Genomic DNA, 63,218 nt, shown 5'->3' with positions numbered 1-63,218 from the left:
GTTAGCAGAGATATCACAGCTGGGGCCGCGGGCTGCTTCATGTTGGGTAGTAGCCTTGACCTCTTTTGTATGTACATAGCCCTTGGTGTCTCATTTTATATAGTTTTATATTATGCAGTAAATAATAACAAAGTGGGTCGCGACCCACGCAATACAGACATCCATGGGCTTATTTCAAAATGCAATACACTAACTGCTATTAACCAATCAGATCTCGCCTTTTATCAACTGCAGTTAGGACAATGAACCACGGTTTGCGAGCCATGGTTTTTTTCAGAACGCTCGCTAATTTAAAGTAATTGTGAACCCTAAGGCTGATGTCAGACGGGCTACTCTGCCGCAAGTAATTTGTCGAAACCGCCAGCAGCAGGATCATGAAGAGGCTGCCTGTTTTGTCCTTATGGAATCGCTCTCTTTGTAGCTGAGGCAGTGAGATGTCACTCCCATCACTAGCAATAGAGATTCAGCAACAACAGAACGACATCTTGCTGCGTCCGGCTACAGAGGGAGAAGCCAAAACCTGGCCAGTACACCAAAAAAAAAAAAATCTCACATTTTTACTGAGGTCTCAATTGTAGAACATGCAGTAAAAAACACTGGTGTCCTGGAAATGCGCAGGTCCCCTTTCTCAAGGTGACAAATGGCGAAAGAGGGTGCGATTCTAAGGGGACGCGCAGACTTTTGCGATCCTGTCTCTGGCGATTTGTCACTAGCGTCCTGCCTGACATTAGCCTAACTAAATGAAATGCACTGTGTATCATAAACAAATGGCATAACAAAAAAAATCTTTTGTTTGTATCTCATGCAATCACTTTCTGGCTACATGCACGCCATTTTAATGAGACATGGTGACAACGCAGAAGCAAAATTAGGATGATAGAGACAAAGCGTCATTTTATAACAGGAATTGCCTGAACAAAGACTTTAATGGCAAGATCATCGGTTATTATTTTAAAAAATATAACAAAATTCTACTAGAAATATTAATATGAGCTTTTAGTGATTAGGTTGGCATGTGATGTAAACAAGTGACAAGCCAGAGTTGTCACCCTGATTGTGCTCCTTAAAGCATAATGTGATCTCCCTTGCTCCTGATCATTGCACTACATTAGGACTGAGAGTTTCTGCCTTGAGCTGCACAGCTAAAGTCGAGCTGTGGAAGCTTTGAAGAAGTTTGAAAAATCCCAGCAATCCCGCCACGGTGTGTCAGGGGATAAGAACTGCGAGCGATAAGCTCTTTTCTTGCAAAGATTTGGAAATATTGGTATCATCACACCTTCCCAACAAGCTCAGGGTGCAATTCCTACAGAGCGCCACTAGGAGGAGCTCTGGCAACTGCTTACGAAGCACAGCAATGGGAGTAGATCGCTTGGACTGGGGCTTGCTTTGCTATAAACATTCAGCCTCTTATTTTCTCGCACAAAAATAAAGCTAAACGTTTGCAGAAAGAGCCGCTTCAATAGGCAACATTAGTTTAGGTTAAAATGCAGTCTGCAGTTTTTTTTTTTCTTCTCCCCCCTTCTAGTTTTAATTGCTTCTACAAAAGCAAAGCCACTGCTTGAATTTTTCTTTTCTCCCTTTATGGTAGGCTGTACACATAAATATAGAATAGGGTTGCGATAGTCTGCAGAGCACAAGATCGATTCAATCGACTGAGCTGCTCCTGCAAAACACAACTGCCTGTTTTATGCTTCTGCTGAACTTTACTGCTTGATGAGGGACTCAGGCTGCCTCTTGGATTCCAATAATTCAACATTTCAAGATTGATGGGGGGCTCCTCTATGAAAATCTGTTCTAGAATTATTATTTGACCTGGCTAGGAGAGAAAGCAGATCTGATATGATTTCATTCGATTTTCTAATGGACTTCTTCAGTGAATGGTAGAGGTTGTCACAGGTTTTAATTACCATCCCTCATTTGACTCCAACAGGGAAACAAAACACCACCAAGTGGCACAGGGAAGGGACAACAAAAACAAATAGGAAAGTTTTCTTTGATGGAATCAATGACTTGTGCTTCCTTCTGTCTAGTGCACAGTATTTTTGGAGCATTTTACCATCTGGGTCAGTGTTTATACCTTACTTGAGGGTAGAAAATCCCTTTAAAGCCAATATACTAGCACTGTGAACAATAGATCACACCATAAAATTCCAGAAATCAGGGCTAGACAAATCTCAGGAGCCAGTGTTCCTAAAAAAAATACAACTGGTGCCTATCTTTTGAGGTTCTCTAGATGGAGAACCTCAAATGGAGATGGCTCCTGGATTGACCAGACTGGTTCCTGAATGTATTTAAATTTGTTCACCAATGCCTTAAGACAGTCATCAAAATAAGCTTTTTCTCAGTGACAAGATAAAATAACATTTTGGTGTACTGGTGATATGGCTCAACATTTACTGTCCATCTCTGCAATAAACCAAAACACAAGTCAGCAGGAGAAGACTTCTCCTGGTGACTTGACAATAGAGTTCATTTTAGAGAACATTTTGGTGTATTGATGAAATGGCTCAGTTTATTATCCAGCCTTGCCTTAAACCAACTGCAAGTCACCAGTAGAAGCCTTCTCTTGGTGACTTGACAATAGAGTTCAGGTTGAGGAACATTTTGGTGTATGAGTGAAATGTCTCAGTTTATTATGCACCCTTGCCTGAAACCAACTGCAAGTCACCAGTAGAAGCCTTCTCTTGGTGACTTGACAATAGAGTTCAGGTTGAGGAACATTTTGGTGTATGAGTGAAATTGCAGTTTTATTATCCACCCTTGCCTGAAACCAACTTCAAGTCACCAGTAGAAACCTTCTCTTGGTGACTTGACAATAGAGTTCAGGTTGAGGAACATTTTGGTGTATGAGTGAAATTGCCCAGTTTTATTATCCACCCTTGCCTGAAACCAACTTCAAGTCACCAGTAGAAGCCTTCTCTTGGTGACTTGACAATAGAGTTCAGGTTGAAGAATATTTTTGCGTATCAATGAAATGGCTCAGTTTATTGTCCACCCTTGCCTTAAGCCAACTTCAAGTCACCAGAAGAAACTTTCTCCTGGTGACTTGACAATAGAGTTTAGATCAGGGGTAGGTAACCTTAACCCTCCGGGTGTGGTGAAACTACAAGTCCCATGAGACATTGCAAGACCCTGACATACACAGGCATGACTCCTAGAGGCAGAGGCATGATGGGATTTGTAGTTTCACCACAGCTGGAGTGCCAAGGTTGCCTACCCCTGGTTTAGGTTAAAGAACAATTTGAGCATGGATGTATAGTTCAATGATTATGGGCCACCCTTATACCACATTCAAGTCACCAGCAGAAACATTCTCCTGGTGACTTGACAATAGAGTTCAGGTTAAAGAACTATTTTGGTGTATGCATGATGTAGCTCAAAGTTTATAGTCCACCCTTACACCACCTTCAAGTCACCAGCAGAAACCTATTGACTTGACAAGAGTTTAGGTTAAAGAACTATTTTGGTGTATGCATTATGTAGCTAAAGTTTTTAGCACCCTTATACCACCTTCGAGTCACCAATAGAAACCACCTCCTGGTGACTCGACAATTGGAGTTAAGGTAGAACATTTGGGTGTTGGGTGATATTGTTCAAAGTCCATCAGACCACTACAGCACCCTTATTAATGAACCTAGGTAACTAAATGTGCAGTTGATTACTGAATTTGATCACCCTTGAAAATTACAACTGTTTGACACCCAACAGATCATTTAATAAGAAAAATGTACAAATTGTAGTACCCATGGTGGTCAATCTTTCATTGATTCAGGGTGTCTTCATAATGGCTGAAGGCTTATGGGTTGCCATGGCATACCACAATTTTTTCATCATTGTGTGAACTGTTAAGGCGCAGACCATATTTCTGCTCAGAACTTTCAGAAAGTTTAATCATCAAAAGTTTTTCATTTTTGTAGACCCTTGGCTTTAGAACCTCAGTATTCAATTCATTTCTTGGTTCAGACATGATCTGAAGGAGAGAGACAGTGACAACTCCAGCTGAATTGCATAAAGTTTTTGTTTTTATTTAAGATTATAAATTTAAACAAATAAATCTGAACAGTTTACCCGGTGATAATACAGTTCAATATACACAAAATACAGGAGTCGTTGGCACAAAAATAAAAACGTTTGGCAACGTATTTTAATACACATAGTGCTTGTAAGTGTGAATGTTGGCATGGTAGGCTTTATCCTAAACCACCTTTTTACAACAAAAGGATTAAATGCCACGAAAATATATAAAAATATATATATAAAACAAAAAACTAAAACTTAAAAAAAAAAAAAAAAAACATGGACAGATCACAAGACCATACAATGCTGGTTTCATGAAAGTTAAATGAAGGCTGAAAGTAGAACAAGTGAACTCTAGAATAAAATATAAAAGGGGGGGGGGGGGTTATTACACATGGTCCAAACGAATAGTGTTTAAAATTCAGAAAGATTAAAAATAATGGGGGAAAAAAAAAAAAGTAGCAGGCTATAGAAGTAGGGGTTTGGGTTGAGGTGCCAGGGTTACTGTTGATATTAATCACACTGACAGCCCCCCCCAAACCAACCCTCCCACCATAGCAAAAACTGCATTGTACACTACTGAAGTCCCAACACAGTGGGAAAATAAAAAAAAGGGGGGGGGGGTAAAGTTAAAATGTTACTATTTCTGCCTTCATAAGTCAAGGACAAAAGGCTGCAGACAAGAGAAGGAAAGAGATCACCAGGAATATGAACAACACTTTAGCTATTTCCCCAGAAAATCTTGTGAGTGGTTTCAGGATGTGCCTAAAAAAAAAAAAAAAAAAAAAAGAGCCAATCACAGAAGAAAAAAAAAAGCCCAGCAAGGATGGGGTTAAGTTAACCCCAGCGCACACCAGGCAGACTCCCCCTTTAAGCGCACGTATAACTCTCTATGGAGTTGTGGGGGTCTGAAGTTCCCATTATAGCCCACCCTGCGAGCTTCAAGGAGAACCCCCCCCCAAGAAAAATAATGTGACTCTTTGCAAGCCCCCCATCTGCAGCCTCTGCCTTGGGTGACACCAATAACAGACCACTTTTAAAAAGAAAATAATAAAATAGAAAACAGAAAAGAAAATTATTAAATAGGTGCTCTTCTTTCTTTGCAAAAATAAAGTCCAAGATATTTTACTGTACAGTCTCTATAAAACATTTTCTATGTACAAGTCCTGAATTCAGTGCCCTTCAAAAAATAAAAGGAGAAGACCCCCCTTTTAATTAAACACCCCCCCAACCATCCATGCCAAAGAGGGGGTCCCTCTGCTAGAAAGCCACGATGGCTCGAGTCCAGGCGCCCAGGCTGGCCAGTGCCTGCTTGCCACACAAGTGCCCGTTGAGGCTCTGCTCAGAGTCCGCCTGCCTGCCCATGAGTCCGGTGAAGCCCGAGCCGAAGATAGAGATGAGGTTGGAGATGTTGGACGTGTCGGGGTGCTGCTGTGGCAGCGGTGGGTGCTGAGAGTGTTCTGGGGGAGCCAGCTGTGGGCAATAGTCCTCATATCTGCCCCTCTTACAGGGCACAAAGTGGGGCTCCAGCTCGTCTTCCTCCTCCTCCACCACCTGGCAGCTGTAGCTGTACCCGGACGGGGGGTACCTGCGCTTGGCCGGCAGCGGTGAAGGCGCGGTGGTGGCTGCGGAGGGGAGCGCGGGGGACGGTGCGCCTTGGCACGGGCACTGGGAAGCGCAGCAGTCCTGGTGGAGGAATCCGTTCTCCACGGTGGTGACAACGTGAGTGTCTAAGTCCAGCACGGTGGTCTGGCTGCAGTGTGCAGCCTCGATTTCCTCCTGCTGACAGCAGCCTCCCCGGGGGTAGAAGGTGGCGGCCGGGTGGAGAAGCTCCTTGGCTGGGTGCGGAGTGTGAGCGCACGGTGGCAGCTCCAGTGGCTCTTCCAGGAGCTCGGTGCCAGTCTGGATCCGGGGCAGCTGGTGGTGCATCTCGTCCTCTCCTTCCTCGGGGATCTGTAGAGGACTGAGCTCCGGGATTTCCTCCAGCTCCAGCCCGCACTCCATAGGTTGCTGCTGCCGGTAGAGCTCGGCGTAGCGCTCGCTCAGGTAGAGCTGCCGGGCGTTGCGGAGCACGTAGGAGACCAGCAGGTTCTTGTGCAGCTTGATGCCGCCCCGCTGGGTGCGGGAAGTGTGGATCTTCCGCAGCGATAGGCTGATAAGGCTCTGCGCGTCCATGGCGCTCTCCATCCTGCCGGGGACTCCGGGGGAGGAGAGCTGGATGTCTCCGATCATATATACACAGAGAGAGCGAGAGAGTGGAGCTCTTCCCCCCCGATCACTTCTCATATAACTCCGCACTGCTCTACAGCTTGTGCTGCTCTTCCTCGCCTCCCTGACTTTTATATACGGGCAGCCTGCTCCCGCCCCATCCGCGCTCCGCCAATCACACACGCCGCTTAGCCTTGATGGACACACAGCGCCCGCCCAGCTAAGGCTCGCTCGGCCAATAGAACAGCGGCGGTTCCTTTGTGCTATTCAAATAGCGAAGTGAGCTGCGCTGCCGGGAATTAGAGACACTTCGGAGACGAGAGAAGAGGGGGCCCCACATCTGCATGGAATGGGGTGACTATACTCAAAGCCTGACAGCTCTGGGACCCCCCCAGACTCCTCGTTCACACCTTCACCCCACATTCTCACTGATGGGGCTCATTAAGACACGAGCGCTCATCAATGCGTTAACAGCGCAATAAAGCGGAATGATACTCACCTCAGCGCGCGTTGCAAACGTGTAAAAATGCATCTCAACGCATTCGGTGCGCTAACGAGCGTTCACATTTCTTTGCACGTCTAAGGCTGCATTCACACCTAGGCGTTTTTACGCCCGACGCTATTGCAGCCTGAAATACGCTGGAGGGGTGATTTAACATTGTAGGCTATGTAGATGGTTCACATCTCCACGCCGAACGCCGTACGCCCGAAGCTCAAAACAAGTCCCGGACCCTTTTTTTCAGGCGGCATTTGGCGTTCGGCATAGCCGACAATGCTAAGGCTGCATTCACACCTAGGCGTATATACGCCTGAAGCGCGACGCCGCAGCCGCCCCTAATACGCTGGAGGGGTGATTTTACATGGTCGGCTATGGAGATGGTTCACATCTCCACGCCAAGACGCCTGAAGCTCAAAAGAAGTCCCGGACCCTTTTTTTCGGGCGGCTTCGGCGTTCGGGCATAGCCGACCATGTAAAAAATCACCCCTCCAGCAAAAAAAAAATGTTTAAAACGTTGCGTTTTGTCGCCGCAAATCGCGGGACAAAACGCCTATTTGATGTCGCCGCAATACGCGGCAGATCACCTACGCTGAGGTGTGAATGGAGTCTTAATCACCCCTCCGGCGTATTGTTGGCTAAAAAACGACGCGTTTTGTCTCTGCAAATCGCGGGACAAAACGCCTATTTGATGTCGCCGCAATACGCGGCAGATCACCTACGCTGAGGTGTGAATGGAGTCTTAATCACCCCTCCAGGGTATTGTAGGCTAAAAAATGACGCGTTTTGTCTCTGCAAATCGCGGGACAAAACGCCGCAATTTGTCGCGGCAAATCGCGATACAATACGCCGCGTTCAGGTGTGAATGCAGCCTAAATGAGCCCCTATCATAAGCGTGCGCAGGGGGCGTGCCCGGGCACACGCCGATCACCCCGCGCAGAGCTGATATTTCACAAAGCCCCCCAACAGGACTCCCAAAAAAACTGGTAAGGAACAATAAAAAATGTTTTTTTATAAAAAAAACTACTGATACCGTCCACTGCCCTAATGACACCAACCTCTGCCCACTAACACGTCCATATTTTAATCCGTTTGGGTAATGCGATAGGCTGCGCACGCCTATGGCCCCTATTGTATGGATCTCTCTATTATTATCTCAGCTAGTAATTCTCTCTAAACGCATCTCAAACACACCGTAAATGTCATAGGGGCATTTGTGATGCGTATGCAATGCGTGTTTTTTTTGGGGGGGCAGAAAACAATCCACCTGCCCCCCCCCCTCTAAAAAAAAACTCCAGCCGCTGTTCTGTCGAGAAGTGCCTCCACCGAATAGTGCCCACGCATGCGCAGGATGGAGCCGCACTCCAGCTGAGATGCCGATCAGCTGGAGCGACGTAACCATAGCGCATGCGCACATCGTAAGAGGTATCACTCGATGGGAGATACCATTTCAAAGGCACAGTTGAAACCTATACAAACAGCGGGGGGAGACTGTAGTTCTCACATTGTGCCTTGCTGTTAGCCGCCCTCCAGCAGCGATGCACAATCTGAGAACTACGGTCTCCCCCCGCTGTTTGTATAGGTTTCAACTGTGCCTTTGAAATGGTATCTCCCATCGAGTGATACCTCTTACGATGTGCATGCGCCATGGTTACGTCCCTCCAGCTGATCGGCAAATCAGCAGTTGTGCTATGACGTACGGTGCATGCACCGTTCGTCCCAGGCACTATTCGATGGGGGGGGCACATCTTGACATGCGCCGTTCGTCCCAGGCACTATTCGATGGGGGGGCATGTCTTGACAGAACACCGCCACTGCCTCAAACACCTCCATTGATGTCAATGTAAATGCCCCTATGACGTTTGAGATGCTTTTAGAAAGAATCACTAGCTGAGATGGGAATAGAAAAATCCATACAATAGGGGCTCATTTCGATGTGCAAAGAAATTTGAACGCTCATTAGCATACCAAATGCTTTAAGATGCATTTTTACATGTTTGCAATGCTCGCTGAGATGGAAGCCCCCCAACACACCCCCCCTCCCACAGTCAGTCGGCTGGCCGCCCCCTGGTCGGTGAGTCAATTGGGGACGCGCACTTACCCCATCTTGGCGGTGGTGGCTTGTTTGCTGCTTAGTTCCCCTGCGTACATCTTCTCCCTCCTCTCCTCCGTGCGCCTTGTGTCTCCTGCCGGCCAAAAGCTTCAGTGTGCAGCTCCCCCCTCAGCCCCCCCTAATACTTACCTAAGCCTGATCTCGATCCAGCGTTGTGCACGAGACCCAAGGCTGTGTCTTGTGTCTTACAGAGAGCCGACTCGGGAGCGAGCACGCACGAGTGCACCCACAGCAAGCAGTTTGCTATTGGGGCACTCAGCAAGGGGGAGGAAAAAGAGGACCGGGGCTGCTCTGGTCAAAAACACTACACAACGTAGGTACTTAAAGGGGTTGTAAAGGTAAAAAAAAATCCCCTAAATGGCTTCCTTTACCTTAGTGCAGTCCTCCTTCATGGAGATTTTTAAGTACCGAAGTTTGGCGTACCTCTCTCTCCTTTTACAATATTTTCCAGAGCTTGCTTCTGCTTCAGGGTTGCTGCCGCTAGTGCTTGTATATATATATATTCTGGACTATTAATTGGACTTTTATTGGACTATTGATCAAACCTTCAGTATGTTTTCTATGGACCATATGTTATTATACCACTGACCATCATTATATGCTCTGATAATCGTGCGCCATCTACCACAATTTTTTTACATGACTGTGCGCAGTTTTAAAGCGCGACATATTAGGTATCTATTTACTCGGTGTAACATCATCTTTCACATTATACAAAAAAATTGGGCTAACTGTTTTGTTATTTTTTAATTCATGAAACCATTTTTTCTTTTTTTTTTAAAAGGCATTTGAAAAATGATTGCGCAAATACTGTGCAAGATAAAAAGTTGCCACTTTATTCCCTAGGGTGTCTGCTAAAAAATATATTTAGGAGTAGATTTACAAAGGAGATACGACGTCGTATCTCTGAGTCTGGCCGGTCGTATCTATGCGCCTGATTCCTAGAATCAGTTACGCATAGATTTCTATTAGATCCGACCGTCTCTTACGCCGTCGGATCTTAACTGCATATTTACGCTGGCCACTAGGGGCGTGTACGCTGATTTATGCCTAAAAATATGTAAATCAGCTAGATACGCGAATTCACGAACGTACGCCCGGCCGACGCAGTACAGTTACGCCGTTTACTTTAGGCTTTTCCCGGCGTAAAGTTACCCCTGCTATATGGTGGCGTACATGCGGCGTATCCTATGTTAAAGGGGTGTTCCAGCCTTTTTTTTTAAGTTTATTAAAAGTCAGCAGCTACAAAAAGTGTAGTTGCTGGCTTTTAATAAACAGACACTTACCTGCTCCAGGGCTCCAGCGCCGCGCCGTCCGGGGCTCCGCTTCTCGCCCCCCCCTCGCCGGCCGGCGTCTTCATTCCTAGTGTGGGCACCCGGCAGTGACAGCTTTCGGCTTCACGGCCGGGCACCCACTGCGCATGCGATAGCGGCACTGCGCGAGCGGTGCGGCGCCGTCCGATTGGACAGGCGCTCGCCTACAGGGAGGGGCTGCAATAAGGCGATTAAGCTAATCGCCTTACCAGCCCCTCGGCGGAAGGAGGAAGTGGGACAGGAAGTCCCCTTCTCCTGAAGCCCCCACTCCCCCCCCCAAAAAAATTACATGCCAAATGTGGCATGTAAGGGGGCGAGGAGTGGGTTAAGCGGAAGTTCCATTTTTAGGTGGAACTCCGCTTTAAGTATGGACGTCGTTTCCGCGTCGAATTTTGAAAAATTTACGTCGTTTGCGTAAGTCGTCCGTGAATGGGGCTGGACGTCATTTACGTTCACGTTGAAACCAATACGTCCTTGCGGCGTAATTTGGAGCAATGCACACTGGGAAATTCCACGGACGGCGCAACGTCAATCACGTCGGGTCATGGTTAATTTACATAACACATGCCCACCTCTTCACAATTTGAATTAGGCGGGCTTACGCCGGCCTATTTACGCTACGCCGCCGCAACTTTCTTTTGAGAATATGGCACTTGCCTGTAAAAGTTGCGGAGGCGTAACGTAAATACGATACGTTACGCCCGCACAAAGATACGCCATTCTACGTGAATCTGTTTGGGGGTTCTAAGTAATTTTCTACAAAAAAAATGATGATTTTTACATGAAGGAGAGAAGTGCCAGAATAGGCGCGGTATGGAAGTGGTTAATCAATACAATTTTGTGACGCTGGGTAGTGTCGGCATTGCCACCAACGCCTCGAATTTGGTCTGATTTGCAGGAATTGGACACCATTTCAGCAATGTATAGGCAGCTCTAGGAGCCTCTGGTGTCCATGCAGATCAGACATCGGAAATGTTTCCTTGTGATTGGCAGGAGCAGATTGGAGAAAATAAATGACAAGTTAAAAGAAAAAAGATACAATTGCATTTTGGAATATGACATGATCACCAGAACCCATCTGCCAAGAGATACTATCCATTCACAGATCTTTCTCCCACGATGGGATCTTGGAGCTGGTGGTGAGTTTATATAAGGTGAGATATGGAAGAATCAGAGAGCAGGAAAGGAGGGAGGGAGAGGAATTCACAAATGCTGCTGCTGCTGATCATCTGAGTGTAAACACAAGCACGTGTCACCCTGTCACTCCCACTGATAACATTGTACATTCCATACTCCGCATCCAACTCACAGCCTCATCTACTACTCCTGGCTGCTGGATCACAGCAACTGTCACATCGGGGATTGCTGGATGAGGAATGCATACTCCCAATGGCTGAGCATACATGTGAATATTCCTACAAATAATCTCAAACTGCAAGATCTGCCATGACATGCTGGGACTTGTAGTTCCACAGAGAGCAGTCCCTGGCACTGTACCTTTTTTTTTATATATATATTTTTTTTAGTGACTAGTGATCATGTCTAAAGCTCCATCGAGACCTACGCAGGTGCGACAGAGCGCGCACGTTTTTGTGCAATTCGACACGGTTTAGGGCAGCCTGTTCATGTCGCACGTAAAACACACCGTTCTACATTCACATGGGTGTAAAAATGTACTGACTTTGGGCCAGATTCACAAAGAATTGCGTTACGCTGCGGCGGCATAACGTATCCCATTTACGTTACACCGCCGCAAGTTTATAGCGTAAGTGCCTGATTCACAAAGCACTCACCTGTAAACTTGCGGCGGCGTAGCGTAAATCCGCTCGGTGCAAGCCCGCCTAATACAAATGGGGCGGGCACCATTTAAATTAGGCGCGTTCCCGCGCCGAACGTACTGCGCATGCTCCGTCCGTAAAATTACCCGACGTGCATTGTGCTAAATGACGTCGCAAGGACGTCATTGCTTTCGCCGTTAACGTTAATGGCGTCCAGCGCCATTCACGGACGACTTACGCAAACAACGTGAATTTAAAAATTTTGACGCGGGAACGACGGCCATACTTAACATTGGCTAGGCCACCTAGAGGGCAGCCTTAGTTTTACGTGGCGTATCTCGACGGAAACGATGTAAATTTAGAGCGACGGGTAAAGCGTACGTTCGTGAATCGCCGTAACTAGTCATTTGCATATTCTACGCCGACCGCAATGGAATCGCCACCTAGCGGCCGGCCTAGAATTGCAGCCTAAGATCCGACGGTGTAAGTCAATTACACCTGTCGGATCTTAGCGAGAACTATGCGTAACCTGATTCTATGAATCAGGCGCATAGTTACGACGGGCGGATCACAGAGATACGACGGCGTATCAGGAGATACGCCGTCGTATCTCTTTTGTGAATCTGGCCCATTATTATGTATTTTGTTTTTTTAGCACAAAATTTCCTGTGTAATAATCAGTGAATACTTTTGCAAAATTGTCCTTTTTATTTGGCGGGCGTGTATATGTATGTATGTCCTTACACGCAGATTTTTGGGATTTTGCGTTATGGATCAGAACGCAGTGCATATTTACATACCTGTGTGAATGTCTCCATCGAAAACACACAAACCTGCGTTCAGATTGGTATATAAAAAAAAATTTGTAAATGCGTTTTTTTATTTTTTATGGCCGTTTGAATGAAGCCCAAAAGCAGTGCATGGTTGGTTTTAAAAACATTACCATATGTTGGGGCGCACGCACACTAGAGAGGTGCATGGGGGTGCCATTAAAGTGATGCTAAAGTCTTACATTATGAGCTGCGGCATTTACATCTTGATGTGTTTAGTAGCGCAGTATAACCCATTTTTTCTCTATTGTATCCTTTTGACTTTTTATACTGCTGCTTCTGATACTAAAGCCTTGTTTTTTTTTCTTTAAAAATAATTATACTTACCTGCTCTGTGAAAAGGTTTTGCAAAAAGCATCCCATATCCTCCTCTTCTTCGGTGTTCTGGCCCCTCCCTCCCTCCTGCCGAGCGCCCACACAGCAAGCAGCTTGTTGTTAGAGCACCCGAACCGCAGCTCCAGTCGTGGAGACACAGCTCAGCCCTGCCCCCTCTCTTTCCTGATTGGCTAACTGACTTTGATTGACAGCAGCATGAGCCAATGCTGTGCCTCAGCCAATCAGGAGGGAGAGTCCCGGATGGCCGAGACACTCGTGCAACATTGCTGGATAGAGATGGGGCTCATGTAAGTATTAGGGGTGCTGCTGCACACAGAAGGATTTTTATCTTACTGCATAGAATGCATTAAAGGATCACTAAAGATATATATATTTTTTTAAATAACTTACCTCCGCTGTGCAGCTTGTTTTGCACAGAGTGGCCCCGAACCTGGTCTTCTGGGGTCCCTCGGCGGCTGTCTCAGCCCCCCCGCAAGGACTCAACACCTTCATGCAAACGTGCTCGCATGGATGTAAGTTCTTGCGGGCGCGCTCCTGTGATACAGCCGGCGGCCAAAGCCGCTCGCTGTATCACTCGGCCCCGCCCCTGGCACGTCATTGGATGTGATTGACAACAGCGCGAGCCAATGGCTGTGCTGCTTTCAATCCATCCACTGTAACCAATCAACGGCCAGGCTGAGCAGCGAAGAGGATGTCGGGGGCGAGCGCGGGACTTTCGAGGGGTCAGGTAAGTAAAACAGGGGGGCTGGGGGGGGGGGGGGGGCGGTATTGTTGGATGTTTTTTCTCCTTAATGCATATAATGCATTAAGGTGAAAAGAACTTTTACCCTTACAACCCCTTTAAGATAAAAAAAAACTTCTGCCTTTACAATCACTTTAAGAATTATGGAACCACGGTGGGGCAAAAGGGCTGCGCATTTTTGTGCATTTGAAAGACATTCGCAATTTTGCACATGTTCTTGCAATGAACAAATGTGAAGTTTGTAAACATTAGTAAGGCTACGTTTCCACTAGTGCGACTTGGGACTGCAAAGTCGCATGACAGGTCGTACCCCATGATTTCCAATGAGTACCATTCATATCTGTGTGACTTCAAGTCGCAGCGACTTCAGAGTAGTCCCTGCACTACTTTGGTCCCACTTTGATGTGACTTGAGGTCCAAAGACCTCCAGAATACACAGGCATTGCTTCAATTTGCATCAAAATCGCAGAAAAAATCGTGAGACTTTCAAGTCGCAATAGAGGAAACCTAGGCTAATTGTGGCCATACACACTTCATTGAGCCTAGGTTTCCACTATTGCGACCTGAAAGTCGCGCAATTTTACCATGATTTTGATACAACTTGACGCAATGTCTGTGTATTCTTCAGGTCTATGGACCGACCTCAATTCGAATCAAAATGGAAACGTAGCCTGAGCTCTGGTTCACATTGATGCGATATATCAAATCGCAGGCCAAATTGCTGGCAATGTCACCGTATCAATCAGTGCAACACTGCATTTGCCGCGCCGCAACGATTCCCAAAAGTCGTTTCTGTACTACTTTTGGCGATTTCCATTGACATCTGTGCAGAAACCCACACAGATGTCTCAGAAATCGCCCCCTAAAATCGGGACTGACATGCGGGAATAAAATCGTGCGAGTTCAGATGAACTCAGTGTGAACCTGGGCACAATGATCATTTTCTGATCAGTCTCTTCCCCTAGAGAATTATCAGTCTATAATCAACAACCCATTTGATTGATATGCCACACATGGGGAAGTGGATTTTGATTGGCAGGTAAGATACAAGCACAATTTACGATCTTAAGCTATCGATCGCGTCTACCTCCTTAAGTAATCTCATAATCTGGTTGGTCGTTTGGAAGAGGAATCGATAGTGACCATACATGCTTTGATTATGTTATCCTATTGATGTTCTATTCGATCAAAACAACTGAATCCACAAACAACCGAATAACCATAATTTCTCCTCTGATCGACTTCATTTTGATCACATTTAGCCATCGGCATGATTTGACATGCGATTTGACAGGTCAAATCGCATTCAAAATCAGAGTCTATTGCCAGCAATAGGATCGTCCCAATTGGTGCGAAGCCTAATTTTCAGCGCTGCACCGGTTTCCAAAAGTAGTTCCTGCACTACTTTTGGTGACTTCGGGGGTGATATCCATAGACGGCTGTACATAAACTGGCACAGAGGTCTTTCAATTCGCCCCTGAAGTCGGACTGAAATGCGACTTTGAAATTGTGCGCGTTCAGATGAACTCAAAGCCGTGTTCAGTGTGAACGAGGCTTAAACGGATTTGATCGGCCAGGGCAGAAGATGAATCAAATGTTTTGCATCAGTTGGCAGCACTGAGCTACTTTGTTTATGAAAACAATCATATTTCGATCAATTGATCAATTTTTTTTATAAGATTACTTGGAGAGACAGAGGGCCAGATCCACGTAGCTCGGCGTCATTTTATGGTAGTTACGATACGCCGCCGCTACTTTGAGAGGCAAGTGCTGTATTCACAAAGCACTTGCGCCTAAAGTTATGGCGGCGTAGCGTAAATGTGTCGGCGTAAGGGCGCGGAATTCAAATGACAAAGATGTGGGCGTGTTTTATGTTAATTCAACTTGACCCTACGTAAATGACGTTTTTTTTTAACGGCGCATGCGCCGTCCGTGGGGGTATCCCAGTGCGCATGCTCGAAATCACGTCGCAAATAGTCAATGCTTTCGACGTGAACGTAATTTACGCAAAGCCCTATTCGCGAACGTTTTACACAAACGACATACACAACGGAAAATTAGACGCTGGCCCGCCGTCCATACTTAACATTGCGTACGCCTCATAGAGCAGGGGTAACGTTCCGCCGAGAAAAGCCTTACCTAAACGACGTAAAAAAATGCGCCGGCCGGACGTACGTTCTGGGAATCGGCGTATCTAGCTAATTTGCATACTCTACGCAGAAATCAACGGAAGCGCCACCTAGCGGCCAGCTTAAATATGCACCTAAGATCCGACGGCGTACTAAGACGTACGTCAGTCGGATCTAGCCCCCATTCAGGCGTATCTTGTTTTGTGGATACAAAACAAAGATACGCCGGAGCAGCCTAGAAGTTACGCGGCGTATCAATAGATACGCCGCCGTAACTTCTTTGTGGACCTGGCCCAGAGATGAGATGGATAAATTAAGATCAAAAATTGCGTTTGTTTCAATCAAAATCCACTTCCCCATGTGTGGCTAATCAATCGAATGAGTTGTTGACTATAGACTATAGGAATATGATTGTATTTAGACCAATCAGATTATGAGATTACATGGTGGAAACAGAAAGGTGATCAATAATTTACGTTCATACGTTATGTATACGAACTCTGGATCAAAATCCACTTCCCCGTGTGAGGTATATTGATCGACTATGGATCGTTTAATCAATCGTTTAATCAATCGTTTATCGGAGCATGTATGGCCATCGTTATGGCTAGTTGGTTGTTTTGATCGGGGTAAATAAATCAAAGCACGTCTTGTTCCTCTGGATGAAGTGTAAGCTCTCCGTCCTGCTTTGCTCCCATACATCGGAGTAGTGGAAGTTGGGCTGACTACGCTACGTGAGCAGAGCTGTATTCACAATGGCCATTACGCAGTCATAGTGCAGGAAGAGCTTCTTGTAGGGTGAATCACTTTTGTCGGGTCTAGTGAGTCACTATTCTGTAATGTCATGAAATCTGAGCCTTGCTTTCTATCCCTCCCTCTACAGACAGGCTCCTTCTTCTATAGATAAGAAGTGAAGCATGGGGGGGGGGGAGTGAAGCATGGGGGGGGGGGGGGGCGGGGCAATGGGCTACAATGCTGGAAGCAATGCTTGCCATACATGTAGAGATTCCTTTTGTTCAGCCAGCAGGGAGAATATCCACAGAAGATTTCTACCTAGAAAATAATCAATGCTAGAGCCAGCAATTTAATCGCTGGAGTCCCTGGTGATTTGCTACAGTACTGGGTTGTCTGCTACAAATCGCACTCCTTTAGAGATCTGCCGCAACTTTTCATAGAAAAGCCTTACAAGCGATGGTCCATAGTCTTTTTTTTGCCAAAGCTGAATATTGACTGTTGAGTGACAAATCGATGTAAAATGTATTAACCACTTCAGCCCCGGACCATTTTGCTGGTCAATGACCGGGCCACTTTTTGCAATTCGGCACTGCGTTGCTTTAACTGACATTTGCGCGGTCGTGCGACGTGGCTCCCGAACAAAAATGGCTTCCTTTTCTTCCCCACAAATAGAGCTTTCTTTTGGTGGTATTTGATCACTTCTGCGGTTTTTATTTTTTGCACTATAAACAAAAATAGAGTGACAAATGTATATTTTTAACTTTTTGCTATAATAAATATCCCCCAAAAATATTTAGAAAAACAATTTTTTCCTCAGTTTAGGCCGATACGTGTTCTTCTACATATTTTTCGTAAAAAAAATCGCAATAAGCGTTTATTGATTGGTTTTGCGCAAAAGTTATAGCGTCTACAAAATAGGGGATAGTTTTATGGCATTTTTATTAATTTTTTTTTTTTACTAGTAATGGCGGCGATCAGCGATTTTTATCGGTACTGTGACCTTATGGCGGACACTTCGGACACTTTTGACACATTTTTGGGACCATTGGCATTTTTATAGTGATCAGTGCTATAAAAATGGACTGATTACTGTAAAAATTACACTGGCAGTAAAGGGGTTAACCACTAGGTGGCGCTAAAGGGGTTAAGTCAGTACTAGGAAGTGATTCTTACTGTTAGGGGGCGTGGCTACAAGGGACACGTCACTGATGACCGTTCCCGATCACGGGGGAACAGCGATTGCTGTTCCCCCGTGAAAAATCTTTTTCATAAAAATGCCATAAAACTATCCCCTTGTTTGTAGACACTATAACTTTTGCGCAAACCAATCAATAAACGCACAATTACAATTTTTTTTTTACCAAAAATAAGTATAAGAATACGTATCAGCCTAAACTGAGGAAAAAAAATGTTTTTTTTTTAATATATTTTTTGGGGATATTTATTAACCACTTCCATACCGGGCACTTACGCCCCTTCCTGCCCAAGCCAATTTTCAGCTTTCAGCACTGTCGCACTTTGAATGACAATTGCGCGGTCGTGCTACACTGTACCCAAACAATTTTTTTATCATTTTGTTCCCACAAATAGAGCTTTCTTTTGGTGGTATTTGATCACCTCTGCGGTTTTTATTTTTTGCGCTATAAACAAAAGAAGAGTGACAATTTAAAAAAAAAACACTATTTTTTACTTTTTTATTTAATAAATATCACAATTTTTTTAAAAAAAAACGTTTTTTTTCCTCAGTTTAGGCCGATATGTATTCTTCTACATATTTTTGGTAAAAAAAATCGCAATGATCATATATTGATTGGTTTGCGCAAAAGTTATAGCGTTTACAAAATAGCTGATAGATTTATGGCATTTTTATTTTATTAATTTTTTTACTAGTATTGGCGGCGATTTGCGATTTTTTTACTGTCACCGTGACATTGCGGCGAACACATCGGACACTTTTGACACGTTTTTGGCGCCATTCACATTTATACAGCGATTAATGCGATAAATATGCACTAATTACTGTATAAATGTGACTGGCATTCAAGGGGTTAACACTAGGGGGTGAGGGAGGGGTTAATATGTATACCTGAATTGTGTTCTAACTGTGGGGGGAGGGGGGTGACTGGGGGAGGTGACCGATCTATGTCCCTATGTACAAGGGACACAGATCGGTCTCCTCTCTCCCTTGACAGGACGTGGAGCTCTGTGTTTACACACAGAGCTCCACGTCTTGTCCCTGTAGCCGCCGATTCCGAGTGCCTGGCGGACATCGCGACCGCCAGGCACGCGCATCGGCATCTCGGGGACGCGTCGGGCGCGCTCGCGCGCCCCCCAGTGGCCGCAAGAATACAGGATGTCAAATGACGTCCTGTTGAATATTCAGAGTCACCGTGGAGCCGTCATTTGACGATGGCCCGGTACTCTAGTGGTTAAAGCAAAAAGTAAAAAATATTGAATTTTTTTTAAATTGTTGCTCTATTTTTGTTTATAGCGCAAAAAATAAAAACTGCAGAGGTGATCAAATACCACCAAAAGAAAGCTCTATTTGTGGGGAAAAAAAAACATCGATTTAATTTAAGTACATCATTGCACGACTGCGCAATTTTCAGTTAAAGCGACACAGTGCCGAATCGCAAAAAGTGGCCTGGTCGTCTTTGGCCAGCGAAATGGTCCGGGGCTAAAGCAGTTAAGCACACGATTAGAGCCAGAGGGTCGGGGTAACCCGACCTACCAACAGCGTGGGCGGGGTGACGCCGACCGACCGACCAAGGGGTTGGTTGCTTGCTGTCCCCCACCCAAAAAAAACACCAGCCGCCCACTGGTCTATTCTATGGAGAGGCGGATGTCAGCGGACACATGTCCACAGACACGCGGCGCCATCCGATACGATCCTGTCCACCAAAAACAGACGGATGGTGGACCTATTCCACATCTGCCTGGTGGATCGTATCGGATGGAAACAGATAGGCGCTCCATTTCCATCCAATTGCCACATAGAGGAGAGTAGGACTGTGTCCGTGTCTGCTCTGCATAGCGGAGTGGACACAGACCTATCACTCGCCTGCTCAGTGAGGATCAGCGAAAAGAACCCCGGCTGAGCAACCGGATTCGGCTGCAAGGAGGCGCCCGTGTGAAAGGGGCCTTACAGCATTTTGTAGCTGTGAAAAACATAACGATTTTCTATAGGATTGCTATAACAAATACTGCTCCAATTTCTGATCATACACATATAGATTCAGCCTGCAGGAATCAATGAATCCCTCACACTAAACAGTGTAGATGGAGGAATCTCTCCTGCCATCTATGGTATTCACAATAATACCAGCTCCTGCCTAAATACTCGAGCAATGACTGCATCTGAAAGGCTGCTAATTTCCCCCCGTATCAGTCAATTGTTAACATGACTTCTATTGAGCTCAGTGGTGCTGACAGCGCCACCCAGAGTTCAAAATGTGAGCCACGTATGGCCAATCAATGGCACATAAGGGCAATGGATTTTCCTGGGAGTCTGCTGTTGTTTCCATGAAAATACTCTATCCACCATTCACTCTACAGAATGATCGTGAGAGCAATTGGATCTTCTGGCCGCAATATTCTGTCTATGGCGTACCTGAAGTGTGCACACAAAGGATGATTATTGACCAAGTTCTTCTTCAGATATCTCCAGATAACTGGCTTCAGTATGAACGGTTGCCACCTTTCAGGACTTAAGTCCGCCTATACATGGATCGAAATTAGTTTGGTTCAGCAGGGACTGGCCACATTTCGATCCATGTATGTCCTGGCTGGTTGATCGGTAGGCTGTTGGATTTTCCTCGTTCAATCAGCACCGTCGGCTATAGCTGGCAGCACTAATCAGTGTGTTCTGACAGTAGAGAAGTCCCCCCCCGCTGAGCTATTGTATTCTGACTGCGGGAGGGACTTCCCCACCAGATCCAGTGTGTGAATAGGCAAATCACGTTATATATTGGGTCCTCTGTGCAATATAGGGCTCAGAAATACATGCACATATCTATTTAGTTGTTGGGTGGCTTGATGGTGGAACTATTCATACACAAAAGCGTCTGAATATTATTATTATAATATAATACAGGAGTATTATACTCCCATTAACAACCACCCCATAGCAGATTTACTGTTACAGGGTGGCCATTCTGTGGCAAATCACATCTATATCCCTGATTCTGCACTTCCGCCTAGGGGGCGGGTGTGCGGGCGCACCGCTGGCGCGCTGCTTCTGCTGTGATTAGTCACTTCAGATGCTAATCAGCGGGTGCCGGCCAATGAATGTCCGCTGGCACCCGCTGATTGACAAGGAGAGGCACAGTACGGAGCTCCACCCATGTTAACAAGACAGAGCTCTGTCCTGTTAGCAGGGATGTGATGGATTTTCTTTCCCTGCAAAGCAGAGAATACAATCCATCACATCCCTTAGGCCAGAATCACACTAGTGCGTTGCGTTTTGGAGCTCTGTTGTCTTTGCAAATTTCTCTATAAGGTGTTCTGCAGATCAACTGCATTTTAGTTGCAGATCAGGTGCGAATTTGGAGACCTGGGAGAGGGGAGGGGGAGGGGGGAAGTGTATTGAACTGAATGAGACAAATACTGAAGAGAAATGAACAGATCTGCGAATTCAGCTGCGTACCCATAGAAGATAATGGGACTGAATTCGCACCTGAACCGCACCGCAAGACATAAAAACCGCACGCGGTTTGGAGGCAATACGCAGTGCGGATGCATCGCACATATGTGAACCAGCCTCATTGAAAACAATGTATTTTGAAATGTCCTGCGAATTAGATGCGGTTTAAGCCGCACTCAATTCGCATAGGTGTGAACCTGGCCTTAGTATGAACACCACACATAGTACACATAAACACTGGTTAGACACACATTTAGGCTCACCCTAGATGTTTAACCCCTTCCCAGCCAGTGTCATTAGTACAGTGACAGTGCATATTTTTAGCACTGATCATTGTATTAGGCTCCATTCACACTAATGCTTTTTTTGATGCATTTTGCAGAAATGCAGGGATTTTTTTTAACATGGTTTCCTATGGAACATGTTCACATCAATGCTTTTTTGTGCCTCTGCGTTTTTGGAAAGGGTCAGGGACTTTTTTTCCTGCAAAAACTAGCGTTTTGCATGCAATAGAATTCAATCGACCTGCTTCAAAAACGCAAGTACCGCGATTTGTTAAAGGAAATGTAAAAAAAAAAAAAAATGACTGGCTAAAAAAAACCCGCAAATCGTGGTAAAATCGCCGTAAAAACGCACGTCAAAAAACGCAGCAAGCACCGCAAAAAGCATTGCAAAAACGCTCAAAAGCAACATGCATAGGTGTGAATCGAGCCCTATGCATGTTGCTTTTGAGCGTTTTTGCAATGCTTTTTGCGGTGCTTGCTGCGTTTTTTGACGTGCGTTTTTACCGCGATTTGCATTTTACGTTTTTTTTCTTCTTTAAGCCAGTCATTTTTATTTTTTTACATTTCCTTTCACAACCAGCTATGAACAGGTTGGAAAAAAACGCAAATCGCGGCAAAATCGTGGCAAAATGCGTTTTGGATGCAGGTCCATTGAATTCTATTGCATGCAAAACGCTGCTTTTTGCTGGGAAAAAAGTCCCTGACCCTTTCCAAAAACGCAGAGGCACAAAAAAGCATTGATGTAAACATGTTCCATAGGAAACCATGTTAAAAAATTTCCTTGCATAAATGCAAAATGCACCAAAAAAAGCATTAGTGTGAATGGAGCCATTAGTGTCACTGGTTTCTACAAAGTGTCAGTTAGTGTGCGATTGTCTGCCGCAATATCGCAGTCCCACTGTAAGCCGCTGATCACCGCCATTAGTAGCATAAATAAATAAATAAAGATTCCAGTATATAGACCCTATAACTTTTGTGCAAACCAATCACTATACGCGTATTGGGATTTTTTTTTTTACCAAAAATATGTATCAGAATAAATATTGGCTCAAATTTATGAAGAAATTTGAATTTATTTTACATTTTTTATTGGATAGGTTTTATAGCAGAAAGTACAAAATATTATTTTATTTTTTAAATTGTTGGTCTTTTTTTGTTTATTGCGCAAAAAAAAAAAAAAACACAGAGGTTATCAAATACCACCAAAAGAAAGCTCTATTTGTGGGGAAACAAATGGCACAAATTTAGTATGGGTTCAGTTTCGCATGACCGCGCAATTGTCGTATTGCAAAAAATTGCCTGATCATGAAGGGGGATAAATCTTCTGAATGGCAAGTGGATACAGAAGCTCAAACAGACAGCGTGGTTGTTTACAAAATAAAGGGTGACAGTAGATTTATGCCGCGTACACACGATCGGAAATTCCGACAGTAAAAGTCCGGTGTGAGCTTTTGGAAGAAAATTCCGACCGTGTGTATGCTCCATCTGACTTTTGCTGAATTTCCGCCAACAAAAGATTGAGAGCTGGTTCTCAAATTTTCAGACGGAAAAAATTCCTATCGGAAAATGGCAATTCCAACGCGCAAAATTCTGACGCATGCTTGGAAACAATTTGACGCATTATCGGAAGCATTGAACTTAATTTTCTCGGCTCGTCGTAGTGTTGTACATCACCGCGTTCTTTTTTTTTTGTACATCACCGCGTTCTTGACGGATGAAAGTTCAAAGAACTTTTGTGTGACTGTGTGTACGCAAGCCAAGCTTGAGCGGAATTCCGTAGGAAAAACCCTCCAAGTTTTTTCCGACGGAAAATCCGATCGTGTGTACGTGGCATTACAATAGGACTCATAACATGAAGCCTGGGGGGCCCTGCCTATGACAGTTTGCAATAGGCGATTTTTAGGCAAAAGTTAATTGCTAATGACAAGGATTAACAGCGATATGTGTCTCTGGAGAAGAGACGCTTGAGAGGGGATATAATTTCAATTTACAAATACCGTACTGGTGACCCCACAATAGGGATACAACTTTTTTGCAGATGGGGGTTTACCAAGACACGTATCCACTCATTAAAGCGGATGTGCTACGGGGAAAAAATATTAAAAGCCAGCAGCTACAAATACTGCAGCTGCTGACTTTTAATATTAGGACACTTACCTGTCCTGGAGTCCAGCGCTGATCGCAGCAGAGCACGAGCGATCGCTCGTCTCTCTGCTGCTCCCCCCTCCATCCACGCTCAGGGAACCAGGAAGTGAAGCGCTGCGGCTTCACTGCCCGGTTCCCTACGGCGCATGCGCGAGTCGCGCTGCACCCGCCGATTGGCTCACACGCTGTGTGCTGGGAGCCGAGTGTTCCCAGCACACAACGGGCGACAGACGGGATGTGACGGAATGCCCGTCTTTCGCCCGTAGCGTGTGGCCGGAAGTGGGTGCAAATACCTGTCTTTAGACAGGTGTCTGCACCCCCCTCCCCCTGAAAGGTGTCAAATGTGACACCGGAGGGGGGGAGGGTTCCGATCAGCGGGACTCCACTTTAGGGTGGAGAACCGCTTTAAAATTAGAAAAAAAGAGGTTTAAAGCGGTGGTTCACCCTTAGAGGGCACTTTTTCCCCTTAGGATTCCTGCTCGTTTTTACTAGGGGAATCGGCTATTTGTTTTAAAATATGTGCAGTACTTACCCGTTTACGAGATGCATCCTCTTCGTCGCTTCCGGGTATGGGCTGCGGGAATGGGCGTTCCTTCTTGATTGACAGTCTTCCGAGAGGCTTTTTTCGAAAGCAGCCGAACGTCGGTGCGCAGGCGCAGTATAGAGCCGCACCGACGTTCGGCTTCTTTCGGCTACGAGTGACGCGATGGATGCGACTGTCGGAAGCCTGTCAATCAAGAAGGAACGCCCGCTCCCGAAGACCCATACCCGGAAGCGACAGAAGAAGATGCAGCTCGAAAACGGGTAAGTACTGATCATATTTTAATACAAATAGCCGATTCCCCTAGACCGAACGAGCAGGAACCTTAGGGGAGAAAATTTTTTTTTTTAGAAATGGGTGAACTCCCGCTTTAAATTGAAGGTTTGTGTCTGTTCCATATACATCCTGTATTTGGCTCGTTCACTGTTTTTTTACTTCTTTCACTTTATTGCTTACTGTAGCTTTGGGTTCTTTTTACATATATGTGTGTTATATTTCACCACTGATGTGATCCAGCTTCCTAGGTGATTACCATTGATTGTTTTTCACAACCCCTTCTCATTAGCGATGGTTGGCCACAGGTGAAGGCGGATCACATGACTGGTTCAGGTTTGGTTTAGGTGTGTATATATTTGAGTTGTGTATCATTTTTGTTTTAGCTATGACTAAGCGCTGATACCCCAGTGCGAAACGCGTCAGCTATCCACCCCACTGTCTGCTGTGACTCGTAGTGCTGTTTAATTTTTTTACGATTAAAAGCAACTTTTTAAGAATTTCGTGGAAGTGCAGCTGTCCAGTCTTTTCTCCGGTCTTCGCTTTGTGCCTTGCCTGCACCCACGCTTCTGAGAGGACACTGATTGCTGAGTGCACTCACCTAGAGCGGCAGTTCCCCTTTCTCTACCTAACTCGGAATCTGCGCCGACCTAAGTTTAAGTGTATTCTCAAACTGAGATACACTTAAACCTAAGATACGACGGCTTGCGCCGTCCTATGTTAGGGTGCAATATTTAGGCTGGCCGCTAGGTGGCGCTCCCATTGCGTTTGGCGTAGAATATGTAAATCACTAGATACGCCTATTCACGAACGTACGTCCACCCGTCGCAGTAAAGGTACGCCGTTTCCGTAAGAGATAGGCCGCCTAAAGATAAACATGCCCCCTAGGTGGTGTAGCCAATGTTAAGTATGGCCGTCGTTCCCGCGTCAAAATTTGAAAATTGTACGTTGTTTGCGTAAGTCGTCCGTGAATAGGGCTGGACGTAATTTATGTCCATCTCAAAACCAATACGTCCTTGCGGCGTACTTTGCCGCAATGCACACGGGGATATGTACACGGACGGCGCATGCGCCGTTCGTAAAAAACGTCAATCACGTCGGGTCACAGTTAATCTACATAAAACACACCCCCCACATCCTCATTTGAATTTGGCGCGATTACGTCGGCCTATTCACGCTACGCCGCCGTAACTTAGCAGGCAAGTACTTTGTGAATACAGTACTTGCCTAGCTAACTTACCGCGGCATAGTGTAGATACGATACGCTAAGCCGCCGCAAAGTTGCGGCGGGCTACTTGAATCCAGCTATACGTTTTTTTCATCCCAATCATTAAAACGGCCTTGCCTACACACGATCGTGAAAAAAATGCTCTAGCAAAGCGCGGTGACGTACAACACGTACGACGGCACTATAAAGGGGAAGTTCCACCCTTTGGGCTGCTTTTGCTGATATCGTGTTAGTAAAAGACGATTCGCGCTTTTCAGTCTGTTACAGCGTGATGAATGTGCTTACTCCATTACGAATGCTAGTTTTACCAGAACGAGCGCTCCCGTCCCATAACTTGCTTCTGAGCATGAGCATTTTTTTCACGTCGTTAAAGCCCACACACAACCATTTTTTACGACGTTAAAAATGACAACGTTAAAAACTACGTGAAAAATTAGAGCATGTTCGAAATTTTTAATGCCCATTTTTTACACCGTGAAAAATGCTCTGGAGCCCACACACAATCATTAAAAAAAAACGTAATTTTTTACAACCCGGAAAACGGTCGTGTGTACGCAGCATTAATGTGGCCAAGATGTGGTCTCGGCGGGGAGCATCAATGGTTTCAAAAAAATGATTAGATAAGCACCTGAACGACCACAACATACAGGGATATACAATGTAATACTGACATATAATCACACACATAGGATGGACATGTGTCTTTTTAAACCTCACCTACTATGTAAGCTAGCGTTTGAATTCCTAGAGTCGCAAGCATGGGGTTGTTCTCTGTTTGAAATTTCCCTTCTTTAGCAATATGTAGCTAAGCTTTTTAATTGCTGCAACATTTCATAGAAAAGCATGAAGGCTGATTATCGCTGGCGATGTTCTGAAAGGCTGATGATCCTTGATCGCTAAGCAACAGAGCCACAAATCGCGTTAAAAATGGCAATGTTAGCGATCCCATAGAATGTGATTTTCTTTGCGACAAGTTGCTGTAACAAGCATGGAGAGCTTGATCATAATCGCCCATGTGTCATCCCCCCGGATATGATCATTTCATGAAGCAAAATCAGATGATGATTCATACACCTAACATCTCTAGGTGCCGGACATACAATCTGTAGATATGGATGGCCTGATATTCAGCCTGGCCAGCCAATAGAAACAGAGCGGACACCCATCATCTGTAGTTGTTCTTCTAGAGGTGTGTGGAATAGGTTTGCACCAGCCACAATACAGAAGAGAAAACCATATAGGGGGCTTGTCAGTAGCACATTTCGGGCTAGATTCAGGTAGCTGCGCCCCTTCTTACGTCGCCGCAGCGTATCGTATTTACGCTGCGCCGCCGTAAGTTTGAGAGGCAATTGCTGTATTCACAAAGCACTTGCCTCCTAACTTACGGCGGTGTAGCGTAAATGGGGCCGGCGTAAGCGCGCGTCATTCAAATGATGTTGAGGGGGCGCATGCGCATGCGCCGTTCGTGAAAAAATCCCAGTGCGCATGCTCGAAATTCCGACGCAAATCGTCATTGCTTTCGACGTGAACGTAAATTAAGTCCAGCCCTATTCGCGAACGACTTACGCAAACAACGTAATAAATTCAAATTTCGAAGCGGGAACGACGTCCATACTTAACATTGGCTGCGTCACCTAATAGCAGGAGCAACGTTACGCCGAAAAAGCCTTATGCAAACGACGTAAAAAACTACCGCCGGGCGCACGTACGTTCGTGAATCGACGTAACTAGGTAATTTGCATATTCTACGCCGAAAACAACGGAAGCGCCCCTAGCGGCCAACGTTATATTGCACACAATTATACGCCGCCGCATTCAAGTTACGTCGGCGGAGGAAGCCTATTTTTTAGACGTATCTGCCTTGGAGAATCGGCGATGCAGATTTGAAATTACGGTGGCGTATCTGGAGATACGCCGCCGTAAATGTATGCTGAATCTAGCCCTTCATCTGTAGTGGGGAGTCTAGCTCCACTATGGTGGTCAGGGGTGGTTCTCTCGTCACGTCTCTGAGTGTACAGAACTACATGTGGCTATTTACATAGTTAGGTTGAAAAAAGACACAAGTCCATCAAGTTCAACCATAAGAAATAAAATAATAATAATATCGTACAATCACTTATACCCAATTCTATACCCACAGTATATGTGTGTCTATGGATGTTTTTATTGTTATACGACTGCTGCATCAGAATCTTTCTGAACATACAGCAATACATGGCTTTGTAAGGTTGGCCAATAGAAATATTTTATTGTACATTACTAGGGGTAGTGAGAGGCTCTGCTGATGCTCCAGAATGCCACACTATAAAAAGCTACAAATTATCTTTTCTTTGTTTTTTTGTTTATTGTTTTTACAAAAAGTATACAATATACAGTATAACATCAAATCGTTACAACCACAACATAAATAGATAGCTCAATGTATCAGCACTAGTAGTCTATACACAAATGATCTCTTTAGAGCAGATCCAAGCCAAATGACTCAAATCTCATATAAACATTAACAGGTTAAAGTGATTGTTATGCGCTGTACACACGATCGGAATTTCCGATGGGGTAAAATCCGATGGATTTTTCCGTCGGGATTCTGTTCAAGCTGTGTTGCATACACACTGTCACACCAAATTCCGACCGTCCAAAACAGGGTGACGTAAAACACTACAACGAGCCGAGAAAAATGAGGTTCGATGCTTCCGAGCATGCGTCGACTTGATCCTGAGCATTTTTTTCTCCGTCAGAGTTCCACACAGACAATCAGAATTTACGATATGATTTTTTTCCATTGGAAAAAAATAAAACATGTCTTATTTCTAAACTCCACGTCTGACTTATTTCATCGGAAATTCCGATCGTAAGTACAAGGCATAAGGGTTTGTTTTTTCTTTTTTTTAAATAACAAACATGTCATACTTACCTCCACTGTGCAGCTTGTTTTGCATAGAGTGGCCCCGATCCTCGTCTTCTGGGTTCCCCTGGCGGCTCTTGGGCTCCTCCCCGCATCAGATAACCCCCTAGGACAGGGTGTCAAACTCAATTTCATTGTGGGCCACATCAGCATTATGATTTCCCTCAAGAGGGCCGGTTGTATCTGTAAGATTAGATGTCCAGCGCATCCCCTCCCCTTACATTGGATGTCAAGAGCCACTCCACTATCAGAAGTTGAGTCCCCCACTCTCCCTTACATCACAGTGCACATTCCTTATGCTGCTGCTGCTGGAAAGAATACGGATGTATTGATTGAAAGCAGAAAGTAAGGGTCTGGAGGAGGACCAGAGGAGGGCTGGGGCTCTCCTGCAGCTGCAGAAGAGGTGTGAGGGCCACATGAAATGGCCTGGAGGGCCGGATTCAGCCCGCGGGCCTTGTGTTTGACACCTGTTCCCTAGGAGAAGCGCTCTCCCAGGGGGTTACCTTGTGGGCGCGCTCCCAAGTCCAGCAATTGCGTCTATAGACGCGAATGCCAGACTCTGTGTCAGTACTAGGATCCCTTTAGGACCCAGCACAACTCACCTGACACAGCCTTTGCCTGGGAAACAACAGTGATTGGCCAGCTCACCGTTAAATCACCTGTATCATCATCCAATCAGTGCTCGTGATAGAGTTACCATTTTTTTTCCCACTGTGTGATCCAGCCTGACCTTCTGCGCCGTATATTTTGTGTTTGACCATGTTTGTTCGCTTCTGATTCAGTACCGTTTGAACTCTGATCTACCTGTGTATGACCCAGCTTGCCTAGACTACGCTTTGCCTGATTCTCCTGTAGCAACATCCATCTGCAGCGGTGCACTACAAACACCAGCAACATCCATCTGCAGCGGTGCACTACAAACACCAGCAACATCCATCTGCAGCGGTGCACTACAAACACCAGCAACATCCATCTGCAGCGGTGCACTACAAACACCAGCAACATCCATCTGCAGCGGTGCACTACAAACACCAGCAACATCCATCTGCAGCGGTGCACTACAAACCCCAGCAACATCCATCTGCAGCGGTGCACTACAAACACCAGCAACATCCATCTGCAGCGGTGCACTACAAACACCAGCAACATCCATCTGCAGCGGTGCACTACAAACACCAGCAACATCCATCTGCAGTGGTGCACTACAAACACCAGCAACATCCATTTGCAGCGGTGCACTACAAACACCAGCAACATCCATTTGCAGCGGTGCACTACAAACACCAGCAACATCCATCTGCAGCGGTGCACTACAAACACCAGCAACATCCATCTGCAGAGGTGCACTACAAACCCCAGCAACATCCATCTGCAGCGGTGCACTACAAACACCAGCAACATCCATCTGCAGCGGTGCACTACAAACCCCAGCAACATCCATCTGCAGCGGTGCACTACAAACACCAGCAACATCCATCTGCAGTGGTGCACTACAAACACCAGCAACATCCATTTGCAGCGGTGCACTACAAACACCAGCAACATCCATCTGCAGCGGTGCACTACAAACACCAGCAACATCCATTTGCAGCGGTGCACTACAAACACCAGCAACATCCATCTGCAGAGGTGCACTACAAACCCCAGCAACCTTCATCTGCAGCGGTGCACTACAAACACCAGCAACATCCATCTGCAGCGGTGCACTACAAACACCAGCAACATCCATTTGCAGCGGTGAACTACAAACATCAGATAAAGTCCACCTTCATCTGCAGCGGTGAACTACAAGTCCCAGCTGACCTGCTCATCTCAGACCTGCTTATGGTATGTGCTTGTTCTTGAACTGTTTTGCATAGTTGGCACACCTGACCTGTTATCTGCTCCTAGCCTGGCACTTGGCCTCTTTAAATTGGACCTTTTAGTAAGGTTGTAAGAATAATATTCTGATAAGTCAAAATATACAGCAATAACATGATTTTTTAAAACCTCCCCCTTAATTTGAATACTAAATAGCTTCCATTGAGATCCAACCCCATAACTTTGCGTAGGCTGAGTCGATGCCATCAGTCTGCTGCAGGCGTGAGGAAGCATTTCTTCAGTTTCTTCTTTCCCAGTTTAATAGAGAAGTATTAAACCCAAAAATAAACATTTATTATATTGTAGTTTACCAATTCTTAGATTTTCTTAGTTTTTCTTTTTTTAAGCCGGGTACACACTGTTTCTTTTGGGATGCACAAAAAAAAACTGTCAGCTCAGGCAGAGCAGCTGTACTAACAATGCAAGGTCAGTCCAGCAGCCCCCCCCCCCCCCCCCCACCAGAACACTCCAATCAGCGCTCTCTACCACTGGCTGAGAGCTCTAATCGGGAGTCAATCGACTGCTGGTTTTCCACCATGCATATCTGACAGAAGCCGGCCGTCGGAGCAGAGCGACATACACATGGGACTCCCGACATTCTGCCCTTGTGTACAGAGCTTTAGGCTTTCTTCTTTTCTGATTTCATCTGGTGATCCTGCCAGTAACAGTAAGTTTGTTGTTTTCCAAAAGAACAAGCTCCCTTCCATATGTATCAGTTACAGGGATGAGGCAAACCATATTACCCTGACAGGGGTGCTTACAACGATCAACTTTTATTTATTTCTATAAAACGTTATAATAAGTCGCAGCAAACATTTTTTTTTAACGTGTGAGCTGGAGTTTGGCTTCAGTTTGTTAGTGTATTTAAATCTGCTAGCTCATTTAACATTCTCCACCACCCGAGACTGACAATGCTGCTGTCTAAATGTACCGCCTGTGCTCATTCATCCAGAGTGTGGATACTCTAATAAAGGAGATGTGTTACTTGCCAGAGCACCAGGTCCCAGCAGCCATCACATCTAATGATTGGTAAACGGAATTGTAAAACATTTTTGGGTTTAATATCGCTTTAACTGTAACATTGTAGCACAGTGAACTCCATGCCCAAGAGGGTTAAGGCAGTGCTGGAAAATAATGGCGGCCACACAAAATATTGACACTTTGGGCCAATTTGGACATTTTCACTTTAGGCCCCGTACACACGAGAGGATCTATCCGCTGGAATTGATCTGCGGATCAGTTCCAGCGGATAGATCCGCTGGTGTGTACAACCCAGCGGATCTTTTTCCGCGGATTTTTTTCGGGCCGACCGATTTCCAGCAGATAAAAATTTCTTGGCATGCTAAGAAATCTATCCGCTGGAATCGGCTTCAGCGGATCGATCCGGTGGTCTGTACAGACTCACCGGATCGATCCGTCCGATTCCCTCCCTCGCATGCGTCGTAATGATTCGACGCATGCGAGGGTATCCTTATATGACAGCGTCGCGCACGTCGCCGCGTCATCATCGCGGCGACGGCGCGACACGTCATAGCGATGGGATTTCGGCGCGGATTTCGATCCGATGGTGAGTACACTCCATCGGATCCAAATCCGCGGAAATCCCCGAGAGGATTTATCCGCGGATACGGTCCGGCGGACCGTATCCGCGGATCAATCCTCTCGTCTGTACCCGGCATTAGGGGTGTACTCACTTTTGTTTCCAGTGGTTTAGACATTAATGGCTGTGTGTTGAGTTATTTTGAGGGGACAGCAAATTTACACTGTTATACAAGCTGTACACTCACTACACAACATTGTAGCAAAGTGTCATTTCTTCAGTGTTGTCACATGAAAAGATATAATAAAATATTTACAAAAGTGTGGGGGGTGTACTCACTTTTGTGAGATACTGTACATTTGAGTAAACTGACCATTTAATTGGAAAATTCAGCAACTATGGACAAAGCCAAATTACAGACTTTCTCACATTACAGATGCAACTCAATTGAAAGTTTAACATCAGTCAGAAGCTTTTTTTTAATAGATCAGGAAAGGATTAGAAGCACTTCTAAAAGGAATGCAGATGTTGCAGCTCTTCTCATTACAACACTAATGCCGCGTACACACGATTGGAAATTCCAACAAGAAAGGTTCGATGTGAGCTTTTGGTCGGAATTTCCGACAGGGTGTAGGCTCCATCTGACTTTTTCTGTCGAATTTCCAACAGTAAAAATTTGAGAGCTGGTTCTCAAATTTTCCGACGGGGAAAAGTTCTTGTCGGAAATTCCGATCTTCTGTATGCAATTCCGACACACAAAAAAAAAGGCATGCTAGGAATCAATTCGACGCATGCTCGGAATCATTGAACTTCATTTTTCTCGGCTCGTTGTAGTGTTGTACATCACTGCGTTCTTGACGGTCAGAATTTGGTGTGACCGTGTGTATGCAACACAAGTTTGAGCCAAAATTCCTTTGGAAAAATACATTTTTCCAAAGGCATAAAGCCCTGTACACGCGATCAGTCCATCCGATGAGAACGGTCCGAAGGTTAACCGATGAAGCTGACTGATGGTCTGATGCGCCTACACACCATCAGTTAAAAAAACGGTCGAGTCAGAACGCGGTGACGTAAAACACAACGATGTGCTGAGAAAAATGAAGTTCAAAGCTTCAAGCATGCGTCGACTTGATTCTGAGCATGCGCAGGTTTTTAACCGATGCTTTTGCATACTAACCGTCGGTTTTGACCTATCGGTTAGGCGTCCATCGGTTCAATTTTAACCAATTGCCGCCCGCCAATGACAAATTGACGTCGGCAAAGTGGTTGTAGAATCCTGACTGGAGGTCATATGACGTCCTCAGGATTCTGAGCCGCTGCCCGCCCCCGGGGGCGCGCATCGTGGCGCTCGTTGTTGCAGGGTGTCAGTCTGACACCCCGCAACACCGATCAAGGTAAAGAGTCTCTCACGGAGACTCTTTACCACGTGATCAGCCGTGTCCAATCACGGCTGATAACGATGTAAATAGGAAAAGCCAGTAATCGGTTTTCCTCACTCGCGTCTGTCAGACGCGAGTAGAGGAGAGCCGATCTGCTGCTCCTGTGACGGGGGGGGGGGGGGGTTTGTGCTGATCGATTATTAGCACTGGACCACCAGGGATGGCCACTGGACCACCAGGGATTAAAAAAAAAAGTATGTCACCCTAGACCACCAGGGATGAGGAGGACACAAAAAATGGATGCCAATCAGTGCCCACAATGGATGCCAATCAGTGCCCACAATGGGCATCACTGATTGGCAGGCATTGTTTGGCACTGATTGGCATCCATTAGTACAACACATACAATAGTGCCCATCCGTGCCGCCTATCAGTGCCCATCCGTGCCGCCTATCCGTGCCGCCTATCAGTGCCCATCCGTGCCCATCCGTTCCGCCTATCCAAGCCCATCCATGCCACCTATCCGTGCCGCCTACCAGTGCCCATCCGTGCCGCCCATCAGTGCCGCATATTAGTGCCCATCAATACCACCACATCAGTGCCACCTCATTGGTGCCCATCAGTGCCCGTCAGTGCAGTACCATCAGTGCCCATCAGTGAAGGAGAAAACATACTTATTTGCAATGTTTTATAACAGAAACAAAAAAAACATTTTTTTCTAAATTTTCGGTCATTTTTATTTTTTTTGCAGAAAATAAATATCCCAGAGGTGATCAAATAGGTGATCTATTTGTGGGAACAAAATGAAAAAAATTTTGTTTGGGTATAGTGTAGCACGACCGCGCAATTGTCATTCAAAATGCAACAGCGCTGAAAGCTAAAAATTGGTCTGGGCGGGAAGGTGTATAAGTGCCCTGTATGGAAGTGGTTAAAGCAAGTTCTAAAATTTTTGATAACTGACCGATGGAGCCCAAACACCATCGGTTTGGACCGATGAAACGGTCCTTCAGTCCGTTTTCATCGGTTTTGACCGACCGTGTGTACGCGGCCTTAGACTTCTTGAGGGAAAAAAATATATTTTATTCGGAACTGAAAAACGTATAAATCTTCAATAATTTATTAACAAAACTGGTGTTAGACCTTAACGTGAGCCTGCTTTTGACTTGCAGTTCAAAACAGGCTAATTTGAATTTAGTTCTCCCCAGCACCTTATACATCAGGCAAGTTTTGTGTAAGCTATGTGTCAAAACTTTAAGGCCGAGCAGACATGTCCGATGAAACCGGTCCGCGGACCGTTTTCATCGGACATGTCTGCCCGGGGACTTCTGTTCGATGGCCGTACACACCATCGAACAGAGGTCCGCGCGTAAACAATACGCGAGGCGTGTCCGCGGTGTCGCCACGTCAATGACACAGCGACGTGGGCGGCCTGCCTTTAAAATGCTTCCACGCATGCGTCAAAGTCATTCGACGCATGCGAGGGATGGCGGGTGGCAGGACATGTACGGTAGGTCTGTACAGACGACCGTACATGTCCGGGCGGACAGGTTTCCAGCAGACTGTTTTAAAGCAAGTCCAGGAAACAGTTGTCCGCTGGAAACCTGTCCGATCCGCCCGAAAATGGTCCGCTCGGGCCTACACACGGCCAAACATGTCTGCTGAAACTGGTCCGCGGACCAGTTTCAGCAAACATGTTTGGTCGTGAGTACGGGGCCTAACAGGTCTATGGGCTCTCCATGAAAAAACAGAGCTGTTGCATGCTCTTTTATACCCAGACTTACTGGAGCCATATTTATCTGGATTCATGAGGCTGCAATGAATATAGACCAGCCATGGGAAATAATATTGCAGCATGTGGCACATATGAGCAGTAGGTGCAGGATCCAGCTGGAACCTTTGGGCAGGACTACATAGTGAAGATCCCTGGAGTGGAACTAAAGGAACTATTCCACTACATGGGTTAGATTTAGTTGACATTTGGGAAGCAGCAAAGAAGAACTTCCCTTATACTGTGTACACACGGTCAAAATTTCCGACAACAAATACGAGTTCGATGTGAGCTTGTTGTCGGAAAATCCGACCATGTGTATGCTCCATCGGACACTTGCTGTCGGAATTTCCGACAACAAATGTTTGAGAGCTGGTTCTCAATTTTTCCGACAACAAAAGATCCTGTCGGACATTCCGATCGTCTGTATTCAATTCCGACGCGCAAAAATCCTACGCATGCTCGGAATCAATTTGACGCATTCTGAAAATCATTGAACTTAATTTTTCTTGGCTCGTCGTAGTGTTGTACGTAACCACGTTCTTGACGATCGGAATTTCCGACAACATTTGTGTGACTGTGTGTATGCAAGACAAGATTGAGCCAACATTCCATCGAAAAAAAATCCACGGTTTTGTTGTCGGAATGTCCGATCGTGTGTACGCGGCATTAGAGTAAAGATGTCCTTCAAAGTACATCCACGGCCATTTTTTGTTTTTTTTTTAACTCACTTTGGGTGAGATTTACCCTCCCTATTTATTCTGGTGACCATTGTCAACAATGACGAGTTGTCATTGGAACAGAAATACAGAGCCTTAAAATAGTATTCATACCCCTTGAAATTTTCCACATTGTGTCATGTTGCAACCAAAAACATAAATGTATTTTATTGGGATTGTATGTGATAGACCAACACAAAGTGGCTCCTCCGGGGGTAGCGCTACAATACATTTTGACTTGATATACAAGTAGTGTCATGTCACAACGGAGTATAAAAGAGGAGAGAGGCACCTCTAAGTGTAACAATATGGTTACATTTAATGAAGGTACAACATTTAACATATTGCTACACTTAGAGCCGCCTCTCTTCTCTTCTGTAGCTCCTGCTGTATTTTGCCTCTAATCCCCTTGTGGAGGCTTCCATTTTTGGATGGACATTTTATGGTTACACAACCTATCACATTGCTGTAATCTTTTTATATGGACTAAAAACTGAAGGACTTATGAATAAATGGTTGTGGAATGAATCATTTGAGTTTCCATTATTTCTTATGGGGAAATTTGCTTTGATATACAAGTGCTTTGGATTACAAGCATGTTTCCCGAACAAATTATGCTTGCAATCCAAGGTTTTACTGTAATTGGTCATTTGTAGTTACATAGCTTCATAGTTAGTCTGGTTGAAAAACTCAACCATCGAACATCTAGTTCAACCAATAAAATAGGGGAAAATAATTCTGATCTGACTGGGGGCCATGTTTTCAGCCAGCGTGGTAAAATGTGCATTCAAGTTTACTTAAAAAAAAGTGGAGCAGAAAGAAAACACCAAATGTGCCAGGCACTTATTCTTTTGGCAGAGAGGAGTGTGGGGGCCACAATGAAAAATTGTCCCAAGAGTAGCAGGCTTGATAGGGTGATTGTCATCTGATGTCCATGGTCATCAGAAGAATTTGAAAACTGTAACGCCGCGTACACACAACCATTTTTAATGGTCTAGAAAAAAAAATGTTTTCAACGTGATTCTTGTCAAGCCTGCCTTGCATTCACACGATCGTGAAAAAAAAATGCTTGAGCAAAGCGAGGTGACACAACACGTACAACTGCACTATAAAGGGGAAGTTCCATTCAGATAGCACCACCCTTTGGGCTGCTTTTGCGTTAGTAAAAGTTTGGTGAGAGACAATTCGTGCTTTTCAGTCTTCATGCTTTTCAGTCTGTTAAGCCCCATACACACTATCAGTTTTCCTGCAGGTTTTCTCTTCAGATTTACCAAAACCATCTAATATGAGGTCAAGAGTTTCAATTTGTATGCAATCAGGCAGGCCCTTGCACTACATGGTTTTGGTAAACCTGAAGAGAAAACCTGCAGGAAAACTGATAGTGTGTATGGGGCTTTACAGCGCGACGAATGTGCTATCTCCATTACGAACGCTAGTTTTACCAGAACGAGCACTCCCGTCTCATAACTTGCTTCTGAGCATGGGCGTTTTTTTCACGTCGTTAAAGCCCACATACGACCGTTTTTCACGATATGAAAAACGACAACGCGAAAAAATAGCATGTTCTAAATTTGTAATGCCCATTTTTCACGTCCTGAAATATGAAATAAGCCCACGCACGATCGTTTTTAATGACATTAAAAAAAAAATAAAAATTCACGTCATGAAAAACGGTCGTGTGTACGCGGCATAAGAAATATATTACTGTAAATTTAGAAAAGCATGTTAAAAAATTATAAATGACATCAAAAGTTACCAGTTCCATGTTTCAATAGTGTAAAATCAACTTGTTCTCGTTGAAAATACTTGCCATGCATGAATATATCTGGAAATGTGTGAACTTTTCAGAACTTGTTTAAGCATGAGAAAGTCGGGGTAAGTTAAGGCAATGAAGGAGGAATATAAGCAGATTGATTTATGAAAACTGGAAAAATTAAAGGGTGGAGGAGCTGCTAATTTTTTTTTAACATGTGGCTCCAAGTGCACATGTGATATTTGTCTGGGATCACGAATGTCAGCTTGCCATAATGCCAGAATCACTACAATCTAATAAAATGAATGGTGTATCTGCAGGGCCGTCTTTAATATGGTTTGGGCCCTGGGCAAACATTTTTTTTGGGCCCCCCCTCCAGCTTATTTTGGGCCTGGCTGGTTCACATGTATGTTTTGGCGGTCCTCATTTGTGCAGGTACAGCAGCCCATTGATTTCCATGCCTTCGTTTCCTGCAGAAAAAAGGTGCATTCAGCATTTTAAAAATACAGTTGCCTTGAAATCCATTCTGCTTTTGCACCATGCTACTTACCTGCAGTTCTTGCACACACAAACGCACTGTGTTTTTAAAAGCGTGACCTAAACGTCTAAAAATGCAGCAAGTTTGACAGTGCGGGAACTGCAGATAAGTCACAGGAGACAGCAGAATGGACAGACAGTGCTGTATTTCAGTGCTTGATGGGCATAGGCGTGCTGTGTGCGCAGCCTATTACATGAGGCATGCGCTTTTCTTTGCAGGAAACGCAGGCATGGCGGCCCATTCAAATGAATGGGCTGCTGTGCCTGCGCAAATGTGGGCCTCCAAAACACATACATGTGAACCAGCCAGGCCCAAAAAAAGCCCATCAAGCAGTTAAATACACACAGTAATGCCATGGACTCAGCCTGGACTGCAGGTCTGGTCTGTGATTTAAAGAGTTCCTCTATTTTACACATGGCATGGCATGGGGTCCCATGGTGCTAAAGCAGAATGGACAGACGGTGCTGTGACCCCATGCCATGCCATGTGTAAAATAGAGGAACTTTTTAAAACACTGACCAGACCTGCAGTGAATCATCAAATATTATAAAGACTTTGGGCACACTCTACAGAAAACTTCTATTTACAATATAGATGAGCAAACGGTGACATACCTTGAGCAGCAGGACATGAAGAAGTCAGCCTCGGGAAGAGCAAACTGGGGATGTTATAAATTCACATTCTAATTCACTTTTATATACAAGCAGCACCCAGTGGCAGGAAGGGAGAAGTGCACATCTAAAGGGAAGCCAGGGGTGCTGTACATTTTAAAACACTGGGAAGGGAAGCGGTACTGTCACTGGCTGCATGCCGCTGATGATTTTCAGCCTGATTTGTGGGCAGCACAGGGGCTTAACGGGTGGCAGGGCCACCATCAGGAATTATGGGGCCAAGTGTGTAAGTACACAGATTCAGGCATGGGCCCCCTGGAGCAGAGAACCCGGGATGGGGGGGTACTGCCGCCAGAAATTGAGAAGCAGGGAGGGGGGCTGCCGCAAATTTAGAAGCAGGGGGCCCTTTACAAAAAAAGAAATAAAGAAAAATATATATAAAAAAAGGGGTGTAGCCATCCGGGGCCCTGGGGACCTCTGGGCCCTTTAATAAAAAGAAAAAAAGAAATAAAAAATATATATAAAAAATATATTTTAAAAAGGGGGTTGCCATCTGGGGCCCTGGGGACCTCTGGGCCCTTTAATATTTTTTTTTAATAAAAATAAATTACAAAAAAAAGGGGGTTGCCATCCGGGACCTCTGGGCCCTTTAATAAAAAAAATATATATATATAAAAAAGAAACATTTATAAAAAAAGGGGGGGTTGCCATCCAGGGCCCTGGGGACCTCTGGGCCCTTTAATAAAAATAAAATAAAAAAATATATATAAACAAAAATAAAAAAATAAACATTTATAAAAAAAATAAAGGGTGTTTGCCACATGGGGCCCTGGGGACATCTGAGCCCTTTAATAAAAAATATATATATATAAAGAAATAAAAAGAAAAAAAAGAAATAAAATAATATTAAAAAAAATGTTTTTTTATAAAAAAAAGGGGTGTTGCCATCCTCTGGGTCCTTTAATAATAATAATAATAATATAATAACATTTATATAATATATATATATATATATATATATATATATATATATATATATATATATATATATATATATATATATATATATATATATATATATATATATATATATAAAAAAATATTTTTTTTATAAAAAAAAAGGGGGGTTGTCATCCGGGACCCTGGGGAACTACGGGCCCCTGGGGACCCCCAGACCTCTAAAAAAAATGGCCCTTTAATAAAAAATAAAATAAACCCCTAAAAAAAATTGTCCCTTTAATAAAAAATAAAAATATATTAAAAAAAAAAATTTTTTTATTTAAAAATAAATAAAAAAAAGGGGGGTTGCCATCTGGGGCCCTGGGGGCCTTCGAACCCATTTGCCCCATTTGCCCTGCGGTAAAGACGGCCCTGTGTATCTGATCATCTGGGACCCTGCAGGTTACAAACTCTTATATATACACTTTCCTTTCCTTCAGTTCTGATGATCACTTCTTTCTGTGTGAGAAAACAATTAATGCTACAAAACAACTGATAAAGGGCAGCTCCATTTTGCTGACACATTTCATATTAATAGGCAGAGAAAGCAAATATATATTTAGAACAGCATAAATGACTTGTTTTATTTTTCCCGTTCTTCTTGTTAAGGCTCCTGATGTATCAATTCTCTACAATCAGTAATGTTCCGTTGGTGAACTATTATCAAAATATAATACTGTGCCTGTTTGAATGGTTTGAGGTGCCATTTGATGGGCGTGAAGATGTGCTATACTGTGCAGACATGGGCGTCCGCTCCATAGGGCAAGGGGGGTCAATTGACCCCCCCTGGAATCGTAAGAAGGTGTTGAATTGTTGTGACTGAGAAGCTTCATACTGCACTCGCAGTGCTGACTCAACCTGCCCTCACCATGGCTACCCAGGATGCCGATTCAGGAAAAACTGTGTCCCATGTACACAGCATCCCAAGAAAACCCAAACTGCACCCCTGTTAAAAAAAATGCTACTTTACAGTAACCTATGTTTATCATGAATATGAATGGAGGTTTACAGACAGCCACTGGTAGCTGAGGAAAGTGGAAAAATAGTGCTGGACCTGTAAGGTTATTCAATAGGTATTGCTATTTTAGTATTGATGTTAACCTAAAAAAAAAACTGTTTTCCGGTAAGGTGGCTTCTCCACCCCAGAATATTTTTTGTAACCACTGATAGCCAGCCAGAATACCATTATTGTTATTTGAAATTAACATCTAGCCTCCAAGGGGCACTGGACACTGATACCTAAAAAGTGTGCACAAGCCCAAACAAAACAAAATAAGAAATGAAAGTTGAACTCCAGGCGTTTAAAAAGTGTAATGCTCACACCCGGAGGGGCCACTGAGAGGACAGGTTCTCCCAAGTAGTATAGAGGCTGCCAGTCATGCAAACTCAGTCCCACGCACTTCGACAACTCAAGGTCACTCTAGGGCAGTGATGATGAACCTTGGCACCCCAGATGTTTTGGAACTACATTTTCCCATGATGCTCATGCACTCTGCAGTGTAGGGGAATATTTATTGCTGAAGAACTTTAACAGGAGTTGTTTAAGGTCACAGGATACTCCAAAATGATCAGTAACAACAATAGGAGGACCAGCTTCTTTCTAGTCTTCCCAAAAGCAACTTCTTGGAAGTAGCAGGGAACGGCCAGTATATACAGCGGGTAAAAAAGGAATTAAACACGTTATTATTTTTTCTAGGTAAATATATTTCAAAAGGTGCTATTGACATGAAATGTTTACCACATGTCGGTAACAACCCAATCCAACCCAATGCAATCCATACATCCAAAAAACAAATAAAACACATAAGTTCAGAAATGTGTAATAAAATGGAATCGCACAGGGGAAAAAAAAGTATTGAACACACTAACTGCAATTTATTTAATACTTCGTACAAAATCCTTTGTTGGTAATGACTTCAAGACGCCTCCTGTATGGAGAAACTAGTCGTGTGCTCAGGTGTGATTTTGGCTGATTCTTCCACATAAACAGTCTTCAAATCTTGAAGGTTCCATGGGCCTCATCTATGAACTCTGATCTTTAGTTCCTTCTATAGATTTTCTATTGGATTCAAGTTAGGTGATTGGCTGGGCCATTCTAGCAGCTTTATTTTCTTTCCTTGAGACCAACTGAGAGTTTCTTGGCTTGGTGTTTAGGATCATTGTCTTGCTGAAATGTCCACCCTCGTTTTTATCTTCATCATCCTAGATGGCAGCAGATTTTTATCAAGAATGTCTTGATACATTTTCCATTCATCCTTCCTATAATGATATGAAGTTTGCCATTACCGTATGCTGAAAAACAACCCCACACCATGAGGTTCTCACCTCCAAACTTCACTGTTGGTATGGGGTGGTTTTGGGGTTATGTGCAGTGCCATTTGACCTCCAAACATGGTGTGTATTATGGCATTCAAAGAGTTCAATTTTGGTCTCATCTGATCAGACTGTATTCTCCCAGTATTTCACAAACCTGTCTAAATGTTGTGCACCAAACTTTGAACGAGCTTCAGAAATGGAGTCTTGCGTGGTGAGCGTGCATACAGGCCATGGAGGTTGAGTGCCTTACTTATTGTTTTCTTTGAAAAAATTGTACCTGCTAATTTCAAGTCTTTCTGAAGATCTCCACAAGTGGTCCTTGGCTCTTGGACAATTCTTCTGATTATTTTTTCTCACTCCCCTGTCAAAAATCTTGCGAGGAGCACTTGGTAGTGGCCGCTTTATTGTGAAATTATGTTATGAGTCAATACTTTGTAGAACCACCTTTTGCTGCAATTACAGCTGCAAGTCTTTTTGGGAATGTCTCTACCAGAAAAGTTTTTGCCTATTCTTCTTTGCAAAATAGCTGAAGCTCTGTCAGATTGGATGGAAAGCGTCTGTAAACAGCAATTTTCAAGTTCTGTTACGGATTCTCAATTGGATTTAAGTCTGAACTGTGACTGGGCCATTCTAACACATGAATATGTTTTGATGTAAACCATTTAATTGCAGCTCTGGCTGTATGTTTAGGACCATTGTCCTGCTGAAAGGTGAACCTCCACCCCAGTCTTAAAGCGGGAGTTCACCCATAAAACAATTTTTCCCCTTAGATGGATGCTCGTTTAGTCTAGGGGAATCGACTAGTTTTAAAATATGATCCGTACTTACCGTTTTCGAGATGCATCTTCTCCGTCGCTTCCGGGTATGGGTCTTCGGGAGCGGGCGTTCCTTCTTGATTGACGGGCGCATCCATCGCGTCACTAGTAGCCGAAAGAAGCCGAACGTCGGTGCGGCTCTATACTGCGCCTGCGCACCGACGTTCGGCTTCTTTCGGAAAATCGTGACGCGATGGATGCGACCGTCGGAAGCCTCTCGGAAGACTGTCAATCAAAATAGGAACGCCCAGTCCCGCAGCCCATACCCGGAAGCGGCGGAAAAGATGCATCTCGTAAACAGTAAGTACAGCTCATATTTTAAAACAACTAGCCGATTCCCCTAGACAAAACGAGCAGGAATCTAAGGGGAAAAAGTGTTATGTACGGGTGAACCCCCGCTTTAAGTATTTTCCAGACTAACAGGTTTTCTTCTATGATTGCCCTGTATTTGGCCCCATCCATCTTCCCATTATCTCTGACCAGCTTCCCTGTCCCTGCTGAAGAAAAGCATCCCCACAACATGATGCTGCCACCACCATGTTTCACGGTGGGGATGGTGTGTTCAGGGTGATGTGCAGTGTTTTCTACCACACATAGCGTTTTGCTTTTAGGCCAGATATTTGCATTTTGGTACCTTCTTCCACATGTTTGCTGTGTCCCCCACATGGCTTCTCGCAAACTGCAAATGGGACTTCTTATGGCTTTCTTCCAACAATGGCTTTCTTTTTACCACTCTTCCATAAAGATCAGATTTGTGGAGTGCAAGACTAATACACACGATCGGAAATTCCGACAAGAAAACTGTGGATTTTTTTCCGACAGAATGCTGGTGCAAACTTGTGTTGCATACACACGGTCACACAAGATTCAGAGCGTCAAGAATGCAGTGACGTACAACAAGCCGAGAAAAATTAAGTTCAATGATTCTGAGCATGCGTTGAATTGATTCCGAGCTTGCGTGTTTTTTTGCGCGGCAGAATTGCATACAGATGATCGGAATTTCCAATAAGAACTTTTCTTGTCTAAAAAATTGAGAACCAGCTCTCAAATTTTTGCTGTCGGAAATTCGGACCGAAAAAGTCTGGAGCTTACACACGGTCGTAATTTTCGACCAAAAGCTCACATCCAACTTTTCTTGATGGTATTTCTGATCGTGTGTACGCGTCATTATAGTTGTCCTGTGGACAGATTCTCCCTCCTGAACTGTGGATCTCTGCAGCTCCTCCAGAGTTATTTACAAATTTAGGTGACTTCTGAAGGCAATTGGTTGCACTAGATTTTAGTTGGGGGGGGGGGGGGATATCAGAGTAAAGGGGGCTGAACACAATGCACGCCACACTTTTCACATATTTATTTGTAAAATATTTGGAAAACAATTTATAATTTTCCTTCCATTTTTCCACAATTATGTGCCACTTTGTGTTGGTCTATCACATAAAATCCCAATAAAATACATTTATATTTTTGTCTGTAACATGAAAATTTCAAGGGGTATAAATACCTTTTCAAGGCACTGTAAATCTTTATGAGCATCTCACCTTTAATGGTATTTACTTGGGGGAAGGGGCGTTAAAGGGGCAGGGGAATTTTAAGCTGGCCATCGATGGTGCGATTTTCTGAGAATCCACAGCGATTATTGCTAGGGGCTATAGCCAGTGGCAAAAATTGCATTAAAAGTCCGACAGACTGGTTGTACCCAAGTTGATTGATGGATTAACTTGGTTACAATCAGCCTGCCTATACATGGTTAGAATCTCCACCAGTCCCTGCTGAACCAACCGAGATTCGAAGCATCTATGGGCAGCTTTAGGCAGGCCATGCATGATACAACTTTTCCCGTAGTCACAGGAAAGAAAATCTCCAGTGGTATAGTTGCTAGCAGGAGGAACCACAGCGCTCAGTAGGGATAAGCTATTCGATACACCTGGAAGTGTCAGAGCGGTGGAAAGATACATTTGAAATGATTTTGCAGGTTATTGGGGATGTTAAAGCGGATGTTCCATTACACTGTAGCTGCTGACTTTTTTTAATAAGGACACTTATCTGTCCTAGCCGCCAGCGATGTCGGCCCCCGCCAAAGCCGATCCTCGATCCTAGCAGCTCCAAGCGCCGCCATCCACAGTAAGGAAAGCAGGCAGTGAAGCCGTACGGCTTCATTGCCCGTTAACTACTGCGCATGCGCGAGCAACGTGGCGCTTTGTGAATGAGCCAGCTGCTTTCTGGGACACACACAGTTCCCAGAATGCAGCGCGCCCCATTCACAAGAAGACACCCAGTGTAGGAGGAGTAAGAGAATCCACCGCGGAGGATGAAGAGGATGAGGAGGCAGATTTGGCACTTCCGCATAGCAACAGCTATTTAGGGTAAGTAAAAAAAAAATTTTTGGTGGAATATTTTTTTTCAGGTGGAACCTCCACTTTAAGTGTTTTGTGCTGAGTTATGGATTACAGGTAGACTGTTCTTTTAGAACCTTTAGGAGATTCATGCACACTTTTTAAAGACTAAGTTCACCTTTAGAGAAAAGATAATAAATACAAATAATTTTGTGTGTGTGTGTATAGGTGACTCACCGTCAGGCAGATGACAAGCAGTGTGATGAGTACGGATCCCCATCCCAGGTCCTAACATCACTGGACACTGAATTCGCTCTCCTCCATTACTGCCCATAGACTCCCCCCTCTTCCACCACTCCGGAGTCCGGACCGTCCAACCCCGCCTCCTCAGCGACGTTCTAATACAACCCTGCCCTTCAGAGCTCATCTTCTCTCCTAATCCGGGTGGTACAGGACTCCGCCCCCTGCAGATCGCCTTCTGAGGAGTTACTGAGCGATCTGAGTGGGAGAGGGAGGGGGTGCCTCTGACTGAACTGAAGGAACAGGACAGGAAGATGCCAGGGCGCACCATCGCGATTCAGCTGCTCTGCCGCCAATTATTTCAACACCCCTAGTGGCCGTGGATGCGCCCTAGGCGGCAGTGCGCCCTAGGCGTCTGCCTAGTCGTAGCGCCGGCCCTGTACACTCTCCTTCGCAATCTATTTCAGATTAACATGAAAAGGGATCCTTATGTAGCACTCCTTGGTAAGTCTATCGTGGAATTACTGCGTCCAGAAAGGCAACTAGCCCAGCATCTCTTTACTGCAACGAGGTTGACAATCGCGAGAGCATGGAAAACCCCCACACTTAGCTTTGAGGCAGTCAAAAACCGCCTGAACGACGTCATGGTTAATGAGAAATTAACGGCGGTCCTTTCTGACACACATGACAAGTTTCTTAGGGTTTGGCAGCCTTGGATTGCACACTACCACCCTTCTAGGTTTGACGCTGCATTACTATCAATATAGGACTCCTCTTGCGCGCACCCCGTGGACCTCACACTCCCTTCCTCCATCTCTCCCTCTTCACCTTCTTCTCCTCCTCTTCTCGCTCTGCTCTATTCTTCTTCTCTTTTTCCATTCTCCCATAGTCTCTTTTCTTTTTGCAGTTAATCCTTTCTACTCTTTCTAGAGGATACTAACCTTTAGGTTCTTTTGTTGTGTATTATATATTTGTTCTACAGGTTTACAGACAGCAGGGCATAGCCTGGGTTCTAGACCGTATGGTTCTAAAGACTTTTTTTTTTCTTTTCTTTTTTTTGTTCTCTATTTGAGTATATCATAAGAGCTCGGCTCCTGCTTCCTTTATGTTGGTTAGGGCTTGCAAGCCCGGATTTGCTTTGTATAAAAGAAACTACAAGTCCATCTGCCGTGGTGGCAGACAGTACTTGTGGTTTATTCATTCACAAGAATCTGTTTTTAAAAAGCGACAATGGGTGTGGGGGAGAAGAAACCCTGCCTACTGTCAAAGGAGGGGGGGGGTTCGAGGGGACAGGAGGAGCTGGAATATGTTTCACCCTTAATATGTACATGTTGCAAAGGTGAATTTAAGATTTAAATTTGTTTTTGGCAATAAAAGCCCTGTGTCGAAAACAAGTGATCCAGGTTGCCTTGTCTAAACATCCTGGCTGGTAAAAATGGTTAACTGTAGTATATTAATGTCGTCATTATTATTATACAGGATTTATATAGTGCCAACAGTTTGTGCAGCGCTTTACAGCATGAGGGCAGACAGTACAGTTACAATACAATTTAATACGGGGAATCAGAGGACCCTGCTCATTAGAGCTTACAATCTAAAAGGGAGGGTCAAGTGATACAAAAGGTAATAACTGTGGGGGGTGAGCTAAAGAGAGGTTTTGTATGCATGGCCTAAAAGTTAACAGAGTAGAAGATAGTTGGACAGATTGGGGAATTTAATAGGATAGGAGAGGCTCGGGAGAAGTCCTGGAGGCGAGCATGGGAGGAGGTGAAAAGGGAACTAGAAAGCAGAAGGTCTTGGGAGGAACAAAGAGATTGATAAGGTTATTATTTTGAGACCGGGTTAGTGATGTAGCTGGGGGCTGAGTTGTGGATGGCTTTGTAAGTTATTGTTAGTATTTTGAATTTAATTTGTTGGGTGAGTGGCAGCCAATGGAGGGATTGGCAGAGAAGGGTGGCAGACACTAAACTGTTGGTTAGGTAGATTAGTCTGGAGGTAGCATTCATGATGGACCAAAGTGGGATAACCTATGTAAAGGTAAGCCAATGAGGAGGGAGTTGCAGTAGTCAAGGCAAGATAACAAGGGAGTGAATTAGGAGATTTGTGGTGTCATTGGTTAGGAAGGGGCATATTTTGGAGATGTTAAGATGGCAATAATAATGTCATAACATGATTGCTTTTGTTGTGTTGGAAGCCGATACAGACAGTATAATGGTAAAAAAAAATTTTTTTTTTACTGTGGCAGTCTTTGTCCAGCCTTATTCCTGTTCCTACAACTAACACTTTACTTATTAGGGACAAACACCATTAGCCAGTGTAGCACCTGGTGCTTGGGTAGGGTTGCTCTCAATTCACAATTTGCAAGTCAGGAGTTTGACCGGCTCTCCGCAGCGGCTCCGGAGTGAATTGCACAGGAGTCCTGTGCGTCTTTTTGTCTGTTTCAGGTCCAAATCATCTATATTAATATTACAACAAAACAGTGAATGGGGACTCACCGGACCCCCTGCTCCGTGCTTAAGTGTAAACCCAGCCTTACAAAAGTACTAACCCAGGAAGAAAGGCAACTAGTGGGCTACCATTGCTTTTATTATTCTAAAAATGCTGGTATCTTGTCTACTAAGCTAATCCAGGGCTTTTTGTTTTGCATGATTGACCTACACAGTACAGTGCAAAAGTTTAAAGCTACTTTCACACTGAAAGTTCCGACCATTCACGGGAAAGCGCTGCTTATTTTAGCGGTGCTTTAGCGCTGTTTAAGCAACACTTTTGCACCACACTTCAGCAACTAGAAGGGCGCTTTTTACCTCCCCAAAAAAGGGTCCAATTTTGAGGCACTTTCAAACACTTTTAAGGCACTTTGGAAGGCTCTCCCCATTCATTTCAATGAGCAGGGCGTTTTGGGGACGCTAAATACAGCGCTCCAAACCCGCCCCGAAGATTGTGCTTGCAGGACTTATGAGGACGTCCCGGAAGAGCACCGCCTGAGTGTGAAAAGACACACTGCAATGAATAAGAGGTGGTTTTCAGGCTCTTTGCAAAGGCCATTTCTAGCACTAAAGCGTCTGAAAGTCGCCCCAGTGTGAAATTACTCTAAAAGATAATTATGGTTTTAAAAAGAAAAAAAAAAGTCATGCACACCTAGATGGCTGCAGCTGCCCTGGGGGAAATTTGTCATAATGTGCAGGTATGCTATACAAATATGAATGTTGTGAAAGTACTCTTGTACTTTTTTTTTTTTTTATAGATTTTTGTTTTACTTTTACTGTATTTTTTTTTACAGTCACCATTAATATTAGTTATTAGGCAATTGTGTTTCTATATGGGATGCATATGTAAAAATCCTGAACAGTAAGATAGACTCAAATAGCCATTAGAAAAAAAATCCCATTCACCCCACCACTTAGCTGCCATACCTTCAGACACTGAAGTGTATAATCATAGAAAACTGCACATAATAGTACATTCACTGTGTGTGCACTGGAGCAGGTGCTTGTACATAATGTGAGGATATGCTTTGCTCATCCATGCATAACCGATGCCCTGGCATACGCGCCTAAGCTTTAGTAAATCAGGCCCACTATGCTTCGCCAACACATTGGCTTCATCAGCAGATTTATAAAAAGAAACGGAGAAAAGCCCTTCATAGTGTAATAGTGACATACAGATTGCTGTCATAGCCAAATAATCAGCAGTAAAACATCTGAAGTGCTGCCACCTTCTATTTAAATTTCCGGCTCTTTAGCAGATAACTGCATGGAGCTGTCAAGACTGCTATGGGGTGGACACTATATTATTCCAACGACATTGCCTTCATCAAATTTTATATTACATAGTAATATTTAAGTGAATATATAGTATCATACATATATTCTTACTTATGGGCAGAGCTAAAAAGAACTTAAATCTGAAAAATATTTTTGTCATCCAAAAATAAAATATTATATAATATTTTGTATTCTTCATTTAGGCCAGCAGGTGGTTGAAGCTCTTTTTTTTTTTTTTTTTTTTTTAAATTCATTACCTCCTGCTGGAAACCATCCCAGTGTTTACATAACTCAATAGCTCAAGTTGGTATTTATAGTAAATGTGTCAGGGCAGTCACAGCTCATAGTCACTTATCACGTACGCAGGCCTTCAAGGATTTAGTCAGGACAACCAGTCGGTCTAAAATTAGACAATTCCTGCTGTGCTTTTTAACTAACCCTTAGGGCTCTGAAAATCCTTTAAATGGTAATTTGTAAAACAAAATGTGTGTGCACTGCCTGTAGCAAGTACATAAATGGATAAATAAAACAAAAATGTTTAAAAACATAGAGGGATGGTAAATGCTTACATATACCCAGTGAAGTGACTGATCTCAGGTGATACACAGAGATTAAACAAATCTCCCTACTTAGGTTGTACCTGCTTATCTGGAGTCTTCTCTTCTCTTCATCTATTCAAAGTCCAGAATTTATAAAGCTTGTCTGAGCTGTCAAAAAAGGGGGCATAGAGCTGAAGTTACACTCTGCAGTGAGGAGAGCTCTGAGAGATGATTGGAGAGAAGGGACACCCCTCCCCTTCACACAGCACACAGGAACAGAGCTGAGGCAATCATTTCGATGGACAGCCCTCTCCTGTCACCTTTTTTCTCCTGGTGTCAGGAAAACTTTTCAGAAGTTATTAATGCTGATAGCAGAGGCACTCAGCTGCAGACAGAATTTATACTTGGTGCTCTTTCTTAGTTGAGAAAAGTACACAGTATACACATGCCTGTAGATGGATTTGCTTTGTTCATATTTCATGTCTGAGGTTTACAACCACTTTAAAATGGATAAGCCCACATATTTTCTCGGTACAGGCCTCCTTTAAAGTGAGTTTTTCATGGCAGAAACAAGCATACTGTCATTGGTGACTGATTTAAAAAATTGCTAGTTTTCTGTCTGTCATGCTATTCCTATGGATCTGAAAAAAGTACGTAAGTTGGATGTTCTGGCTTCTCTGGCTGTATATTTGTTTGGGATCACTTCGTTCATGTGGAGAATTGGGATAACTCCAGGTCAGCTAGCAACTTTTATACTAAGGTAGGCCGAATACATGGGTCAAATTTAGAAAGAATTTTCTTTCGAATATCTTATCTAGAATTTTCGTTTGTATTTTACATCATTAGTGGGCTGCAGCAACAGCCGATTTTCGTGCGGCCATTGAATTTTAATAATGTTGGAATTTTTTTTTAAAAACTAACAACTTTCTTATCAATGATGGGAGAATCGTGCGAGAAATGTAATCGAAAAAGAAATGCACGTGTGTGCAAGAAAAGAAAATTCCCAGAAAGAAAAGACACGAAAATCCTTTTCTGTAGGAACATGAGGTGAAATTAAAGGTTTGGTTGGACGAATTTCTAAATCAATGTTTGCACCATCAGATCACAAAACGCACACATTTTCTGATTTTCAAAAGAAAATTCTTTCGAAATTCGACCATGTATGGCCGGCCTTAGCCAGATAAAACAGCACCCATTTTTCCATCACAACAAGATAACTTGTTTACACTGTATCTGGATTATATTGCTAAGGCTGAATTCACCCCTGAGCGTATCGTTTTGCGGCATTTTTTACCACGACAAAACGCAGCATTTTTTTACCGCGATTTTTTACAGGTCTAGGGTCACCAATGTAAATCGCCCAAACGCCCAAATTTGAGCGACAAAAAAGGGTCTAGAACTTGTTTGGGCTTCAGGCGTTTGGCGTCAGGCGTTTTGTAGTGGAGATGTGAACCATCTCCATAGAGAATGTATTTTTTTCCCCTCTAGCGTTTTGGGGCGTCGCGCTTCAGGTGACAAAACGCTCAGGTGTGAATGCAGCCTAAAAATCACCCAATAGAGTACATGACATGGACTGAGGTATTTGTTATAGAAAGCAGAAGATGATAAATGTGATTACAACATCATGCATATGTATGCCAATAATACGTGGCCGCTTCTATGGCCATTAGCTTGAGCCAGACATTAACTTCTTCCTCCATGCATGTAGGGCCAAATCAGACAAATATACAGTATAACTGCCAGGCATTTGGATCCGGGGTTCGGACTGACTGCTGGACGCTAGCTTTAAAGTGAACCTGGAAGGAGCTGCCATTGCTTACCTTTTCTATAGGCGAGGCCATGTTTATCTGGTGTCACTCGGCAGTGTACTGGACTTGGTAACTTTGCTATATGGAACACAAATGCGAACTTAATCGCCTCAAGGCGCTTGGCATCCAGCGTCGTACCGGTCGTTCAGAAGAGGTGGGTCTTTAGTTTTTTTCCTAAATGCCCGATGGTTTTCCTCCAAGTGGATGGTAGAGCATTCCAGAGCCGTGGTCCTTGGACCGAAATTGTGATCTTTTCCACTTCCTGCCATATCCTCTGCCTGTCTCTGGATTATGATCTGTCTACCATCTGCCCTGATCTCTGATTACACTACTCACTACTCACCTACTTTTACCTGATACTCACAAGTCCTATATAGACATGCTTTTTTATTATGTAGCGCTCACCCACAGAGGGGCCACTAAGAAGATGCCAAGGTTTCCCTTGCTAGTATAGAAGCTGCCAACAAAACAGGCTCAGTCTAGGGCAGTGATGGCGAACCTTGGTACCCCAGATGTTTTGGAACTACATTTCCCATGATACTCATGCACTCTGCAGTGTAGTTCAGCATCATGGGAAATGTAGTTCCAAAACATCTGGGGTGCCAAAGTTCACCATCACTGGTCTAGGGGCTGTTTTTGTGGATTTTATTTGCAGAAACTTGAACAGTTGGGGATTTAAGGGTTCGGGGCACTCCAAAAGATGGCAGAACAACAAGAGGACAAACGTATTCTTTATGGAGATGGTTCACATCGACACTCCAAGTCGTCAAACAAATTCTGGAGATTTTTTTGTAGCTTGAATTTAAGCATTTTTGGCGTGATTTATTCACATTGAAATCAATGGAAATGCACCATTCGTGTGTTTTTGTATGCATTTGTGCCTTTTGTTTTGTGCATTTTTGCACGATTTTTTGCTCAAATGAAAAAAATAAAAATAAAATAGTAGTAATTTATGAATAAATAAATACCCAAAGAACTAAGAATCATCACAAATAAATAACATTTATTATTATTATTATTATGTAATAATGCATAAATAATTCACCCCATAACCTTAAAAAATATGAAATAAATAATTATTATTTATTATTATTATTATTATTATTATTATTATTATTATTATTACTAATAATAATATTCATATTAAACACCTAAATCCGAAAAAAAAACATTAAAACAATAATAATACTAATAATATTTTATTTAGTGTTAGGGTAAGGGTGTTTAATTATTTAATATTATTATTATTTTAAAGGGTTAGGGGTTAATATTACAGGTTAATTATTTATTTTTACTTAGTATTTATTTCTTTTTTTATTTATTTTTGAATATTTTTAATCATTTGTGTATTTATTTTAAATGTATTTATTATTATTATTACTATAAGTCGAAGTAGTAGTGGTACCCTAATAAACAAAAAAAAAACTAAACCTAACCTTAACTCTAACCCCTCACCCTAACAAACAAAAAAAAAAAATTAATAATAATAATAATAATAATAAAAAAAAATAATAATAATGGAAAAGCTAAAAAAGCTGATACCTAGCAACAGATGATGCAGCAGATAACAGTTTTCTCTATTGGATAAAACGGCAAAGCTCAAAAACACTGTATAAAAACGTGCAAAACATCTTCAGAAAGACACGTGTAAATGCTCCTTATGGATGTAATGCACAGGGAGTATTGTTATACTAAATAAATCATTTTGAGTTTCATTTATGGAAAGGAAAACCCTTACCTTGATAATAAATACCACAACCATGAACCATTTGCAGTTCTAATTGTACAGCTTTACTGTTAACTCTGTAGTGCAAGGGCCTCCCTGATTGCATAAAGTTTGAAAGTGTTTAGGTTTGACCTCATATTATATGGGTTTTGGTAAATCTAAAGGAAAACTGTACATTCCTGATATGTCACGATTTACAACAAAACTATAATTTTTCATTAAAAAGTAGGGATGAGCCCACCTGAGCAAGTCTACCCCAAATCTGTCGCCTGTAGATGGCCAACCATCTAAAACAGCCCTCAAAAAATCCACTCGCCTGCTCGCACAGTTTTATTTTTAATTTTTTACTGCCAGCATTCTTTTGTTTACATTCAGCTGTCAGCAGGGAATCTCGCTGACAGCTAAGTCATTGGTTGTTAAAGACACGGTATCCATCCACTCCTTAACAACCTGCTAGTCGCTGCTAAACAAAAATATGAAGGTTTTTGTTTCAACCTTTTTCTGGTGTTTGTTTGTTTTTTTAGCAGCTAGTGTGCATTAGAGCCTTATAATAATATTATTAGTATTGTAGCACCCTCTTAGTTAGGCTACTAGGCATAACATTTTTTTTTGGCTCCTCCGTGGAACAGTTGTTGATTACTTCTGGCTGCTCTGGGTCTCACAGGTTGTGGGTTGGTTGGTCTTCCCTGCCTTCCAGAAGCTTCTAGAACATTGAGGGCTGAGCAAGACAGATCTCAGTGTTAATATTGTTCTCCAGCCAATCCCTGGGCAGGCGTGCCCAGAAAGTGATGGGAGAGGCATTAAAGGAATTGTAAAGGCAGAAGTTTTTTTTATCTTAATGCATTCCATGATTAAAAAAAAAACCTGTGCAGCTCCCCCCAGTTTTCCCTAATACTTATCCACCAATGTTTCAGGAGTGTCTAAGCTGCCCGGGACTCCCCTCCTCATTGGCTGAGACAGCATCACAGTGCCATTGACTCCTGCTACTTTAATCAAAATGGGTACAGGGAGCTATGACTTGGCTCAGGTGCCCCCCCCCCCCAGCAAGCTGCTTGCTGTGGGGGCACTCAACAGGAGGGAGGGGCCAGGAGCACAGAAGAGGGACCCACGAATAGAAGGATCCAGGCTGCTCTGTGCAAAACCAAATGCATAGAGCAGTTAAAGTGGAGTTCCACCCATAAATATAACATTACATCAGTAGTTTTAAAAAAATGTCATTAGTCCTTTACGATTTTTTTTTTTTTAGATGCCTTCAAAGTGTTGTTGCTAGGCAGAATAGTTAATCTTCCCACTTCCTGCACCTAGGTGCTTAATGCTTCCTAACCTACACCGCACAGACTCCTGGGAATGTAGTGGGTGTAACTTTCCAGGAGTCTGTGCACTCCCAAGTCTCAAAGAATCATGTGACTTGGACAGCACAGGTGCTGAAACCTGATCTGACACTGCTTGTGCAGCACTGAGCATGTGCGATATTTGCAAGGCGGAAATCCAGGAAGTCATACAGTCTGGCTTCATGATGCCCACACTTAAGATGGCCCCAGTCAATTTCTATTTTATAAAGTGTCTAAATGCTGTAACAACCTAACAAAACGGACCTTAGTTTACAGACTAACTTTACTAGAATACATTAAGCTTGTGTATTACAGGGGTATTTATATTTAAAAAGTGAAATTGTGGCCGGAACTCCGCTTTAAGTATAACATGATTTTTTTTTTTTTTTTAAAAGCAGAACTTTACGATCACTTTAAAATGGTCTCGGATTTGGAGCAGCAGGGCTCTTCCTCTTCCCTCTGTTGGAGGGAATCCCCCTGTCTGGGTAGGGGGTGTCCACTCCCACCTACAACAGCAGCTAACCTGAGTTCAGCTTTCTTTAATTGAGGTCCCAGCTGTGACAGAGCTGGTGGGCTTATTTCCCGGGATCCCTGTTTGGAGCTGGTTAGGGAACCCGAACCTGGTCTGGGGAGCTCACTGGTTCCAGGTGAAGGTTAAAAAAAAGCTTGGCAGTACCACCGCCTATGTTCATGTAATGTGGTTTTTGTTTCTGTATTTCCTCTCTGTATTGTCAAGGTATGGATCCCGTGGGGCTTGTCTCTCGGATTAAAAAAAAAAGAAAAAAAAGAGCCTGGCTGTCCTGTGGCATAATGAGCATTAACCTTGCCGCCCTAACGGAAGAGTGCCCGGTGGATACTGGAAGAAGGCATCTAGTGATCCTGTAACATTGTGAGTACTGACCTGATCCCAGGGCCAGATTAAACTCTGTGGAGGACCCCAGGCAGTTGAAAACTTGGGGAGTTTCTGAAAGTTTCTCATGCATGTGCTCTAGTAGGATAACATTGACCTGCCGCCACTAGATGCAAAATTTTGCATACTAGTTCATTATGAAATACTTACCTTAGAACGAAGCGCCCGCACCACCTCCTGGTCCCTGCCGAGGGGGCTATTATTGGGTACATTAAATCAATACAGTATTTTCTCTATAGAGTCTTTATAATAACGTTTTCCTTTCTCTGAGTTGATTCATTTTTTTTTTTCAATTTAAGAAAGCTGCATTGTGCAATTTTCTTTTAACATCAAATCAATATTATTTTGATCCGTTGTCACAGGGCCCTTACACAACCTGGGGCCCATAGGCCAGTGCCAGTTCTGCCTATTTGGTAGTCCGGCACTGATTGCACATCTCTTCTGCAATAAAAAGCCTGCCTGCTCACAATGAGTTACAACAGGACTTTAGTTCCACTTTAATATTAGACTTCAGTTTCACCATAACCTGATGTCACAAGACGCCACAACCCTGAATATTCTAGTTCTGTTTGCTTCCAGGTGAGAGAAGAGGACCAATGTCATGGCAGAGGCATAGTAAGGGACCAGTGGGGTGCCATGGCAATGCTGGATTAGCAGTTCCTCAAAACTGGAGCTGGCTTCACTATGTAAGGGGGGAAACAAGTGAGCATAGATTAGAGGGGGTTGAGGGGAGGGATGGTAAGTTTTATCCCAGTGTGGGGATTTAAAGAGACCCTGTCACCAAACTATTCCTTTCAACAAAATCGGCTCATAAGAGAAGAGACTATGGGGTTGGTTTACTAAAGGCAAATAGACTGTGTACTCAGTTGCTTAATTAATAAAGTAAAGCTTCACTTTGCAAAGAATACCCAATTACATACAGAGAGAAAAAAAAACAGCATTTTTGTTGGCATGTGATTGGATGATGGAAGTCAGCAGAGCTTCTGCTTATTTACTAAGCTCTGGAGCAACTTCTCTTGCCGAGTGCCCTTAGTAAATCAATCCCTATATGTGCATGTAACATATTTTATATACACTGACCAGCCACTTTATTAGGTACACCCAGTACTGTCCCAAGACATGGTGCTGCCTGGGACCAAGAATGAAATGCTGCCCCCCCCCTAAAAAAAAATTAAAAAAAAAAAATAACGCCCACCAAAAGGCCACCCACATTCATTGTTTTATATTATATTATGATATAAAATATAATTAATCAGAAAAGCAGATTTACCATATGCAAAATTACATGACATACCAATACCATTACCTTCAAACCACAAACTCCAGTGTTTATTTTGTTTTTTTATATATATATATATATATATATATATATATATATATATATATATATATATATATATATATATATATATATATATATATATATATATATATATATATATATATATATATATATATATCTATATCTCTTTTATAATTTTGGTGGCTGAGTTTGATGGCATGGCACAGTGGTAACAATTGATGGCACAGTGGCTGCGTTTGATGGCATGACACAGTGGTGACAATTGATGGCACAGTGGTGACAATTGATGGCACAGTGGCTGCGTTTGATGGCATGGCACAGTGGCTGCGTTTGATGGCATGGCACAGTGGTGACAATTGATGGCACAGTGGCTGCGTTTGATGGCATGGCACAGTGGTGACAATTGATGGCACAGTGGTGACAATTGCTGGCACAGTGGCTGTGTTTGATGGCACAGTGGCTGTGTTTGATGGCATGGCACAGTGGTGACAATTGATGGGCACAGTGGCTGCATATGATGGGCACAGTGAGGCTGCAATTGTGTTTTTTTTTTTTTCCGTTTGCCCCCCCATGCACAGTACCATGAGCAGGAAGTAAGAGCTGCCCAGCACATGCCACATTGCCACAGCTACTGGGTTGCCAGCTGATCTTCAAGAACTACAAGTAAGTCATGTAACTGTTAGGCCTCGTACACACGATAGGATAGCCAGAGGACAATGGTCTGAAGGACCGTTGTCTTAGGTTAACCAATTAAGCTGACTGATGATTCATTGTGCGTACACACCATCATTTAAAAAAACGATCGTGTCAGAACGTGGTGACGTAAAACACAACCACGTGCTGAAAAAAACAAAGTTCAATGCTTCCAAGTATGCGTCGACTTGATTCTGAGCATGTGTGGATTTTTAACCGATGCTTTTGCATACTAACGATCTGTTTTGACCTGTCCATCGGTTAAATCTTAAAGCAAGTTCATTTTTTTATCCTAAGGTTAACTAACCTATGGGGCCTACACACGATCGGTTTGGACTGATAAACGGTCCTTCAGACCGTTGTCCTCTGGCTATCCTATCGTGTGTACAAGGCCTAAGTTACCTTTTCTTTCAGCATTTGCTGTGAATGCTGGGGCGGCCGCTTCCTCCTGATGTCATCACTGGTCTGGTTGCTAGGCGCCGGTCGCCGTGGTCGGCACCGCTCTGCTCTCCACACGTAACTTTCTGCCGGCCGGATTGCCGCCCCCTCCTAGATGCCGCCTGGAACCATGGTCTCATTGGGTCCCATGGTAGGGCCGGCCCTGGGTACACCTGTTCAATTGCTTGGTAACACAAATTGCTAATCAGACAATAATATGGCAGCAATTCAATGCATTTAGGCATCTAGACATGGTGAAGACAACTTGCTGAAGTTCAAACCGAGCATTAAAATGAGGAAGAAAGAGGATTTAGATAACTTTGAATGTGGCATGGTTGTTGGTGTCAGTCATAGGCGTGCGCACAGGGTGTGCCAGGTGTGCCCAGGCACACCCTAATCATCCTGTGCAGCACAGATTCCCCTTGCTGCTTGGCTGCAGAGAAAGGGAATCTCTGTCCTCAGCCCCATTCTCTGTCTCAAAAATGAGATATCAGGGGTCTGTTTAGGCCCCAGATATCTCACTAAAGTCTCCCAATGGTGCTCCTAAAAAATTGTAAAATGAAATAAATGATTGTAAAAAAATATTATAAAAAAAAATTTAATTGTAAAATGTAATAATAAAATAAAAATAAACTACTGACAACAGTCCCTGCCCACTGACACCATCCACTGTTCTGGCACTGTCCATTTCCCTACTGCTATATATATATATGCGTTTTTGAGCTTTGGGGTGCACACCCTAATGTAATAAACTGCGCACACCTATGGTGTCAGTCAGGCTAATCTGATTATTCTTGGATTTTCAAGCACAGCCATCTCTAGAAAACCTGCTTGGTAACTTTCCCTGTGTACACACGAGAGGTTTTCCCGTCGGGAAAACTGCAGGTAGAGCTTTGGCTCGGGAATCCCGGCCATGTGTATGCTCCACCGCAGTGTTTCACCATGGGAAAACTGACAGGTTTAAAACTGCCGGGAAAATAGAGATCAGGCTTTATCTATTTTCCTGTCAGGAAAACTGCAAGGAAGCATACACACGTCCGGTTTTCCCGGCCAAAAGCTCTGGCAGGAAAACCAGTCGTGTGTACAGAACTTCTGGCTACAGTTCACACAGGCTCACCAAAATTAGAAGATTGGAAAAACGTTGCCTGATCTGTGAGTCTCGATTTCAGTTGCGACATTCAGATGGTAGGCTCATAATTTGGCGTAAACAAAATGAAAACATGGATCCATCCTGCCTTGTATCAGTGGTTCAGGCTGCTGGTGGTGGTAGTGTAATGGTGTGAGGGATATTTTCTTGGCACACTTTGGGCCCCTTAGTACCAATTGAGCATCGTCCATCGCTTTATGGCTACAGTGTACCCATCTTCTGATGGCTCCTTCCAGCAGGATAATGCCCCATGTCACAAAGCTCAATTCATCTCACCACCGATTTCTTGAACATGACAATGAGATCACTGTACTCCAATGGCCTCCACAGTCACCAGATCTCAATCCAATAGAGCACCTTTGGGATGTGGTGGAATTAGAGATTTGCATCATGGATGTGCAGCGGACAAATCTTGGCACCCCAGATGTTTTGGAACTACATTTCCCATGATGCTCCACTACAGTGCACAACATCATGGGAAATGTAGTTCCAAAACATCTGGGGTGCCAAGGTTCACCATCACTGACCTATAGTATTCCCTATAGTATTCTCCTCCGCAAGCAATTACACAACAGGTTATGTAGGGAGGTGAAGGAAGGGTGGAGAAGCTGGGCCAGCACAGAGACTAGTAAGGCACCCCAGAAGAGGAAAGGGCTATGATGTGCAAGAGAATTTGTAGGGGGCTGTTCTAAGACTTGGACTCTTCCTGGAGCAGTTAGGCCCTGTACACACGACCGGTTCATGCGATGAGAATGGTCCGACGAACCGTTTTCATCGGTCCACCGCTGAAGTGGCCTGATGTGCTTACACACCATCAGTTCAAAAACCGGTCAGGTCAGAACGCGGTGATGTAAAACACACAACGTGCTGAAAAAAACGAAGTTCAATGCTTCCAAGCATGCGTCGACTTGATTCTGAGCATGCGCGGGTTTTGAACCGATGCTTTTGTGTACTAACCATCGGTTTGGCCCGATCGGTCAGCGCTTTAAAATCGAACCGATGGACCAAGTTTTAAAATTTTGGTCCAAAGGACAAAAGACCGATGGGCCGTACACACGGTCGGTTTGGACCGATGAAACAGAACCTCGGTCCATTCTCATCGGTTTTGACTGGTCGTGTATACAGGGCCTCAGACTTTCTGTCAAGTTTAAAGACAGATTGACGTAAATACTGTATTTATTGGTGTATAACCCTCACTTTTTTACCCTGAAAATAGAGGGTAAACTGTGCCTGCGTTTTATATGCAGGGGGCTGTGGAAACTTCCCTCTTAAATTTTATTTTTTTCGGTGCTTTTATTTGCAATTGTTTAGGTTGCTCACAGTGTCTCTCTAAAGCAGGGGTCATCAACCCCCGGGCCGCGGCCCACTGCCGGGCCGTGGCCTGTTTGTAGCTGGGCCACGAAGGCTACACTGTCTGGCGTGCGGCGGCAGAGCGAGCAGAGAGATGACCTCTCCCATCGCCCGCCTGCATCACCGCTGTTCCCCGCTCACAGCGGGGCTGCTATAATGCTGGAGGTGAGGCAGGATCATCTTTCACTGGCCGACCGCCTCACTTCTCCTCCATCGACACAGCGTGGCAGATTACCAATACACTGCTGGAGGTTTGGCAGGGGAGCAGAGAGATTAGATCATCTCTCACCCCCCCCCCCATTACCGCTGCACTCCCTCACTAGTCACTAGCCACTACTCCAGGCTTGCCTCTAAACTAATGCGCACACCTGTGATGCCACCACTGCAGTAACAATCCACATCTGGTGGCAAATAACAAGCTGCATATGATGACAGGTGATGCGGCAAGTGACAATCTGAATCTGGTGGCAGGCAATGTGGCAAGGGACAAAATGCATCGGGTGACAGGCAACTTGGCAAGTGACCCTCCGCATCTGGTGGCAGGTGACGTGGCAAGTGACCCTCCGCATCTGGTGGCAGGCGACGTGGCAAAAGGCATCTGGTGGCAGGCAACGTGGCAAGTGACAAGCTGCATATGAAGGCAGGCGATGTGGCAAGTGACAATCCGTATCTGGTGGCAGGTGACGTGGCAAGTGACCCTTCGCATCTGGTGGCAGGCGACATGGCAAGTGACCCTCCGCATCTGGTGGCAGGTGACGTGGCAAGTGACCCTTCGCATCTGGTGGCAGGCGACATGGCAAGTGACCCTCCGCATCTGGTGGCAGGCGACGTGGCAAAAGGCATCTGGTGGCAGGCAACGTGGCAAGTGACAAGCTGCATATGAAGGCAGGAGATGTGGCAAGTGACAATCCGTATCTGGTGGCAGGTGACGTGGCGAGTGACACTCTGGCTCATTCTGCATTATGGTGAGTTGAACTATTTCATTGTATATTACAATATAATAATAGAAATAATGCGCTTCAATCATCCTAACACCATATCAATCATGGTGCCGGGATGATTGAAGCGCTAACACCAGCCATTGCCCCGGTAAATTGCCTGCGAAAAGGCGCATTACACCTCCCTGGGCCTTGGCACAATTTTCTTCAACGCCACCGGTGCCAAAAAGGTTGGGGACCACTGCTCTAAAGTGTTTTGGCCATGCAGAAGAAACCGGTTTACTTTTATCATCCTCCTCATCACATACTCACCTTTCCTTCACTCCCCAAGACGGAAGGAAATACCCGGTACCTCTGTGTATAGAGGACCATGTGACAGGGCTGAGCCAATAACAAAGCCCCGACATGGGATGAGTCCCTCCTTCCAGCAGCTGAATGGAGTGATGGAGGAGCGATGAGCATGTGCTGCTGGGGAGGGGGCATCAAAGTGCAAATTCTGCTTCAGCAAAGCCCAGGTTCACTTTACACATCACTTTAAACGCCTGTCACATGGTTATGAAACACAAAACCAACTTGGTACATAGCAGGGACCCTCTTAGTACTGGTACTCCATGCAGCATGACCCTCATCAAAGATCCAAGTCCCATGTTGCTATTTGTACAATCTTTAGCACACCCCCATGTGACGGTACACAGGGAGATCCACCCAAAAGTGGAAGTTCCGCTTTAAGCACTCCTTACCCCCTCCTATGTCATTTTGGGGGGGGGAGTATGTACCTGTTTTTGAGAGGTATGCACTCCCACTTCCGTTCGGGCCACCTAGGCGGCTCGAGCGGAAGTTCTCCTTTCTCCCTCCCTCCCTGCAATCTTCTGGGACACGTCACAGGTCCCAGAAGATTGCTCGGACATTGAGGAGGCGCAGCACCACTTACACATGTGCAATGCTTACCCGACTGTGAAGACGCAAGCTGTCACAGCCAGGTGATGAGTTGAGGGTTCAAGTGCCCGCATTGCAGGATCCTGGAACACGGGAGTGTGTGATTAATATCATTTGGAACTCTGCTTTAATGAACATTTACTGCCCTCTTTTTAAAGAGAACCTGTTACTTTTTCCCAAATTACCAAAACACAAGCTTGCATAAAGTGAATTACATTCTTTAAAATTGAACTCCAGGATAAGCAAATATTGTCTAAACTTCCAATGAAAGCTTTGTGTGTATTCTTATTTAAATCTTGGTGTTCTTCATGTATTTCTTTCAGATCTCTGCAAGTAATTCCGTGTCAAACATTACCTCTGTGCAAGAGCTTCCTGCATTACCTCTGTTGCTCTCTCTCCTTGACTGCTGAGGCATAATGGGCCCACAATGAGGTCTTCATTTGTAGGGTTACTGGTCATGTATCCACCCCTCCTGTATTTTTTTGGTGGCAGACTGTAATAGGAGGGGCCTTCTAGTTCACGCCCACAGCTCTGCTCTCTGCACAGGCTTTGTACAGAAGAGTGATATCACTGCTACGTTTATAAGGTAATATCTGAGTTTGCAAAGGCATTTGTTTCACACAACATGAATGTATATCTTTTGTGGCTATTGAGGAATACATTTAACCTCTTTCACACTGGCTGCACACATAAATGGCCTGTGTAAACCACTTACCGAGCTGAAAATGCGCCCCTAGTGTGCTCCCAGT

General features: G+C 44.2%; 2 protein-coding genes across 2 annotated transcripts; one reads left to right on the top strand and one right to left on the bottom strand.

The window, feature by feature from the left end:
* Positions 1-4,000: 4,000 nt before the first annotated feature.
* IER5L (immediate early response 5 like) lies at positions 4,001-6,346 on the bottom strand. Its single transcript, XM_040324681.1, has one exon. The coding sequence runs from the start codon at positions 6,301-6,303 to the stop codon at positions 5,278-5,280; it is 1,026 nt and encodes a 341-aa protein (XP_040180615.1). The 5' UTR covers positions 6,304-6,346; the 3' UTR covers positions 4,001-5,277.
* Positions 6,347-13,597: 7,251 nt separating this feature from the next.
* Positions 13,598-30,651, top strand: LOC120914599 (histidine-rich glycoprotein-like). The gene is made up of 3 exons (XM_040325280.1): positions 13,598-13,603; positions 29,571-30,495; positions 30,575-30,651. Exons 1-3 carry the CDS (start codon positions 13,598-13,600, stop codon positions 30,649-30,651), a joined length of 1,008 nt encoding a protein of 335 aa, XP_040181214.1.
* The last annotated feature ends 32,567 nt before the right edge of the window (positions 30,652-63,218 follow it).

This window comes from Rana temporaria, chromosome 9, assembly GCF_905171775.1.
Source record: "Rana temporaria chromosome 9, aRanTem1.1, whole genome shotgun sequence".
Taxonomy (NCBI): domain Eukaryota; kingdom Metazoa; phylum Chordata; class Amphibia; order Anura; family Ranidae; genus Rana; species Rana temporaria.
This window is presented reverse-complemented; position numbering and strand designations above follow the sequence as displayed.

What these genes read in the sequence shown, in the direction of transcription:
- IER5L (XM_040324681.1), bottom strand. Translation starts at nt 6,303, where the DNA reads ATGAGAAGTGATCGGGGGGGAAGAGCTCCACTCTCTCGCTCTCTCTGT.
- LOC120914599 (XM_040325280.1), top strand. An exon ending in GTCCACCTTCATCTGCAGCG is followed by an intron (nt 30,496 to 30,574) that starts GTGAACTACAAG and finishes TGTTTTGCATAG; the next exon opens with TTGGCACACCTGACCTGTTA.